The sequence below is a fragment of the Adiantum capillus-veneris genome, chromosome 4 (genome assembly GCF_014529385.1).
Source record: "Adiantum capillus-veneris isolate H3 chromosome 4, ASM1452938v2, whole genome shotgun sequence".
NCBI classification, from domain to species: Eukaryota; Viridiplantae; Streptophyta; class Polypodiopsida; order Polypodiales; family Pteridaceae; genus Adiantum; species Adiantum capillus-veneris.
The window spans coordinates 154,663,638-154,735,726 of record NC_140934.1 but is presented as its reverse complement, the minus strand read 5'-3'; the positions used below and the strand labels follow the sequence as shown (position 1 = coordinate 154,735,726).

The 72,089-nt window shown below is 41.5% G+C and overlaps 1 pseudogene; it reads left to right on the top strand.

The window, feature by feature from the left end:
* Nucleotides 1–29,278: 29,278 nt before the first annotated feature.
* Nucleotides 29,279–36,803, top strand: LOC147460189 (uncharacterized; annotated as a pseudogene).
* The last annotated feature ends 35,286 nt before the right edge of the window (nt 36,804–72,089 follow it).

The following is a 72,089-nucleotide window of genomic DNA, read 5'->3' as shown; positions in this document are numbered from 1 at the left end:
ACCATCTTAGTGTCAAAGTCGATGATGCAAAAGCTATAGACCAAGGAGAGAGAGAGAGAGAGAGAGAGAGAGAGAGAGAGAGAGAGAGAGAGAGAGTTTGTACCTGAGAATAATGCCATCTTGAGCATCGGTTGCCTTTGTAGAAAATTTGAACTCTAGACCACACTACGTACAATAATCCCCATTCGTGAACTGTGAACACATCACTTCCAAAATATAAAACTCCAAGATAATGAGCTGTGGAACACATCTGCTCGATAATTCGACCAACAACAATGAATTAGCTCTCCCATCCATAGTGTTTAGACGTTTGACTGCTTCCCTGTCAGATGAGTTCAATGCATTTGCATTGAACTCTGACACGGGTCCAAATACCAATAACTTGAACTCCAACACAAGGGTCCAAATTAATTATAGAGAGCACTTCTTGCCCCTCTCTGCCACTCACAAGCCTCTCTTGGGCTGAAGTTAGTGGTGACACTGATCTTCATGTGACTAGAAGGTGGGAGTCCATGCCAGTGTGGTTAGTGCACACAACGTCCTCTTTGTTGTCCTTTCTTGAGTCACTATCACTGCTTTTATCATGTTGCTTGGTTTTACCTTTGTCCTTTGTAGAATTTCTATCTTTGCCTTTAGATTTGCAATCCTTGGCTAAATGACCACGCTTTCTACATTTATAACAACAATACTTCCTTCTCTTTCTAGAATCTGAAGCAGCAAGTGCTTCACCATGTGCTTCCTTTGTCTCAGAAATCTAAATTTTGCCTTGAGTTACCAACACGACTTCCTCCTCAATAAGAAAAGAGGCGAGATCATCAAATTCCAGCTTTTCCTTCGTTACTTGTAGCCAAAGTGTCCTAGCCACTATTTCATGCTCTTTAGGCAACTTTGTGAGAACCAAAGTAGCTACTTGGATACTCATCGGTGCACTCTTCGTAGCCAATAGTTGATCATAAATAACTTTAGTCTTCATAAGAAATGATTGCATGGAACTTACTTGTGGAAAGTGGATGGCAAATAATTGTCCAAGAAGGGTGATTGCTCGCATCATAGAATCGCGATCAAACATTCCTACGAGCTTGAACCACATTTCGTTGGCAGTCTTCAAAGTCTAAATGGTTGGAGAAAGGTCCTTTGTAAGAGATTCTAGAATGGCCGACATTGCCTTTGCATTAGCCGCATCCCAATCAACACACGATTTGAGATATTCGTCTTCTTGAAGGCGGATATATAGATTGTAGGGATCCCTCGTGGGATGGGGCTTCCAGCCGTTGACAACATCCCATAAGAATTTCCATGAGAACTAGAGTTTCATAATCAAATTCCAATGAGCGTATTGCTATTCAATTTTTTGCTGGCGCTCGAGGAAGGGGGGACCATGATGAAGTTGCAAGAACTGGAACTCCGGAAAACCTTCTCGCACTCCAAGGGTGGCGACACTAGTACCAAGCTACAGCATCTTGAAGCCACTCCACTCGTCTGCTACTCCCAAGCTGCTCCGTACCCTCTACTATCCCTGTCTTCAACTGTAAAGTCGCTCGCCTTGTCGTCTCCCAAACCGCTCCACAATCCGCGTCTGACAGGCAACCAAATCAATTGCCACCTTATCCCTCTCTGGATCTCCAATGGTGCCCTCCACAGCTCACAACCCAGAACATTTTAAAACATTGGGCTCAATGATGAAAAAAAAGGGGGCACCATTGACCGTCAGGGCGTTTCAAAACACAGCAGAGAAAACTATCACCGACGCCGGGGGAGGGGGGATGCCAATCAGGGTAGCGTTTCAAATTGATAGGGACAACACAGCTTGGAGGCATCACCAAGGGAGCCTGCTTGCGGCCAATAGCATTTCAAAACGCAAGCAGAAGGGGTGGGACCGGCGTCACTGCACAACATTGTTACGGTGGGCAATGACAAAGAGAGCTAGGAGAGAAACATTGGTGGTGAGATTCCTCTACTCTCACGAGATAGTTCCTTCACGCCAAGGATCTTCAAGCATGAGCTACAAAAAGAAGCTCTAATACCATGTCAAAGGTGACGATGCGAAAGCGTAGAGACCAAGGGGGGAGAGAGAGAGAGAGAGAGAGAGAGAGAGAGAGAGAGAGAGAGAGAGAGAGAGAGAGATTTTCACATTCCTGTCATATGCATGAATGAGTATAATCATGCTATGTACGTGTTATGTGTACAATCATACTTGCGTGCACATACTTGTGTGTGTTGGGAGAGTGCACATACCCCATATCTTCTAAGTGTTAGAGTTTTGGCATCTCAAGTAAACTGCCAATGTGATCCCATTATTTAGTTTGGCTTTTAGGTATTTATTTTACTTATTTGTCAAAGTCTGGGTATGGCAATTTAATGAGGTTGTTGTACAAGCAACCCCTTGCCTCCATTGTACACACATTCAATTATTCATTGCCAAGGCTGATTGGTTCAAGAGACTCTCTCTCTCTCTCTCTCTCTCTCTCTCTCTCTCTCTCTCTCCATTCGCCAGCACAGTTTCAGGTGCATAAATCTCCTGCCTCCATAGCCCACAATCTTGAGGTCGACAGAACTGCAACAGGCCGATAATCCAACATTGCGATAGTCTGATGATCTGCTCCCAGCAAGGTTGGCATAGGTCCTCTGTAGAGTTCGGATGGCTTTTGCAGCTTGGAGACCACCCGATTGTCGTTTAACTGACAGGGGACTAGTCACATGCTCATGTAACACAGAGCCAGTGTCTAAATTGAGGGCATGGCTGCTCGGGCCTCGTCTCGAGGGAAACTCACCTTCGCGGGAGTTGTGGCAACACCACCACAGCTAGACAACACCAACCTTCAGTGTGAAGTCAACAGGCTTTGCAAGGAGAATGACGAGTTAAAACAAAGACTCAGTGAATTGAGGCTCATCTCACCACAATGGGGGAATGCAAAACTGAAGAGATGGAACATATGGCAGCTATGTTCATTCAAGCCAAGGTGGAGATAGAGACCACCCTTACAAAGGAGGTCAAGACTCAGGTGCAAGAAGTTGTCTCTCGCAAGGTTGAGGATCATGTGACATCCACATTACTCGAACGACAACGACAAGAAGATATTGCTCTCAATGTTCGCATTGGTGGGCTTCCAAGAAATTAAAGGAGAGGGAGACCTTGAGTACCATGATGCATTTCCCCTAATTCAAGCAGAAATCCCCATGGTACAATGGGATGAAGAGACAATTATCACTATTATGCATGAGCATCGAACCAATCACGCCATCCTCACCTTCAAGACCAAAGCGGACCGAATCAAACTCCTCAAACAATCAAGGCTTCTCAAAGACACTAGACTTTGGTTCAAAGAAGATCTTACACCCGCTCAACTCAAACAAAAGAAGGCAGGACTCCAAAAGGTGCAAGAAGCGCGCACAACAAGAAAATGGGCAGTTTGCCGAGGAGGTAAAGCCATCATCCAGGAGTTTCAAACTCCCAAGCTGGCTTCTCCCTCAATTGACCCTTCGTGGGTTTTGTTCTTGTTGTTCTAATATTTTTTTAACCCTAGTTGGACACTTAGTCCTTAACTGAGACGTATGTAATGACTTCACTTAGAAGAAATATGTTGTAATGTTTTTGTTTTTGGTCCCATAGGTCATATTTGACCTCAGTGGGCAATAATGCAATCTCTCTCTCTCTCTCTCTCTCTCTCTCTCTCTCTCTCTCTCTCTCTCTCTCTCTCTCTCTCTCTCTCTCTCTCTCTCTCTCTCTCTGCAAAGCATGTATTTATGGTCTCTTTGCAGACTAGTGGGGCCAAGCAAGTTGTAGATGTGCATCATCTACAACTTGCTTGGCCCCACTAGTCTGCAAAGAGACCATAAATACATGTTTGCAGAGAGAGAGAGAGAGAGAGAGAGAGAGAGAGAGAGAGAGAGAGAGAGAGAGAGAGAGAGAGAGAGAGAGAGAGAGAGAGAGAGAGAGAGAGAGAGAGAGAGAGAGAGAGAGAGTTGCAAGTGATTGTCCGTTGTAGTTGCATTTTTCCATGACGAGTGGCCAACAATAAAAATAGCATGCTTTAAAATTAAGATTGTAAAAATTCAATTACGTTAGAGAGAGTTAAATCTCTCTGCATGCGCCATATGGTGGCTTGTGGTCTCAAAGAAGGGAAAAGGAACCTTTGGCTCATCAAGGAAAAACGGTTATGAGGAGAAGTTAATGCATCAAAGCAATGGCCAAAGATCTCCTCCTCCCTATAATCCAGCACCTCAGTTCAAAAAGCAAGAATATCTTCCAAACAATGTAGAGATTTGATTGGTTTGCATTCAAGACAACCAGATGGTACATGAGGTGGATGTATGTCATTGTAAAGGCACCCATACGAAGAAGAAATAGTGGAAAATGCTCAATCTCGCGTTTAACAAGCTCGTTCATTTTCCAAAAATGCTACATAAGTTGTTGCAGGGAAGCAAGGAAATAAGTGTGCGGGTTAAACACACTGCTGAATATATCAAAACTTGACACACACACACACACACACACACACACACACACACACACACACACACACACACAGACATACATGCCATGCACACACCTAATATGTGTCGCATTTTCACTTTTGACTAGCTAGCAACAAGGTTTATCTATTTGATTTACAACCTTCTCCTTTCCTACATCCTTCCATGTCTCCATCAATCTGTTGGTATGGACACAAGGATACCATTGATGATTGTGTGATATCATTGATGATCACAGAGGTGCTCTATTGGACTCTCACAAATTGATTTGTTGATGCATGTGTGTGTTGAGTGTAAGTTTTGGATAATTGATTCTCAAAGCAGAGGATTGATCATCACATGAGGTGCTCTATTGGACTCTCACAAATTGATTTGTTGATTCATGTGTGTGCACATGCCATTAATTAAGGTTTTGGTATTTAGGAATGCATTTAGGGCTTCTTGTAGGTGGTCTGTGTCAAAAATTTTAAGGATCATTTGATCCCGTTGAAATTTGATTTTTGTTATGTGTACACCTTTTTGATATGGGGCCTCTTTCATTAGAATGGTAGTTAAAGCTGATGAATTCAAGGGAAAGCATATAACGCTTCCTTTGAATGATTCTATTGGCTAGTCCAAAGGGTCTCCCTATGAGATTTTAGATCTATAGAATGTGGCTACAATCCAACCATTTGCTTTCCTGCCAAAGGGTGATTCATCCTTAGAGAGTAGCAAGCACAAAACTCTGGAGTGCAAAAGGACTAGGAGGTCAACAATTGTACCGAAGTGAGGATAGCTCCAAGAAACTAGAAGCAATTAATTCTACTAGATTTTCTAAGTTTGGGAAAATATCATGAGGTAGCCAAGTGACATTGAATGAAAACAATATTATGAAGAGTTTGTGGTAGTTTTTCTTTTTATTGTGCCATATTGGTGAAGTGTTGAATTGTTGATCATGTATCTCAAATTATCTCTCTCAAGATTAGGGTTTTCCAACAACGTGTGTAAAGATTGTAGTATGCAATGGTTCACTGAAGGGTATTATCATTTATGCTCTAGCATTTACCACACTTGTGGTATCATAGAAACATAGAAGCCTTGGGAAAAAAAATCAAAATTAGGCAATACTAATGACTACTGACAAAGGCAAAGAACTTAACATCTACCTTGGTAGATGACCTATGTAGCAATCCTAGCATGATTTTTAAACTTCTACTATAAGCTTGATTTCTAATTAATGTTAAAGACCACTACATAGATTTTGCACGATTCCTTTTAGAAATTGATGTTGTAAAGCACACTTGGAGGGCTAAGAATTTAAGGCACTTATAAATTTGTGGAGTTTTTTTCTTCGGCACTCTTTGTTATTATTTTTATAGTTGTTTATTATACTTGATGTGGTTATCATCATCAGCTTGGTACTAACCATCAACTTCCAAAGCACACATGATTCGTACCCTTTCCAAAGTGGAACCCATACTTTTTTAATTTTAATGTTTACGCTAATCTCTATTACCAACATATTGTAGACTATTCATCTTCTCCTCTTACTACATGGATACCGTCAAGAACAAACGTCGTCAGAGAGAAGAAGCTAGATAAATTCTCACCTCCTTTTGGTTCTCTTTTGTTTTTTTCAAATGTCAATCAATTGAGTTATTCTTTGATGAGTTACCTTCTCTCTAGACTCTAATGCCATATACAATATACCGTCTTGGTGTAGATTCTATTCCCTTCTTTTACTTAAGATCTCCATATTATACAACACCTCTTACAATATCTTCTTATAAAGAAATCTCCCCAGTTTACTGCACATGTTTCATAAATTATTGCTTTGATTATTTCCTTGTTACGCTCCTTGCAGATATACCTAAATGCCTACATTCAAGAAATTTTGCAACAAAGAAGAGCTCTTTTACTTACCTAGTTTATGAGTTGTGAAATCAACCATATGTAGCATCATGACTTGTACTTGCACTGACTGGAATTACTCTTAAGATGATTAATCATTAAGCTACAAGCTAGAGCTCATGTGAGTTGGGATGATGGATAACACTTTGTACGCACTCACTATTCCAACCTACACCAATCTGCTGTCAGACAACCACTGTAAAGTTTTTTGGTTAAATATTGCTAATTTGACTAAAGACACAATTTGAATCCTAGGGGTTTGGTTGTAAGTAGGAGTAAAATTTTACATACTATCACCAAAAATATGAGCATTAGGTATGATGTATAAAATTTTATAGCCAAATTTGTATTTTTTAATTTAGAAAATATATTATAAATTAGAAAAATCATGTTAAAATTTAGAAAATACCTCTTCTAATGAAAATCATACTACAACTTATTAGTCATTTTGACTGAAACAGTGTTTGAGAAGCTAAATTTGTTTCTAATACTATTATAAACCTTGACAAAAGTTTGACAATTTTTCTCAAAATTTTATAGTTTATCGCCAAACTGTTGAGCAAAAAGCTTAGGGTTTGCCCCAAACATGTACTAATGTTTTGGTTTTTTTTTGCCTTTTCTAGTGCACTGGTCACATGCACACATATTCGCTAATTTAGGAAGTGTGTATATGCTCATCTTGGTGTAGATTTGCCGATTTAGGCAACACCAAATAATCATGCAGATCCACCGATTTAGGGATCATGAGTGGAGATTTACCGATTTAGGCAACACAACAACAAACAATAAATTCACTACTTTAAACAATATTAGTGCAGATTCGCCGATTTAGGCAACGATACAAGTGCAAATTTTTCGATTTAGGTAGCACGTACTATTGGTGTTAATTTGCCGATTTAGGCAACATCGATCACAAATCATCCTGTAGTGGTTGGCCACCTATCCTTAGTATCATTTTGTTACTTAGGTATGTAATGGAAGTGATTTTGGATTTGGAATTCAGGTTGGATTTGGAATTGATGTATGTATGATGATTGATTGTCAACACTTTTTATGGAATTCGGTTTGAAACTTATGAGAATTGATTATCGACCAATGAGCGTGACCAATGATATCCTAAAATATTAGGATATGGCATATACTGTCTATTCTTGTGGTATGGGACACTAGAATATGTAGTATGTGGATGATGACAAGCATAAGCAATTGTTGTTTAACTTTATGAACTTTTATTACGTTCCATGATATTTCAGACACATATTTTTCAAGTATGATTTGCAAATTCTTAACTTAGCAACTGAGGACAACTGCTTCCTAATAGAGAGGTATGTAATGGAAATTGATAATAGTTATTTATTGCAACTAACATGTGGTAAAAGCATGAGTGAACTTTGGGCTATGCAAAAGGATTTTGACGTTTCATTATTTAAGTGCTCTTTTTGAGATATGACCATTATTATGTATGGGCAAACAATTTTATATCCATTTTGAGCATTCAAGAAATCTATAAATAAATATGTGCAAGAGGAAAATGCTCACTCTTGCATGGGGGAGATTGCATCCAGTGTTTGTGTCCTTCTTCTCTCTTCTCAACTGTCCTCTCTCGTTGTGCTTATGTAGGACTCCATTTTAGGAGGTGCACTCGTACATGCTTTTTTACTCTCTTGCTCTCTGTTGCTCTCAGATCGTGTATAGCATCAATTATGTGCTTCTTGGATTTGCCAAGTATGAAGATTTGTTGTTTTATGGCTTGTACCATGTTATTTTTAGAATTTTGCAAGGCCCTCTACCCTCTCGACTATTGCAAGGATCACATTGGGCATTCACTTGAGAAGCATAAACTTTAACATATGTCCCTCTTTGTGGCTCATAGTGGACATATATAGGAAGAACAAGTCGATCAAGATGCTACCATGGACACCTTACAAAAGGATCCTTTCAAGTAGATACACCTCGATTATGTAACCAAAAACCTGTTCTTGAATAGAACTCCATCTTGAGCACCAATTGCCACATAGAAAGTAGAACTATAGATCATACTATGTCCAAGAATCCCCATTCATGAACTTTGAACACATCACATCTAAATTTTTTAAGACAATGAACTCTAGAGTACATCCTATACATTACCCAGCCAACAACAATAGATTGTGTGCACGTCTATAGTGTTTTGTATATGTCACATTGGTTCCTTGCCAAATGCATGTGCCTTGAGCTCCAACACACAAGACCAAATCATGTATAGGGAGCTTTAATTGCCCCTCTTTGCCACTTGCAATTCTCTCTCTCTCTCTCTCTCTCTCTCTCTCTCTCTCTCTCTCTCTCTCTCTCTCTCTCTCTCTCTAGTTGAAGCATTTTGAACAATTGCCACATAACTAGATGGCTAGAGTTATTGCGAGTGTAGTTTGTGCCACATTGGCATTTGCAGAATCATTGTCACTGTTGTCCTCTTCATGCTTGCCTTTGCCTTTCTTCTTTGTCAATCTTTCTTCTTTGCCTTTATATTATAAATTTGGAGACAAATGACCATGCTTTCCACACTTATAACAATGTCTCTTGGATGTTTTGAAAGCAACAAGTGCTTCTCCACCTTTTCCAAAAACTTGAACCTTTCTTTAAGTGATTAAGATGGCTTCCTCCTCAATGAGAAAAGAACTGAGATCATCAAATTCCATCTTTTCGTGATTTGCAAGCGTAATGTCCTTGCCACCATCTCATACTCCTGAAACAATTCCAAAAGTATAAAGGTAGCTAGCTGAGTACTAGTCAATGTACTTTTCATAGCCGAGAGTTAATCATGGATCACCTTTGCCTTCATTAGAAAAAATTGCATAGAACTTCCAACTTCAAACTTGATGGAAAAAAATTGCCCAAGAAGGGTGACCACTTGCATCGTAGAGTCTTGATCAAACATTTCAACGAGCTTTGGCAATATTTCATTGGCATTTTTCAAAGTTTGTAAAGCTAGAGAGATTTTCTTTGTGAGTATTACTCGCATCCCATGGGATACGTCTCATCCTAAAGTCTGGTGTACCTATTGGTACTATCCCTTGTGGGTAACAGTGTCTCCATGTCATCAACAATGTCCCATAAGACTTTTTGAGTCAATGAAAGCCTCATGACTAGATTGCAATGAGCATAGTTATCACCATTTAGTTTGTTGCTAGCATTTGAGCATGTGGGCACCATTCTATTGGAACAAGCCTAACAAATCTCCAAAAGACCTCATCCCACCCCTCATTAAAGTAGGGGCTCCCTCCACTTGAGGTTCTACTGAATTGTTTAAAACACTACACAATCCACTAACTTGGGGCTACCCTACCTGCCTATAAAATTTTCCTTGGTATCTCAAAATGTTGAGAGAGAAATTGCCCTTTGCAACCTTGTGAGGGTTCTACATTTCAAATGTACCTAAAGGCAAAGCCAACAATCATTGGGGCCTCCTTAGCATGGATGCTTCAAAACTCTATTGGATCACACCTCATGGATGTCACGTTTCAAAATGCAGGCTCAAGCCCCACTTGGGTGGGTAGGCATACTAGAATTTGCATTTTAGAACAATGTCGCACTGAGCATGCTGCACTGCGTTTTGGCATGCTCAATAGTGCTGCTTTGTGCTTGCATTTTAGAACGCTGTGAAAACCACTACCATACCGAGGAAAACCATTGCACATTGCCACAAGCTTTCTTCTCCTCGCTCTACTCTCCTTCGCAATCAATGAGCCAAAAGGCTGTAATAACATGTCAAAATCGAGAATGTGGAAGTGTGTAGCGATGGAGAGAATGAGAGAGAGAGAGAGAGAGAGAGAGAGAGAGAGAGAGAGAGAGAGAGAGAGAGAGAGAGAGAGAGAGAGAGAGAGAGAGAGAGAGAGAGAGAGAGAGAGAGAGAGAGAGAGAGAGAGAGAGAGAGAGAGAGAGAGAGAGAGAGAGAGAGAGAGAGAGAGAGAGAGAGAGAGAGAGAGAGAGAGAGAGAGAGAGAGAGTTGACAAACCAACAAACATATTACACTCGGGGATGGGGTATGCTTATGTACTACGCAACATAAATGTTGGGATAAAGGCGGCGTGCCTTATGCCAAACTGGACACATGTCCATGTCCGACCGCCCTCTCATATAAAGAATAAGGATCTCTCCCACACTTAGTTGAGAGGTAAATCCATTCACATCTGTGTGTTATCTCCTTGCTTGCACCTCACACACCACGCATGCTCCAGCATCTTGATTCCCACAATTGGTATCAGAGCGCAGGGGAGCAGCATCATCACCATGTCCACATGCACAACACCCATTGAAAGAGACTAAGGTTCAATAGTTTGCAAGTGAAGAAGAAAGTCTATTGTGTCAAGCTTTTTGGAAAAGCTTGCAAGCGTGGGCAATGTGGAATTTCCTAGCAGAAGAAAAGCAAGCTTAAAAGAATTGGTACAACAAAAAATGGTCGAAGCTAGGAATGAGCACAAACATGGGTTTGTATGTTCACAGGTGCAAGCTAGGGTGCAAAAGCATCTATGAGTGTCCAGGGTAGCTAAGGGTATATGAAAATGTATGTCTATGGTGGTATTTTAGGCAAAAAATGATCCATGGTGGGCTAGTTAGATTGGCTACTCAAGGTGCCCAAAGTCCTAGAGTATGCAGCGAGATGTGGTCCTTAAGATGCCCTACAAACTGGTCCAGAGACAACTCCTCAATCGGAGCTACGATATGAGACTTATGGTAGTTTGAAGTTATAGGTGCTTTGCAAAACCTCAACAAATTAGGTAGGTGTAGATGAATGGTCAAAGTTGATGTAAGTGGATTGATTCAAAGTGCTTGAATTGTGGTGCATGCCAATCTTTTCGGATAATCAATTGGAGCTTAGATGGGTAAGTCATGGGCTGATGAAGTTTTTAAGGGGGCCAATTTTGGTGTGTTTTGATCGCCTTGGTAGGCATGACATGAATTTTTTTGGGGCTTGCGAAGTATTTGGAGATAGTAGGTGGCATGTAAGATCGATAGGAATTAACAGCTCATCAATCGAAGCTCGGACTGTAAAGATACGACCAATCAAAGTCGGAGGGCAACCATTGGGGAGGAGGATCATATGATTTTTGTCCAAGTTTGGGTTTGTTGTTCGAGGTTGCAAGGCAGTCAAAGCGTGTCGAGGGTTTGGGATCTTGAAGCCCGTGCTATGGAGTTTCATCAAAGCTTTACAGCCAGAACATTGAATCATTGAGTAGTAAATGAGAAAAGAGGTCAAATGTGGCACCAAGAGAAGAGAGAGAGAGAGAGAGAGAGAGAGAGAGAGAGAGAGAGAGAGAGAGAGAGAGAGAGAGAGAGAGAGAGAGAGAGAGAGAGAGAGAGAGAGAGAGAGAGAGAGAGAGAGAGAGAGAGAGAGAGAGAGAGAGAGAGAGATGAAGATCAACTGAAGGGCACTACCCTCTTTAGAATGCTGAATTAGTTGAGCAAATGGGACAATGGAATCAAAATTTCTAAAAATGTACTGGCACCTTGATTTAAAGAGGGTTTTTTGTCATTTTAAAGGCCAAGGGAGAGTTTTTTGAATAGTTCTCTGCTTATGGAGCCTGAAGGGTGTATTTTTTTGAGCTGGCCATAATTTTTGCTGCTCATAATGTTGTAAAGGGTTTTGGGATCCAGATCAAGCCGTTTGGCCCTGTGTGGTGTTGATTTCCCCCTTTCCCCCTCTCTTTCTCTTGCTCTCATCTTTGTTTTTCGATGTCAATGTCAACTATGGATGTGTGTGCCCCCCAAACCGACAGTGTCGGTGTGTAGAGAGAGTTAGTAAGAGGTGTTGTGAGTTGGTAGTGCCCAGATGAACCACAATGGTGCATGCATGTGGTTTGGTGATCTTCTCGATTGTGTGTGCATTGGGAAGTGTACAAGCGAGGCCCTGCTAGTGTAGTTTGGTGTTTGAAGGTGTATCTAAGAGGACAAGGGTGTTGTGAAATAGAGAGGCCATCGGTGTGTGTTTTGGGTGTGTTCTCGATCCCCCCTCTCCATCTTCTGGTGCCCCCACTGATTGCTCCTAGTTTGACTAAGAAACACATTTTTTTGCGTTGGAAAGCATGGTGACGCAAAGTTATGGACCAATTTTCATAGGCAAAGAAAATCCAGACAAGTGGATGGCAGATTTTGAGTTGTATATGCTTTCACTACGTATGCCTAACAAGGATAGTAAGATGTAGACTTTCCATTGGTGATGCATGGTAAAGCTAAATTGTGGTTCGAAGCATTGGAAGGCGAGATGAGGCATGCATGGCCGGCTCTATGGGTGCAATGTCTACACAATTTTTTCAAGGAGGTGACTCCAATCGAGATGGATGCAAAGCTTCAAGCTCATGAATAGGATGTAAATGAGAATTTCAATCTATTTCTTGATTGTTTTGAAGCATGTCGGGCAGAGTTGGCCGCACCCATGCAATTGGCTAACGATGATTACTTTAAGCTGGATAAATTCATGGTGTGCTTGCATTCCCAAATGCGAGAAAAGGTGGACTTTGGAAGCCCGAAGAATTACAATGGTGCAGTGGAAATTGCACCGTCCAAAATTAGAAAGATTAAGAAGAAAATTCGATTAGGGAATGTTGGGTTACGAGATGGTGGTGCCTACTCAACCACAAAGCCCTTGTGATGTTGGTTAAGAGGAGAATCATGGGAATCGAGGTATTGTAGCTGTTCCATAGTACTGGGTACATATAATCTAGGATTTGTCTGAGCAAATGCGAGAGTTGCGGTTAAGCGTGATGGAGGAGGAAGAGGTAGAGCTAGGCCATTGCAGGCTGGTGTTTCAACTATAGAGAAGAGGGTCATTATGCTCCGGATTGCCGACATCCATTGAGGGGAATAGGAGGCATATACCTGCTATTTGGTAGAGGTAGAGGGAAAGGTCAATTTAATGGTCAAAAGGAGCAGGAAGTTGAGAACCCAAAGCCACTAGCTCGACAAGATAACAATGAACTCCCTAGGGTCAAGATTATTGGTGTGGAAAAGTAGGACATAGATGTTTTGGCTAATAAAAGGGCAAGAGGTGAAAGGGAAACTGAGACTAAGTGGAAACTAGAGCTTGCAAAGTCAAGGAGAAAGTGTTTGAAGGCAAAGAGCAACTAGAGACTAGCAAGAGAAGAAGATGTTGCAAGATCAAGCAGGCGGATTTCTAGCTAGGGCATGGTTATTTGGAATATGACTTGGTGAGTGATGTCCAAACCAAAAAGAGAATACTACCTTTGGGTAGCTATTGACATTGAATCCCAAGCTAAGAAGGTAGTGGTCTACAAGTGTTAGCATCGGAATTCCAAGGGTTAAGAATGATGTGCGTGCGGTGTAGAATAGCCAGCTGAGCATTTGCAATATTGAGCTGGACTTGCAGCCATTGAACAAAGGAGGTGGAGTCTTGTAATGCATTGGTTACCTCCTGAAGTTGTTGATATTGTTGGTGATTTTGTGTTTTTAAAACTCCCAATTTTTCTTCAAATTTTGCTATCAGCTCTTCTAGTTTCTTCTTTATTGTATCCATGGCCTCTTAGAATGATTCATCAAAGGAGTACTCTAGACGCTGATATATGTTATGAAGCTATTGATGTCAAGCATAAATCTCCTCTTTCATCCTGGCCACAGATTCATGAGCATACTTGAAAAATTAATCGATCTCTTCTAAGCTTTCTATTTGTCTAAAAGTTTTTGCTTCATTCTGATGTGATGGTGTATCATTATCTTCTTCAGTAGGGAGTGCTTCACTTTTCTTATCAACTTGTTCTTATCCAAACATCTCTAGAGGCTTCGTTTGTTCTTCCAAACTTTCTACATTATGAGCAATAGTGTCTGGTCAAGGTTTCTCACTTGGAGGAGATATGTCCAACTTTGGACATGTGTCAATATATTGTCTCATTTGACTCACACTATCTCTGACAGTTTCTCCTTGTTTTTGTTTGAAACTGTAGATTTGAGCTACCGTACTATGCTTGGTTCCCATTTTTGAGCAAGCAGCAACAAATCTCATTGCCAAAGTTGGTAAATCAATTATTGATCTAGGAGGTATGTTGGGGAACCAAGTTAAAGCTTTGCCTTCTAAGGTCATTCCAAACCCCTCTAACTGTGTCTAGAAGTCGGTTATGCATTTAGCTCTCAAAACCTGTATGAAGCTAGCTAAGTGGTTATATGGATCCCCTGACCCGCTATATTTTTTGACCCATTTTTGAAAATCTGATGGTCTGATTCTATGGTTGTGTTCTACATCCACTCTCTCTCTTCTAGCCGGCGTTTCATAGTATCTATCATTTGGCCCTACGTTCTGTTTGGTTTCAGGTACTATTCCCATAGTCACTTCCCGAAAAAATGTCCTTGATATTTGGTCTATTAAATCTCTTTCAGAGTCATCATAACAAAATTGTTGTTATAACAATCCCTAAAGAGGTGGATAGGAAGTTCCACTAACCCCTTCTCCTTGATCTTGAAAATATACATGATTTTCAAGGGTGTCAATTGCCCTAGTTTGGCATGGGGAGTCTAGATCAAGTCCATGACATTGTTGGCTTCCCAACAAGAGACTCCAAGCCTAGGGTTGTCAGTAGGTATGCACTTCAGAGGTTTGGTTTAGTATCTATCAAATCATATCCTTCTATTCTAGCATCATAGGTACTTCCTTCAAAGCCTTATTTGGAATTTGAGTGTCAACTTACAATCCCCATTTATGTACCGAATCAAGATCTTGTATCTTGAGGTATTGCACCCCATTGCGGTTCATATAGAAGGTGTCTTGTTTGCTCGCCCCAACCTCCTCTTCAAACTTGACGGTATGGCCATCTACCCTTACAACAAAATTCCTGTTAGGATCCAAATAAATTTGAGCTTTGTACTTGTTGGTTTTAAAGAAGGCTAGAATATGCTTGAAATTGAGTGAGGTTCCAGTTCCTGATTGAGTTGAAAAAGAAGAGATGTTGGAGCTTGAGTCGGAGTAAGTGTCAAACACTTCTTTTGCAATAGTTTCTAAAGGTCTCCCTTGGTTTACACTCTCTTCCGTGGACACTCTACTCCTATTCTCTCCTAAGGTACCCAAGTTTCCCAAAAATTTACCAGATCTTAAGTTCATATATGGGCTTAAAAAACTTAATTGAATAGATACTTTAAACCTAGAAAGTTGCCTTTAGTTTCATACACAGTGGTTTCGCCCCTTGTCTAGCCTTCTTTTGCAAAGTCGTGATTCCCTGCACATCAACACTCCAAACCATATGTGATTCCACAATTTGTCAATCCGAAGTTATTAAATATCTAACAATTTTTTTCACAGATCACTAGATACAATCAAGATATACTCTCCCATGGTGAATTTGGGATAGGCAATGGCTGGAGTAATCCAGGTTGCTTCCCACTATCATACTTAGTCTTTAGGCATACCACACATTTTGAAACATAGTCTTGTATGTCCACTTTCATTGTAGGCCAATAGAAATATGTCTCTACTCCTCAGAGAGTAGGTTGAATGCCTCTATGCCTCGCATAGGGAGGAGTATGGGATTCATACGTGACTTTCTCGCAAAGGAAGTGGGTAACACATGGCCTATTTCCGTGGAGAAGATAACCATCCTGCAAGGTGAATGGTTCCTCTTTCTTTCCCAAAGCAAGGGTTGACATTATGTCTCTAAAGTAAGGGTCAATAGCATACTCATCTATCATAGAAGATAGATCATTGTGAGTTGCTATAAACACCGCATCAACTTTTGGTCGTCATGAAAGTGCATTGGCCACTTGATTGTGCTTACGATCAATGTGAGCAATATGAAAATCAAATTGCGAAAGAAAGTTTTCCCACCTCATTTGTTTGTCGAGAAGCTTGGTTTGTGTCATAAAGTACTTGAGACTTTGGTGGTGAGTTTGTAAAATGAAGGAAGTCCCCAATATATAGTGCTTCCATGTGTCTAGGGCATGTAGAACAACTAAAAGCTCTTTCTCATAAATGTCCTAGACTCGTTCATTTGTATTGAGCCTTCGGCTCTCATATGCTATGGCATGCCCTTCTTGAAGCAAGACTGCTCGAAGGCAATCACCACAAGCATCACATTGGACCTTAAATGGCTTTGAGAGATCCACAAGCATGAGGACTGGCTGGGAGGTAAGCTTCTCTTTGAGCTTGTGAAAAGAATTTTGATCCTTAGCAGTCTATGAATACTTAACGTTCTTCTTTGTTAAGTCATGTAATGGTCCTGCTATTTGAGAAAATATTGCTATGAAGCGTCTATAGTATGCACACATACCAATAAAGCTTCTTAGCTCATGTAGATTCCTTGGATTAGGCCGTGCTTTTATTACCTCTAACTTTGATGGATCCATACGGATACCATCTTGAGAATAATATGACCTAAGTATTGAATATCTTGAAGAAAAAATTCACTTTTCTATTGGTTGAGAAAAAGCTTATTCTCACTCAATGCTTGAAAAATCACTTGGAGATGTTGCTCGTGTTCCTCCAAGGACTTGGATTAGATGATGATCCCACTGAATTTGTGGTAGGGTCTAAAACTTTTCTCCATTAATTGATTAAACATGGCTGGTGCATTAGATACAAGCCAAAAGGCATGACTAGATATTCATAAAGACCAAAGTTGTGCGAAACGCGGTCTTTACAATATCTTTATCCACTATCCTTACTTGATGATAGTCACTTTTAAGGTCAATCCTACTGAAGTAGGTAGAGCCTTGTAGCTTATCAAACAGATCTTCTACCCAAGGCACAAGGAATCTGTTTTTGATACTGATATGGTTTAGTGCTCGTCGATAGTCCACACACATACGATATGTACCATCTTTCTTTTGTACTAAAAGGACTGGAGAACAAAATGGAGAGGAGCTAGGCCTCACCATCCCTTTGTCTACCAAATATTGTACCTGCGTCATGATCTCCTCTTGTCGAGCTTGAGAAACTTGATAAGGAGGATTTTAGGCGGTGAGCTTCCTGGTAGGAGCTCAATGCGATGGTCATCATCCCCAGGTTTTGGAGGTAAGTCCATAGGGATATCATCGATTAAAACATCTTGGAATCCTTTCAAAAAATTAGACAAGTCTAACTTTTCTTGATTCCTACCATTTATATTTGATGAAACATTAGGCCCTTTTAGGGACTCTTTGACAAAAATCATGTACGCAAAAACTGGGCTCTTCATTGATTTATCAAAAGCAAGAGGATTTACAAGAGGTATAATACGACTAGACTCACTAGCATCTATATACATGCTCCTTCCCCTATAGGCGAAGTAGATTCTCCTTTCAAGGAACTTCATGTTGGAAGCCATGCGGTCGAACCATGGTGCCCCTAGGATAGCATCCTCATGTTGGAGAGGAGAGATGAAAAAGTCTTCTTTGTTGACATAGCTTTGGACATGAAGACTCAACTTCCCAATCAAGGGAGTAACGGAGGCTTGCTATCCCTTGAAAGCGGTGTTGGCCATTACAATATCTCCCATCTCGAAAGCTTGAATGCCCAACTTGGTGGCCAAATCCATTGATATGATGTTGTGAGTAGAGCCAGGGTCAAACAAGATGAAGGCATAATGATCCCTTACCTTTCCCCAAGCATAGGAGAGAGGTGATCCTTTGCAATGAGCATCCTCTTTTGGAGCTTTGATGGTGGAAGCTGTTCCTCATGTTCCTCCAAGGACTTGGAGTAGATGATGATATCATAAATATTGAATTTGCGGTAGGGTCTAAAAATTTTCTCCATTAATTGATTGAACGTGGCTGGTGCATTAGCCACAAGCCAAAAGGCATGAATAGATATTCATAAAGACAAAACGTTGTACGAAACGCAGTCTTTATATTATCTTTATCCACTATCCTTATTTGATGATAGCCACTTTTATGCTCAATCCTATTGAAGTAGGTAGAGCCTTGTAGCTTATCAAACAGCTTTTTGATAGTGATATGGTTTAGTGCTAGATAGTCCATACACATACGGTATGCACCATCTTTCTTTTGCACTAAAAGGGCTGGAGAACAAAAGGGAGAGGAGCTAGGCCTCATCATCCCTTTGTCTACCAATTCTTGTACTTGCCTCATGATCTCCTTTTGTTGAGCTTGAAAACTCGATAAGGAGGCTTTTTAGGCGGTGAGCTTCCTGGTAGGAGCTCAATGCGATGGTCATCATCCCCTCGTTTTGGAGGTAAGTCCATAGGGATATCATCGATGAACACATCTTGGAATCCTTTTAGAAAATTAGACAAGTCTAACTCTTCTTGATTTCTAGCATTTTAAATTTGATGAAACATTAGGACCTTTTAGAGACTCTTTGACAAAAATCATAAACGCAGAAACTGGGATCTTCATTGATTTATCAAAAGCAAGATGATTTACAAGAGGTATAGTATGACGAGATTCACTAGCATCTCTATACATGCTCTTTCCCTTGTAGGTGAAGTAGACCCTCTTAAGGAACTTCATGTTGGAAGCCATGCGGTTGAACCATGGTGCCCCTAGGATAGCATCCTCATGTTGGAGAGGAGAGATGAAAAAGTCTTCTTTGTCGACATAGCTTTGGACGTGAAGCCTCAACTTCCCAATCAAGGGAGTAATGGAGGCTTGCTGTCCCTTGAAAGCGGTGTCAGTCGTTACAATATCTCCCATCTTGAAAGCTTGAATGACAAACTTGGTGGCCAACTCCATTGATATGAAGTTGTGAGTAGAGCCAAGGTCAAAAAAGATGAAGGCATCATGCTCCCTTACCTTTCCCAAAGCATAAGAGAGAGGCGATCCTTTGCAATGAGCATCCTCTTTTGGAGCTTTGATGGTGGAAGTTGTTGCTCGTGTTCCTCCAAGGACTTGGAGTAGATGATGATATCATCAACAGTGAATTTGCGGTAGGGTCGATTTTTTTTTCCATTAATTGATTGAACGTGGCTACTGCATTAGTCAAGCCAAAAGGCATGACTAGATATTCATAGAGACCAAACATTGTATAAAACGCGGTCTTTATGATATCTTTATCCACTATCCTTATTTGGTGATCGCCACTTTTAAGCTCAATCCTATTGAAGTAGGCAGAGCCTTGTAGCTTATCAAACAGATCTTCTAGCCGAGGCACGGGGAATCTATTTTTGATAGTGATATGGTTTAGTGCTCAATAGTCCACACACATACAATATGCACCATTTTTCTTTTGCACTAAAAGGATTGGAGAACAAAAGGGAGAGGAGCTAGGCCTCACCATCCCTTTGTATATCAATTCTTGTACTTGCCTCATGATCTCCTTTTTTTGAGCTTGAGAAACTCGATAAGGAGGCTTGTGAGGCGGAAAGCTTCCTGGTAGGAGCTGAATGTGTGATGGTCATCATCCCCTCGTTTTGGAGGTAAGTCCATAGGGATATCATCAATGAACACATCTTGGAATCCTTTTAAAAAATTAGACAAGTCTAACTCTTCTTGATTCCTAGCATTTTACATTTGATGAAACATTAGGACCTTTTAGGGACTCTTTCACAAAAATCATGTTCGTAGAAACTGAGCTCTTCATTGATTTATCAAAAGCAGGAGGATTTACAAGTGGTATAGTACGATGTCGTGCAGCTCCTCTTCCATGATAAGAAAAAGAGCAGAGAAATGCAAGCTAAGCTTCTTTGAAGTCTACACATTAAGTGAGCAGTGATCAGGGCTTGATAACAAGCCAAGCTTAATGATTAATGTATGCCAGATGCGGCTTAGAAGGGCCAACAGATGCCTCAATGATGCCAAAAATGAGTATGCTTGCAGTGACCACAGATGAGATATTATGATCTAGAACTGTAGTGCTTGAAGTGATCTACCAGCCTGTCTTTACGGCTCGTCGATTGGAGCTACGGTGAAGAAGTTATGGCACTTTGAAGTTTGAGTTAATGCAGATCCGTACCGGATTGGGCATCTACAGCTGAGGTGATAGAAATGAAATGAATGCACGGGCCTGAAGTGCTCACTTTGTGGAGCGCGTTGGTCTTTTCAAATCAGTGATCGGAGTCTCGGTCGCCAAGATATCAGCCTTTAAAGATTCACTGGGGGCCGGTTCAGTGCCAGTCCGGTCCGCTCGATCGAAGTGCCATCTGGGAGATTTTGGCTCTCGATCAAGTTTTGGAATGCAATAGAGTGAGTGGTCGAGGAGAATCTTGTCTGAGATGTTATCTCATGCAGTACATTGATAGGAGGGTATATTGCCAGGAGCAGTATTACAATAGTCTACATGTGCGCCAAATGTGGTACAAAAAGTGCTTGAAGAGCTTCGTGTTCGGAATGTCATCTTTTGGAATGCAATGATTGCGGGATAACTCCAACAGAGGTAGGGCCAGGAAGCTGGACAAATGCAATCACGTACGCTTATATCTTGAAGGCAAGCATCACCATGCAAGACAATATGGGCATCAAATTCATGATGATATTGTTACTCAAGGGCTATTGGAGGAAAAATTTCGTGCTTGGTAGGCTTGGCTAACCATGCCACTAATCATCTCTTGCTTGAGATGCATGCCAAACATGGTAGTGTGAAGGTAGTGGCGAGGGGACATGCTTAATGGCCGCCCAAAGTAAGGAAGTTGAATCCATTAACACATCGGCCGCCCATTGGGTGTGAAGGGGAGAAAATAAAAAGAAAGCCATGGCGTTCAACTGCAGCGAAGAGGAACGTTGGAGAGGGAAGAAGATCTCGTAGAGGCCACAACGTAGCTCGGATGGGCTCCGTGATGAAGCGGTTTCTCCTCAGCAGCGCCGTGCGCTCTGATTTGGTCGCGATGATCGACCCCGCTGCCTGCCACGTCACCAAGCCGACTTCCCACGCCACGTCAGTCACGGCGCCATGACTGCATGGTGGGGACAATTTTTTTTGGAGAGTATTTTTAAGGGCAGCACGAGAGCAATAAGAAAAGCCAACGAGGGCATAAGAGGAAAAGGCATAAGGGGAAGGCCTATCAACGGGAGGATTGCAAGCCAAGAAGGCAAGCTCTCTCTCTCCCAATCAAAACCAAGCCAAGAAGGCAAGCTCTCTCTCTCCCAATCGAAACCAAGCCAAGAAGGCGAGTTTTTTTTCTCTCTCTCAATCGAAACCAAGCCAAGAAGGCAAGCTCTCTCTCCCCCAATCGAAACCAAGCCAAGAAGACAAGCTCTCTCTCTCCCAATCGAAACCAAGCCAAGAAGGCGAGTTTTTTTTCTCTCTCTCCATCTCCAATCAAGGTAAGAGAGGATTCTCTATCTCTCTCTCTCGATCTCCAATCCAAGCAAGCAAGAGCAGAGAAGCTTGTCGAGGTTAAATCGTGCAGGCAAAGCATGCAATGATTAAAGCAAATCAAGGACAAAGAAGCAAGGCAGGACAAGAAAACCAAGGGAAGTCAAAACTCACTCTCGAGAAAGCAAGGAGAGATGATAAACTCTCTCTACTGTATTTGGAAGATACAAGGGTATCAAGCAGGGAATTTTGTCGGATACTTACCTCCTAATCAGTTTATAAAGACTCTAATGGCGAGTATAAGTGGAAATTTTACAGTCTTGATCTAATTCGAGAGCATTAAACTCTCCTAACTCCATCAGTGCCGTTAACGACACACATTTGTAATCGAATTCCACTTTGGCTAATCATTAGCAGTTTAAACCATATCGATTGTCGAGTTTTAAGTATTTAAAGTGTTGACAGGATCTGTTGCCTTGTGCCGTGCGTCTTGTCTCTCCTATTTCCCATAGCAAGCAACCCGGTACTGACCCAGCTCGCCTCACGAACCCGTATCCCCCGACAACGACCAGACTCACTAGCACCTATATACATGATCTTTCCCCTGTAGAGGTGTTGTAGATTCTCCTCAATGCCACCATAGAGAGCATACATATGAGAGAGCTCAGTGCTTATATAAACTCAAAAAATCATCACCTTTAGCCAAAAAACACAAATTGATTAACTTGCAAATAAAATTAACTCGTTTTCCATGGGCTTGACATTCCGTTAGCCCCTTGTTGGAAATTGATGCGTAAATCAACCATGGTGTGGTGGATTACTTCACTGATAGAACCAATCCGTTGAGAGTTGATGTACTCGACCATCTCTTCAGGTAATCCCACACAAAATTGTTGCTTTTGCTTGGTGAAGTCTATCTTTTAGAAGACAATAGCCTTGAGATGTAAATCCCAAAAGTTGTCTACATATTTGTGGATAGACTCATGAGAGAGAAGCTTCAAGCTGCACCATTCGGCAAGCACTTTGTCCTTTGCATTGCTTGCAAGGAATTGCTTCATGATGGAAACTCGTAGATTTTTCCATGTCGTTGGGGCTTTGCCATTGCCACGAAGGCTAGCCCACCATTGAGGAGCCACTTTTTGGATGTGTATAGCTACATGGTGTAGCTTGGAGGACTTCATGAAGCCCTTGTCTCCAAAGGCCGCATCAAATTTCTAGATGAAGGCCAATACTTTGTCGGTAGCAACAAAGGTGCCATCATAGGTGAGAAAAGAGATACTCTTTCCTCCCTCTTTGAACTTCTTGAGCTTTTGTGACCTACGCCATGCAGGGTATGATTTGCGATGTCCTCCCCTCTTATATTCTCTAAGAGAATAGCCATAGCTTTCGTCGGAAGAAGAGGAAGGTGAAGAAGAAGGAGAAAAGGGTGACCTCTTTCTTGCCCTTTTCTTCCTTTGTTTCCTCTCTTTCCTTTTGGAGTGACAAGGTAAAGGACCGTGGGTTGATTTTTTCCTCTTGGAAGGAGTTGGCGATCGTCTAGACCACCGTCTTTGTGGAGCCACATCTTCAGAGGAACTTAGTATTCATTACTTCCTTGCTCTTTGGATTCCTCCTCTCGTGTGGGAGAGAGTCTTCTTTTGGGGGTCTCTTCAAGAGGCCTCCTAAGATCTCTCTCCTCTTGGAGAGGAAGGGAAATCCCATAAGTGCCAAGTTGTTGAGTAACTTCGGCTTGCAAAGCAGAGTTGCCCATAGCTTGCTGCAACCTAGTAACAAGATAATTGACAAACATGGGGGCATCATCATTAGCACCTTCATGTGAAAAATCATAGTTATCTATGTTCATTCTACTCTCTTGGTTATTGTCAGCCATGTTAACAAAATTTGAGTACTTACTTAGTGTATGCTTTGGAAATTCAAAACCTTAGTTGCTACTCCTCTTAGCCTTTGAAAATGAGCACTTGTATCTACACCCATGGCTTGAATTCATTAATTACAGAGAGTAGTGGAGTGGGTCTAATATTGTAGAGTTGCCAAGGGCTAGCTCCTTTTGGACTTCTTATGGATCAATAATGATAAGGCCGTAGGCAAGTCTAAAAGACCCCAATATTAAGACCAAATCTCCTAAGGTGTGCACCATATCACACATAGTGAGCTCAACAAAATTGATAATAGATCTTAGTCCCACTTACCCTAATATAATTAACAATATCAATCATTAATAGGCTGTTTAAGGAACTCTCTTCTTAAGCAATAAAAGAGAAACCAAATACTTTGATACCAATGTAATGGAAATGGCCTATGAACTTTGAGGATAGCGAAATTAAGAGAATCAGAGAGAACATTTTTGTGAGACTACTTTGAGAGCATAGAGGGTGAACTTAATTGATGGTAGCAACATAAACATAGTTCTTAGTTAACTTGGCATGAACAATACTTTTGCAAGAGAGAGAGTTTAGAGAACATGACAATAGTTGAGGACTCGATTTATGTGGAGTCTATCCCCCCTCCAATAGGCATTTGTATTATAGATTCTCCCATCAAGGGAGACTTGGTATAATACAATCTTTGTGTTCCTTGTGACCTAGGTGATGCAATGAAGATGGAAAGCTTCATGCATCACGAGCATAACATCAACTTTGCAAAAAGCATTGACTATCCCAAACCTCAAACCCAAGGCCTCAAACACCTTCGAAGGTGGAGAGAGCTAGCGGGGAATAATGGTAGGGAAGAGAAAGAAGAAACATTCCTTAGGAGAAAGAAATAGTTCCTCACTTGACATTACTCTTATTGCTAGCATACATAATAGCACATTAGTGAAGATGGCAAGCTTAAGTTTTGAAGCATGCCACTTGGTTGGATTTGCATTCATAGCCAAGAGTGTTAATGTAGGCTCTCAATTTCTCTACTAGCTTGGAGAAGGAGATGTAGCTCTTGCACTTTGTACTTCACACAATCAGAGTGTGTGTGAGCGTGTGTGAGAGAGTATACCCCTCAAGAAACCCCCCTTCTTGCTTTGGTCGACCCCCCTTGTAGCTCATGCTTGAAGCTCATTGGACCCCTGCAAGCCTGACCAATCACATGCAGAATTCATATAAAAAAACAAGGGTAGTCTTGGGACAAGTGTCCCCTTTCCCCTATGAGAGAGAGGACCTGATAAATGCAAAAACAATTAGCTAAATTAACTGATATATCATTGGACCCTTGGGAGGCCAACCAATGGGCTTTAGGCACACCACGAAGGCAACATGGGTAGGGGCTTAACATGTGTCCTTGCTGCCTCTTGAGGCTTGGCATATCTTGTGTGTGTGAGTGTGTGTGTGTGGGTGTTCTCTTTCATCCCCTAGCTTTAGGGCTCGCCCCCTCTCTTGTAGGGATGCTTTGACTTTGTGGAACAAAAGCACCTTAGTCAGCAAGCACAACAAAGCACCTCAAGGTTGGGTAGTGTTCCCACAAGCACCTCAATCTCCCTAGTCGGCAAGCAGGACAAGCACTTCAAGCTTGGGCCGGGTTTCCACCTCAAGCACAACCCTAGCTTACCTAAGGTCAAAGGACTTTCAACACTAACCTTTGGAGGGCTCTGATACCAATGTAATGGAAATGGCCCATGAACTTTGAGAATAGCAGAATTAAGATAATTAGAGAGAACATTTTTGTGAGACTACTTTGAGAGCATAGAGGGTGAACTTAATTGATGGTAGCAACATAAAAATAGTTCTTAGTAAAATTGGCATGAAAAATAATTTTGCAAGAAAGAGAGAGTTTAGAGAACATGACAGCAGTTGAGGACCGAATTTATATGGAGCCGGTCCCCCCTCCAATACGCATTTGTATTATAGATTCTCCCATCAAGAGAGACTTGGTACAATACAATCTTTGTGTTCCTTGTGACCTAGGTGATGCAATGAATATGGAAAGCTTCAGGCATCATGAGCACCCGGGGCGGTCACTTTTTAGAATGTGTATGATATCATGTGAGTTAACCGGAGAGGATTATTAAAAGACCAAAATGTATAAAAATGTATACATACAGAGGGGGGTGAGGGTTTTTTAAATAGGTTCACAGTGTAAGTATAGTATGTATATTGGGGTATTATTAATTACCTCTTGAACGCACATGCTATAGGGGTCTTTTGATAAGTGACTGCCCCGGGCACGAGCATAACATCAACTTTGCGAAAAGCATTAACTATCCCAAGCCTCAGTCTCAAGGTCTCAAACACCTTCGAAGGTGAAGAGAGCCAGCAGGGAATGAGGGTAGGGAAGAAGAAGAAATATTCCATAGGAGAGAGAAATAGTTCCTCACTTATCATCACTCTTCTTGTTAGCATACATAATAGCATAGTAATGAAGATGGAGAAGATGAAAAGCTTAAACATTGAAGCATGGCTCTTGGTTGGATTTGCATTCCATAGCCAAGAGTGTTGGTGTAGGCTCTCAACCTCTCTACTAGCTTGGAGAAGGAGATGGAGCTCTTGCACTTTGCACTTCACACAATCAAAGTGTGTGTGAGAGAGTATACCCCTCAAGAAACCCCCCTTCTTGCTTTGGTCGACCCCTTCTTGTAGCTCATGCTTGAAGCTCATTGGACCCCTCAAGCCTGACCAATCACATGCAGAATGCATATCAAGCAACAAGGGTAATCTTGGGACAAGTGTCCCCCTTTCCCCTATGAGAGAGAGGACTTGATAAATGCCAAAACAATTAACTAAATTAACTAATTTATCATTGGACCTCTTAGGAGGCCAACCAATAGGCTTTAGGCACACCATGAGGGCAACATGGGTAGGGCTTAACATGTGTCCTTGCTGCCTCTTGAGGCTTGGCATATCTTGTGTGTGTGTGTGTGTGTGTGTGTTCTCTCTCATCCCCCTAGCTTTAGGGCTCGCCCTCTCTCTTGTAGGGATGCTTTGACTTTGTGGAGCACAAGCACCTTAGTCAGCAAGCACGACAAAGCACCTCAAGGTTGGGTAGTGTTCCCACAAGCACGTCAAGCTTGGGCTAGGTTCCCACCTCAAGCACAACCCTAGCTTATTTAAAGTCAAAGGAATTTTAACAGTAACCTTTGAAAGGCTCTGATACCAAAGTAATATAAATGGCCTATGAACTTTGAGAATTTGTGAGACTACTTTGAGAGCATAGAGGGTGAACTTAACTAATGGTAGCAACATAAAAATAGTTCTTAGTTAACTTGGCATGAAAAATAATTTTCAAGAGAGAGAGTTTAGAGAACATGACAACAGTTGAGGACCGAATTTATCTGGAGCCGGTCCCCCCTCCAATAGACATTTGTATTATAGATTCTCCCATCAAGAGAGACTTGGCACAATACAATCTTTGTGTTCCTTGTGACCTAGGTGATGCAATGAAGATGGAAAGTTTCATGCATCACGAGCCTAACATCAACTTTGCAAAAAGCATTAACTATCCCAAGCCTGAGTCCCAAGGCCTCAAACACCTTTGAAGGTGTAGAGAGCTAGCGGGGAATAAGGGTAGGGAAGAGGAAGAAGAAATAGTTTCTCACTTATCATCGATCTTCTTGCTAGAATACATAATAGCATAGTAATGAAGATGGAGAAGATGACAAGCTTAAGCATTGAAGCATGGCTCTTGGTTGGATTTGCATTCCATAGCCGAGAGTGTTGGTGGTGTAGGCTCTCAACCTCTCTACTAGCTTGGAGAAGGAGATGGAACTCTTACACTTTGCACTTCATACAATCAGAGTGTGTGTGAGTGTGTGTGTGAGAGCATACCCGTCAAGCAGTCCCCCTTCTTGCTTTGGTTGACCCCCCCCCCCCCCCCCGTGTAGCTCATACTGGACAACACCTCAAGCTCCCTACTTGGCAATCACGAGAAGCACCTCAAGCTTGGGCCGGGTTCCCACCTCAAGCACAACCCTAGCTTACCTAAGGCCAAAAGACTTTTAACACTAACCTTTGGAGGGCTCTGATACCAATCTAATGGAAATGGCCTATGAACTTTGAGAGTAGAAGAATTAAGAGAATTATAGAGAACATTTTTGTGAGAATAGAAAAATTAAGAGAATTAGAGAGAACATTTTTGTGAGACTACTTTGAGAGCATAGAGGGTGAACTTAATTGATGGTAGCAACATAAGAATATTTCTTAGTTAACTTGGCATGAACAATACTTTTGCACGAGAGAGTTTAGAGAACATGACAACAGTTGAGGACCGGCTCAATTAACATTTCCCCCTTCCAATTTTAGTGCCCGTCCTCAAGCACTATTGAAAAGTGTCCGTGGAGGATGTGGAAGGTTTTTGATTGGTTGTTGATGAGATATATGGTTTCACGTGTCGTTAAATTTTTTGATGAGGTTCATTCTGCTGTAGGATCTTTATTGGTCCAAATTTGTTTCTGATGTGAAATTTGTTTCTGATTTCTGATGCTTACTACAAACATTTCTTTAGGTAAAAATAAGCTTGAATCCTCAAAAAGAGGATTATTGAAGGACCAAGTTGGCATTGAAGGTTTCTTTTGCCATACCTATTTTATCTTGTAATTTTCAGCTTTGTTGGTTGAGTTTTCCTTCTTTTACTATGAAGAGTCCATTGTCCGTTTGATTCTCCAATCTGGCTTGTTGTAAGGAGTATTTGAGGTTGTTGTAGGTCTTTGTTCGAGGTTCGCATCTGGATTTTAATCCGAAGCCTTGGAAGACTTAAGAATCCAAATCTCTTGATGACCTTTGTAACTCCTTTATTGACTTTGCTTAGCCCTAGGTCTTGGTGAACTCTTGAGATCTTCATGCACGCCTGTAAATAGCATATTTAGAGACACATACATGAGGAAATAGTGCATGTTAGGGAGTTGGACTATTTGACTAGGAAGGTAATCATTTTTCAATATGTAATCTGGTGTCTATGGTCATTGCAATAAAAAAATGTTTTTGAAATGAGATGTTGAGATATTAAAGATATACATATATATGGTCTTGGCTGGGATGTGTGTCAAAAATAAATGCTCGTAAAAGTGGAGTTTGCAATGCATTACTATGTGTTTTGCACTTGGTTTTAGTAGATTGAGAATGCATATTGGGAAATGAGTATAAATTAGATATAGTTGGACTACGTTAGAAAGACTTGGAAGGCACATTGATTTTTCGTGTGACTGCTGAGAGACGGCTGGCTATTAAAGCTATGGGGCACCCTGGTGCATAGACTTTGCATGCTGACTGCACTTGGGTTTGACCTGGAGCCCTAGAGCAAGATATTAAAAGTTTATAAGTAAGTTGCTGAGTGAGCACACGTAAACATTCCCATAGGGTCCTTGCACTTAAAAAGCCGTGGATGTTTGGTTGTGAGTGATAATTAGGAATAACAAAGTGCACTAGTGTCCTTGAAAATTAGGTTTTCCTAGTTAGGTATTCCTTACTCTGAGATGGTAAATTGTTTCAATATGACAATAGAGGAAGAAATAACCATATATAACCAATCTGAACTTGTTAAGGAATTGAGATGTAATGTTGAATCTTCACAAAACCAATTAAGTGCTGAATGTGAAATAGCAAAAATATCAACGATACATACAATGAAGAAAATAACTATATTAGAATTAGAGAAAGGCAAAGCTTTGATGGAAGATAAACATAATATTAAAGAGTAGAAATATTAGGAAGTAGTTTTATTCAAAATGATATCTTTCAATTAAAAGAACCAATAGACGAAACTTGTCAGATTTTAGAGGAAGACCATAGATCTCCTACTAAGGAAGTGGAAACTATGAGTGAGTATATTAGGGTAATGAAAGAGGAGTTTTATGAGTGTAAGCAGCTTAGATTAGGATCTCAAGTCCTTTGCAATGATGAGAGGCTGTATGAGAGTGAAACTGTAACGTCCAAGGTATCATTGTACTAATAATACTAGTAAATCCATCACTAAGCAACTAGAAATTTCTATTGAGAATCCATGTTTATTAGGAGATGTGTGCAAAAAGGAAAGAGATCCAGTGGATGATAACTTAGCTACATTGATAGATATCGAGAAAAGACAAGCCTTGTTAGAAGTGTGTCTTGATAGGGAGCATTTACAAATATTTCAGCAAATTTATTTTGAAACTTTAATACCCTATGAATTAAGTGGTGTGTGTTATAGTAAACAAGGGAGGTGTACTTTCCTTTTGGTGGAATATAGCATAGAAAGTATAGTTACTTGTAAGGATGCATGTACGAAGGACTTTGCATATGAGCACTTTCATATTGAAATTGTGTCAGGTTCTTCTACCTCTGAGAATAATGTTTTGTGAGCAGCAAAATATAGAAAAAGCCTTAGCATTGAATGAATTTCAGAAACCAATAGAAGAACATAGAACATGTTAGTGATGATGATGATGGTGCAGCCAAAGTTGGTCCGAGCTAGGAGACGGTCAATGCCAGGCAGAGGCAGCATGTGAGTGCAGTGAGGAAGGCTAGGGCAGGTGCCAAGGCCCTAGGCAGCCAAAGGGTAGCGGGAATGTATGCTTAAAGCGGCTTTTTAGGCCAAAAGTGTTGCGGAATGGTCCAGATGGGATGGAAGATGAAGGTGACCGAAATGACAAGTCAGTGCTTTGAAGTGTAGTGTTCAGTGTGCTCTAGAAGCCGGTCCAGACGACTCGTCAAACATAGCCCCGGTGAGCAAGATACTGAAGTTTAAGGCTGGAGTGTGTAGCAGATCCTCGACGGACAGGGCAGCTGGGGATAGGTGTCCAGGGCTGATGTCAGTGTGTACATGTGTAGTGTTCGAGTTGTGGAGCATACCTGTCTTCTCGGATTGCGAATCGGAGCTATGGATAGCAAGATATGGTCAGTTGAATTTTTTTCGGGGGCCGGGTCTGTGCTCATTTGACCGCATTGGAGGACGTGCCATCTGGCAACGTTTTGGCCTCGCCAAGGTTCTTGGTGATAGTATATACCATGTGGAGTTGGCACGAGTCGACGACGCGTCAATCGGACACTAGGTCAGCTAGATGCGGCAGGAAGAAGCCAGGAGGTAATGCCAAGAGGAAAGTGGCAGATGATTTTTAGCATTTTTGCAGCCTCGGATGACGGCATTGAAGATCTCAAAATGGGGCAAAAGGTAGATGATTTGAAGGTGGAGACGGTGGGTTTCACTCAAGCTCCAAGGCCAAAGCATAGGCCAACTGGGCAAGGCATAGCAGAGCACCCAATGCAAGCAAAAAAATGAGCCTTTTTTAGTTTAAAGGGTGAGGTTTTTGAGCCTTGGAGGCCATTCTAAAGAGGAATGCATGAGCGGCTACCACGTGGTGGACGGGTTTGCCCCACATGCGCTGCCTGCACGCACATACACAAGGTATAAGTCCTGGAAAGTGGCGCCACAGAGGGTATCGAAGAGGAGCGAGAGCTCCGTCAGATGTGGGCTATGGCGTTCTGGTTGGCGGCGGCCCCAGGCGCTGCGCTAAGCGGAAATGCCGAGGGTTTTGGCGGTGGCCGACGAGATGCGGTGGCGCGCCTACATGTGAAAGGGTGAGATGGCCTGTGATGATGTGGCTTCCCGACTAGGGGGTGGTCCCGCGGCCCCGAAAGTTTGAGGAAGGGAAGGGAGGCAATAGAGACATCGCTATTGCCCTCCCCCCCATGTAAGAGGAAGCTCCCACAGCAGGGCAGAGAGAATGAAGAGAGAGAGGTCCCGAGGATGGCCAGGAGTTGAGGTGGCAAGGTGAAGGGCAGTGCAATAGAAAGAGAGAGAGAATGATCCAAGGCCGAGGCCAAAGTGAAGGCCCAGTGGACCAAAGAACAAAAAGAAGCCATAGAGGAGTCGGATAAAGAGAGAGAGAGAGAGAGTCAAAGTCAAGCATATAGGACACTATAAGGTTGAGCTCCAAAGGGGTAAAAATGAAAGTGAGAAAATAAAAAAATGAGGAAAGCCAAGGGGCAATTAGCGACATCGCCAATGCCCCCCCCCCCCCCCCAAGTGCAAAAGAGAGAAGGAGAGAGCAGATAGAGCAAGGCAGTGCCCCTCTTCCCAAAAAATACCAAAAATGGGTGCCATATGGACCAATTAAAGTGCAATTTCCCAAATTGAACCCCCCACCCTATAAAAGTAAAAAATTGATCAAATTAAGGGCTTTTTTCTTGGCCTTTGGGTGCCGTTTGAAGCCTGCAAAGTGGAGCTTTTGGACAGAGGAGTGTGCCTGTCAAGCCCTTTGCATCTTTCTTGTGTAAATGGTCATGGTGATGGCAGTGTGAAGATGTACATGTGTTTTGTGAAGTGCGATAGAGTCATTGTTGCTCCGTCTTGATGTTGTTTCCCCTTCCCCCCTTCTCTTCCTCGTGCTTTCATGGTTCTCTCCGGTGCCGACTGTGTGGAAGTGTGTGCCCCCCCCGGACCGATGGTGTTTTGAGTTAGAGAGTGAGATTGAGTTGTTGTGAGTGTGTGTAAGGGTGGAGATAGGCAGTGGTAGTATGTGTGCATCGTGTGATGGTTTTGTGGAGTATGTGAGTAGTGGTAATCGAGCAAGCGGTGGTCTGCCAATGTGAGTTGTCTGTTTGAAGGTGTTTTCCGAGAGGATAGGGGTGCTGTGAATACCCTCAGCTGTAGAGAGGCCCTTGTGTTTGTACCGGGCGTGTTCCCCCATTCCCCCTCTCCATATTCTGGTGCCCCCACTGAGGAGTATGCTGATGCTCCTACTTGATGTTGAAGCAGTGATTTTGATGATGCCAAAGGTGCAACCTTTGAAGAGCAGGTGCTGCTAGTGATGGCTTGAACGGGATTTCCCATTTTCACTGGGGTTGAAGATGTGAAAACTTGGCTTCAAGACTTTCGTGTTGAAAAGAGGTTTATCGAGAGAAGATGGTGCGGTACACGTGTTCCCGCTCCTGGTTCGTGGTAAAGCGAGGCTATGGTTTGATAGCCTTGGTGATGAAGAAAAGGTAGATTGTGAAGCCCTAGAGATGGATTTTCGGAGAAGATTTGTTGTGGATGCGCAGCTGGATGAAGTAAAGCGGAAGTTGGATGGTTTGAAGCAAAGCTTGGTGGGAAATTTTCAAGCATTCGAGTGGGAGTTCAAAGCCCTTTGGGGGAAGTTAATCAAGGTAACTGCTGAAAATGCCCATGTTTTGAAATTGTGTAAATTCATGGATTTCCTGCATGTGGAAGTGCAAGATAAAGTGGAGGTAGATGGCCTAATGTTGTATGAGGAGGCGGTAGCTCTAGCGAGAGGGTGAACCAAAAAGATTTTGAAGAAGCGCGAGGCTAGGCAGGGTTTGCCAAGTGTGGTGAAGCCAAGGGAGTATAATGCGGTGGTAGCGGAGCCGCAGGTGATGCAAAGAGAAGTGCAGGTGCGAGAAGAACCAAGGTTTCTTTGGCTACTAAGAGATAGGATGGTTCCTATGCCGAAGATGCCGGCTAGAGAAATTCCGATTGTGGAGGAAGTGCAGGTGGTTCCAGAGGGGACAAAGGATGTGCTGCCAAGTACAAGTGTAGCTGTTGAAGCTCCATTGAAGTGCGGTAAAGAGCAAGGAGTGCGGTTTGCAGACGAGGTTGAAGCGGTGAAGCTAGAGGAGATTCCTGGGCTTGAAACCGAAGAGGAGACTGGATCGAGTGATGATAGGTCTATGGATGCAGATACAAGTTGGGAGATTGAGTCATCCCAATCCAGGTATGATGAGTTCGACCTCTTACATGTGAGTGAAGAGGCAGTAAAATGTGCGAGGAGCAGCATGAAGTGAAAACCGAGGTGCTTAGTGAAGACCAAGTGGAGCAGTCTAGGCCTACATGTGTGAAGAGCAGTTAAAACTGGTGTGCAGTGCCATGCTAATGGCCATGTTGATGAAGCTTGCAGTTGAGTATGCCATAGTGGTGCAACAGGTGCAAAGTTTTGCCAAAAGGGTTAAAGCAGTGGTACCTATGGAAGAGGACGATGAGGATGTGACAGAGAACGAGTTTCTCTCTTCCTTAGCAGAGCTTGAGGATGTAGTGGTAGAAGAGCACGTAATTGCAGTCGACAAGCAGGTGGTGCTTATTGAACTTGAAGGTCCAATTGATGAGGAGGAGCTCGACGATGCTGGAATTGAGTTCATGGCAGGTGAGAAGGATAGAGCAGAGTCAAAGAAGGAGGTGCTTTCTATGCAGTCAGTGCCCTCTATGACATGTGATGCGGATTCCAAGGTAGTGTCCGAGCTTTGTAAAGAGGTCTGCGAGTGGTGGTTAAAGGGAATGGTGATAAAGGTAGCTGTGCAGTGTGCTGTTGAGCAGGTGCGGGATGTAGCTTTACATGGATGGGAGGGTGGGTTAGGTATGTCACGAGTGTTGATGGAACAGGAGGGTGAGCACGAAGGTGCTCTATTTGGTGTTCTTCGAAGTGCTTTGTTGTGAGTGGGCAGTTTGCCAAGAAATGCTTGGAGTGGTGGAAGCATGTTGATGGCAGTTTGGATATGCAGTTGGAAATGGGCATTGGTGTGGCACTATGCAGGATTGTTGCAGGTGGACGGAGGAGACCAATGCAAGGTATTTGACCCTGGCAGTTGGTGACAAATAAAGCAGGGGGTTGGGCAACCCGCATGAGCAAAGACGGCGGGTAGAAGATGCTAGTTTCTTGTATATATGCCAAGTGGTTTTGCAGTGTACAGAGAGTGTGTTTTTGGTGTACAGTTTTTTAGTGCAGTAAGCCTATGTGTGGCTGAACATAAATGTTCAACGAGGGGGTGGGCAATGATGGTGCAACCAAAGTTGGGTCCAAGCTAGGAGATGGTCAATGCCAGGAAGAGGCAGCATGCTAGTGCAGTGCGGAAGGCTAGGGTAGGTGCCAAGGCCCTAGGTAGCCAAAGGGTAGCGGGAATGTATGCTTAAAGCGGCTTTTTAGGCCAAAAGCGCTGCGGAATGGTCCAGATGGGATGGCAGATGAAGGTGACCGAAATGCCAAGTCAGTGCTCTGAAGTGTAGTGTTCAGTGTGCTCTAGAAGTCTGTCTAGGCGGCTTGTCAAACGGAGCCCCGATGAGCAAGATACTGAAGTTCAAGGCTGGAGTGTGTAGCAGATCCTCGACGGATAGGGCAGCTGGGGATAGGTGGCCAGGGCTAATGTCAGTGTGTACATGTGTAGTGCTCGAGTTGTGGAGCATGCCTGTCTTCTTGGATTGCGAATCGGAGCTATGGATAGCAAGATATGGTCAATTGAATTTTTTTCGGGGGCCGGGTCTATGCTCATTTACCGCATTGGAGGACGTGCCATCTGGCATCTTTTTGGCCTCGCCAAGGTTCTTGGTGATAGTATGTACCATGTGGAGTTGGCACGAGTCGATGGCACATCAATCGGACACTAGGTCAGCTAGATGCGGCAGGACGAAGTCGGGAGGTAATGCCAAGAGGAAAGTGGCAGATGATTTTTAGCTTTTTTGCGGCCTCGGATGACGGCATTGAAGATCTCGAAATGGGGCAAAAGGTAGATGATTTGAAGGTGGAGACGGTGGGTTTCAGTCGAGCTCCAAGGCTGGAGCATAGGCCAACTGGGCAAGGCATAGCAGAGCACCCAATGCAAGCAAAAAAATGAGGCTTTTTTAGTTTAAAGGGTGAGGTTTTTGAGCCTTGGAGGCCATCTAAAGAGGAATGCATGAGCGGCTGCCACGTGGTGGATGGGTTTGCCCCACATGCGCTGCCCACACGCACATATGCAAGGTATAAGGCCTGGAAAGGGGCGCCACAGAGGGTATTGAAGAGGAGCGAGAGCTCCGTGAGATGTGGGCTATGGCGTTCTGGTTGGCGGTGGCCTCGCGAAAATGCCGAGGGTTTTGGCGGTGGCCGACGAGATGCGGTGGCGCGCCCGCATGTGAAAGGGTGAGATGGCCTGTGATGATGTGGTCGCTCGACTAGGGGTGGTCCCGCGGCCCCAGAATTTTGAGGAAGGGAAGGGAGGCAATAGCGACATCGCTATTGCCCTCCCCCCCATGTAAGAGGAAGCTCCCACAGCAGGGCAGAGCGTATGAAGAGAGAGAGGTACCGAGGATGGCCGGGAGTTGAGGTGGCAAGGTGAAGGGCAGTGCAATAGAAAGAGAGAGAGAATGATTCAAGGCCGAGGCCAAAGTGGACCAAAGAGCAAAAAGGAGCCACAGAGGAGTCGGAGAGCGAGAGAGAGAGAGAGAGAGAGAGAGAGAGAGAGAGAGAGAGAGAGAGAGAGAGAGAGAGAGAGAGAGAGAGAGAGAGAGAGAGAGAGAGAGAGAGTCAAAGTCAAGCATATAGGACACTATAAGGTTGAGCTCAAAAGGGGTAAGAATGAAAGTGAAAAAATAAAAAAATGAAAAAGCCAAGGGGCAATAGCGACATCGCTAATGCCCCCCCCCCCCCCCCTAAGTGCAAAAGAGAGATGGAGAGAGCATATAGAGCAAGGCGGTGCCCCTCTTCCCAAAAAATGCCAAAATTGGGCGCCATATGGACCAATTAAAGTGCAATTTCCCAAATTGAACCCCCCACCCTATAAAAGTAAAAAATTTGATCAAATTAAGGGACTTTTTCTTGGCCTTTGGGTGCCGTTTGAAGCTTGCAAAGTGGAGCTTTTGGACAGAGGAGTGTGCCTGTCCAGCCCTTTGCATTTTTCTTGTGTAAATGGTCATGGTGATGGCAGTGTGAAGATGTACATGTGTTTTGTGAAGTGCGATAGAGTCATTGTTGCTCCGTCTTGCTATTGTTTCCCCTTCCCCCCTTCTCTTTCTCCTGCTTTCATGGTTCTCTCCGGTGCCGGCTGTGTGGAAGTGTGTGCCCCCCCCGGACCGATGGTGTTTTGAGTGAGAGAGTGAGATTGAGTTGTTGTGAGTGTGTGTAAGGGTGGAGACATGCAATGGTAGTAGGTGTGCGTTCTGTGGTGGTTTTGTGGAGTGTGTGAGCAGTGGTAATTGAGTTGGTTGTGGTTTGCCAATGTGAGTTGTGTGTTTGAAGGTGTTTTCCGAGAGGATAGGGTTGTTGTGAATACCCTGAGCTATAGAGAGGCCCTTGTGTTTGTGCTGGGCGTGTTCCCCCATTCCCCCTCTCCAACGAGCATAAGAGACATAAACATGAATTTCTATTGCATGTGATCATTTTGAGGGATGAGATAATTAGGCAGTACATTGCACTTCTGCAAAAGGGGACAAAGCCAAGAGAGTAGAGGAATATAGAATGTCTAGGAGAAAAAATGTGTAAACAAAGTTTCAAATAGAGCCTAGAAAAGGTTGGATAGAGAACCAGGATAGCAAAATATATGAACATTGGCAAACTGGGTATAAATATTATGGTGTAATAGGACATATTGCAAGGTTTTGTGGAAACAAGGAATTACTAAACCATATCATTCTAGCTCAATGATGAGAGAATTATAGGGGAGACTAAGTAATGAATGTTTGATTTAGAAAAATGAAAAATAAAACAAAATATTTTCTTGTTTGTAATATGAAGTAGCTAGCTCATTCTTAATTGAGATACATCTAACTAGGAGGTGTCATTCCATGCAATGGATAGTGAGTGTGAGTTCTAGTGTACTATCTTTTATGAGTAGATATGTGGACTACACTGAGGAGTCTTTATTATTCCCATTTGGATGATTAATGATTTTATATATGTGCGAGATGAACACAAAATCCATGTTTTGATGGAATTTGCTTAAGTTCTTAAGTTATCAAGTGAGGAGAGAAGTTAAAAAAGAACTGTGAGCTCGAGGGAGAGTGAGGAGTGAGTAAAGAGTAAGAATGAGTGAGGAGTGGCGTGAGATAAGATATAGTTGAGGAGAAGTTTCCTTGTGTATCCTTTCTCATATGCGAGATATTTTCATTCAATTGTAGGAAGAATGATGACTTCCAGTGAAATTCAAATTCAAACATATTTTGCAAAACTTTAGTGTTTGACTATTAGAATTTTAGCAGAATTGTCGAACGAGAAAAATCAATTCATAATTTTGGGTAAATTAAAATTGACATAAAGGAATTTAGACTTAGTAGATGTCATGTCTAGTGTGTTTTGTGTTTCAAAATTGCAATGCATTTTTGTATTGAAGGAAAATTTGGTGTTTAGGAGATATCGATAAAGACGTGCATAAGAGTAGAGTTTGAAATTATAGAAGCTAAAGGGTGTGAAGTGAAAAGATGTTAGCAAAGTGGAAAGATGTTTAGATAAGTAAGAAATTTTTGTGGAGTGTTAGCAAGCAGAGAGATGCTTGAGAGTTAGATATGTTAAGGACCTCAGAGATGATTAAGAAGTTGAGTGGAGAAGCTAGAGAAGTGAGATGTTTGAGAGATATGGTGGAGATATTGTCTGAGAGGTATGAGATGTTTGAGAGTTAGAAATACTACAAGATTTTGAGATGTAAGGTTTGAGAGGAAGTGTTGAGATGTTAGTTTGTCAATGTTTGTGGTGTTAGTTTCAAAGCAAAGAGCTAGATTTTGTTTTCTAAGTGTTTATGAATAGATTTGTACTTAAGTAAAGAGATATTAAAATGCCTACCTATTTGGAGATAAATATTTGAGTGAGCTACAATTTTTGTAATGTTAGTTTAAAACCGATGAGAGAAAAATATGGTTGGGATGATTTATATGTTTTGGGAAATTGTGAATGAGAATGATGCAATGAAAGAATATCATTAATTTTACCTAGTGAGTTATGTCAAGGGAGGAGGAACTAGGGCTAACACACCAAACTTCATGGGTGCATCTACTCTTTAATAAGCCCCCCCTCCTCCCAACACTATGGATGCTTAATACCTCTCCTTCAACTCCCTCGACTACGACTTTGCCTAACCTGATGAGCCACGGCCTCTACATGCAAAAATCCAAGGAAAACGAGAAAATTTTGGCTCCCACTTACCGACCCACATGAGTACAAACTCAGATTTTTTGGTAAGCAACTGGCATATTCCTTTGATAATACCATCTCTTTCAACTTTGTACACAACCTCACCTCATGCCCCCTCACGTTTAATAAAAAGAAATGCTTAAACTTGGGTCTCAAGTATATCCCACCTCCTCCCAATCCTACACCCAAAACCCTCCTAGAAGCACATGAAACCTTAGGTAGAAAATAACAACTTAAAGATTTCTTCAGAACCCAAGAAACCCCTGATGGATTGTGGCTATGGGGGCTGAAGCCTTTGAGGTGCCATAGCTAGGAGCTGTGGTGCAGCAGAAACGAGAGCGAGAGAGAGAATTTGATACACAACAAAGAAACAAAAAAGACATACTATGCTTTGCTTGTATTGACTTTGTGTAAACACCTTACAATATAAATAAAAAAACTTGCCATGCATAACTTGACTTGCAACTAAAGTTGACCTTCATGCTATAGGGCTTGTACCCACGAGCTAGACACGGACATTGGACATTCCCACAACTGGACTTGCATACCCAACAACCCCTCCCTCAAGCCCAAACCACTGACTATGGACTTGATACAGACCATGGCAGAGTCCAATCGCCTGAAACCATGAGTAGAAGTCCCCCCCTTGACTATAGCATAGGTATGTGTGTGTACTTCCCTCAAACAACCATCAGTGTGAGACATACCAGAACCCAACCAAACAAGAAAGGGTGGTCTTAGCACTTGTTATGTGGCAGTGTCTATAACCCGTACAATTTTGACATGATGACAACTGACAAGCATGATAATAACTGATAACAAATAATGTAGAAGGAGGCTTTGACTGAAAGTTTATGATGGTTTTGACAATAGACAAAAGCTGACAAAACTATGACACTAAACTGGAAAAAATAGTTGGTGAAAAACTTGTACTGTAGGCTCAAAGCAGATTCTTCTTCGTTCTTGCAATTGTCGATGTGTTCAAACATGTCATAATCCTTGAACATGATAAATCTTTGCATACGTACCAAGATAAATGTGCACAGGACCAATATAGCTCTTTATCTGCTACGCCCAACCAAATCCTTGAAGGATTGGCCGTTTTTGAAAATCTTTGTTAAAGTTCTTGGTTGTCAACAAGATCTTCAAAAGCTTCATTTTGATGTGCAGGCAACTTGCCTACCACAATTGGCACCTTGCTTATCTACTTATGCTTAGAAGCACCGAGCACGGAATCGGAGGGTGTGACTCTCTACTTGAAAACTTAAATGGTGGCCTCTTTTAAAGTGTGAACACACAAAAAAAAATGCTGTGTTCTCTGTAGCAGAAGTCGACGATAGCGCCGATTTCTTGTTTGCTTCACAGCGGGCTAGGAAGGCCAAATTGGCATGAGAGTAGTGTGTGTTGAGTGTTGATGCTCAGGACAGGGTGAAGCTTTTGATACTGGTTATGACCGGATTGAAGCAGGTTGTTCAACCTTCTCTCTTCTCTCTAAGAGACTGTACCCGCGCCGTGTTGACCCAAGCCGAGACCGGGCAGCTCTGATACTAGTTGATGGGCTGTGGCTATGGGGGGTGAAGCCTTTGAGGTGCCATGGCTAGGAGCTATGGTGCAAAAGAAATTAGAGAAAGAGAGAGAATTCGATACATAGCAAGGAAACAAAAAAGACACGCTATGCTTTGCTTGTATTGATTTTGTGTAAACACCTTACAATATAAATAACAAAACTTGCCATGAATAACTTGACTTGCAACTAAAGCTGACGTGCATGCTAAAGGGCTTGTACCCACACGGACATTGGACATTCCCACAACAGGGTTTGCATACCCAACAACCCCCTCTCGATATCCATATAAATTACCTAGCCTCGCTTGGAAACCACCCAAAGAGAATCCCTCTCTAGTAACTATCAAAAAACTAAACAAACATCACCTTAAACAAAAATTGGAATTTTACAACACTTCTTGCTCCAAACCTCCTAAATTTGTACATCTAGCCCTCAAATCTCTCACACAAGACAACTCCATTGTCATTCAACCCGCCTACAAAAACCTTGGTCTTAGTATTCTCTTAAAGGAATGGTATGAGAATGAGGCACTAAGACAACTCAATGACCCCATCACCTATCAACCAACCACCCCACCTTCTCACAACTACCTAGTCTCTCTCCTCTCTACCATCATCCATAGACACACCCTCCTCCCCATGGAACAACGTGCTTTCATCCTTGCACCCCTCTTGAAACCTTTTAAACCCTGCCAGATCTACTTCCTCCCTAAGTTACAAAAACATACCTTGTTGCAAGACCCATTTGTGCTTATAATGGACATTTTTTGGAGAACGTATCTAAATGGCTACACATAGAGCTATACCCTATCCTGTTAAGTTACAAACAACATCTCCTAAAACTCACCTTTCTTAAATAACCTCCTACTCCCTTCCAAAGCTTCTTTACCATTCTCCAATCTCCCTAGAAACACCACTGATGAGCTCTTGAAAGAGCGAAACGTGTTTGGTCATCTACAAACCACCTCCCCCCTTCCTTTCCCCCCCCCCCCCTCTTCTCCTTTTTATATAGAAGTGTTATGCACGCTTGGCATATTTAGTTAATTTAATTCATTCCAAGCTCCAAGAAGGCTATGCTGTAGAGGTGAAATGCTTTCAGCCCTCCTTGTCAATAGAACCATCGTTGATGTGGCATTTTGAGTCTATTTTTGCCCATGTGTACACATACACACATGCAAAATAAGCTACAATGTGAAAAGATTGAGGCAAGATATTGTTTTATTCATACACAATTTTCAACATTTAAATTGAAATAGGAAAAACAAAAAAAATCAAGAATTACCTATAACATCTTGTGCCAATCGTGAGACTTCAACCCATACATTTGAATGCTTCCACCTTTCTTTGCCTTTGTGAAAGCTCTCGTTAGTGATCTGATGTATCATGTTGGTGTGTGAATGGAGACTGTGGAACCCTTCACTCATTCAAGATCATGATTGGTTAAACTCCATGGGAATTTACGAAACAGAATCTCTCAATTAGAGTCTCGATGTGGAGTGGGGAGACTTTTCAAGGCCCTCAAATCCTTTCTCATCCCCAGTGAGTCTCTTTTGCCCATAATGTGGTTCCAAAATGTGTGAGCAACATTCTTGAATATGTGCATGGAATCCAAGAGGTGTTGTGTTTTTAAGTCCTTCCAATATGGAAGCCTTAAAAATATGGAGTATCTTGATATAACTTTTTGTGCAGTAGATGAAGATGGATCACTACTATAGTGCTCTTCCCAAATGCATGCCCAATATTCCATTATGCACTTTAGAGGTGTCTTTTCATTTTTTAGACACTTGCATTTTCTATGACTTTGGGATAGGAAATGCTGGTTGTTTGGGTATATTACCTTATGCAAGATGTCTCACCGCTTTGTCACTAATGATGGCCCACAAAGTAGGACATGCATTGTGGCCCAATGTAGACATCCATGCAGTTATATTGTTAGAGAAAATCTTGAAAGTGCAAATGACAAAGAGAGAGAAGAATGAACACGACATACAAATCTCTCCAAGGCCAAGATAGTCATGCATAATCCACATAAGGATACCCCTCACATTGGCCTCTCTCCTCCCTTTTGAAAGTGAAATATCAACAAAGCATCAACAAAGGAGATGCCCTTCCATAACTCCTTCAACTTGTTGATGAGGGGCTTGAGGTAGACATCAATATTTTCCACTTGTACTTCCCTGGCACAAAAAACAAAGTAAGTATATTTCCCTTATTTGTTGCCTCCCATGGTGGAGTTTTGTAGTTGATTATCACCATTGGACAAGTCCTCAATGATTTAGACTTGGTGCCGAAGTGTTTGTTGCCATCACTTACCAACCTAAGCCTCAAGTGCAAAGGCTCTAGCTGAAACTCTAGCCACAAAGTCTTGATGTGCCTCCATGTAGGTGAATGGGCAAGGAGACACATCATTCCATCATTGGAGTGGTGGTTGGCATGCCATGAAAGCTCCACCATAGATCTTTTTTTAAACATAAAGGATAAATAAAAAATGTTGTTAGTGGTTTACCAAGGCGGACATCCATAACATAGTTTTCTAGCACTAACATACTTTTGTCAATATTAGGGAATTGAATTGTGACATGGAGGGTATCAACCTTAAGAAGTGAGCCTAACAAGCAAAAGTGTCAAACTCTCTAAGCAAATCACCAACTCACAAATTAGAAAATATGTCTATGTCCTACCTCACCACTCTTGGTCATCACATCATTTCAATGACCAAACGGATTTAGATAGACATGAAACTTTAAGGGAAGCTATATTAGACTTAAGGGGACAAGTCTACAAAGTGTGGCAGCATTTTGACAAGGAATAAAAGTAACAATACATTGTTTTCTAATTCATAAAAATTATAAGAGAACTATTCAAATAGGTCATCCTAAGGTCTAAAAACACTCTCCCATGTTCAAAGTTTTATAAAACAATCATTTAAGCACTCAAAATTGAAGATAAGGCTCTCAAAGGCGAGGTCACAAACCATGACAGAATTTGGAATGCTTACACAGAAGAGGAACACAATGCAAGTTTTGAAATTCAAATTAGATTAGTGTGTTTTTTTTTGCGAGCTTTTGGTTTCAAGCTTTTGCAATCAAAACAAATTTTGTGAGCTTTTTGACTTTAAATTTGAACCCTTTTCTAATGACAAAAAAAGTTAACGAAAAAAATAGACATTACTCAAAAGAAAGATGCATAAGTTTCCCAAAAGTCCTAACTTTGAGCTTGAACATCTGGCAATATCTGAACCGCAAAGCATACATCTATAGTGAGAGGGGATTCAAAAAGACTTCAAAGGGTGAAGAGAAGTAATTCCATAACTCATACCTAAGAAATGACTCCTTCGATGCATAGTTGAAGACCACTTGATTTAGGGTTTAGGTTCACTACACTATACACTATATGTTGCATTTTTACTCCAGTACAAATGCAAGGTCAATGGGAGTTAATGCAGGCTGATGAATGACTAAGTGATCTTTTGATTGAAGCCCAAGTATGTGCAGAAACAAACAATACTTTTACTTGCATGCTATAAAGGCTTTATGTATATATTCCATCTTTTGAAAATTGTGATGGGTGCAAGTAAAATTTCCCTTTATGTGTACATCATGAAAACTCTCTACTATCAAGATTCAAAACACCATGTGTCATTCACTTTCAACTTTCTCTTCCAAGAATGTTGCAACCATGCATGCACCCGACTCCAATCTCTTTTGTGCTTCTTTGGAAATACCATGCCTCCACTTGTGCCTTTTGCTACTTGAGCCTCCTTCCGTAGAAGCAACAAACATATTGTTGATGTTTTGTAGCGGTGTTGCAAAGTTTACAAACTAAAAACCACTTTGCACTAGGTTGTTACTCTCTCTCCTTATATAAATTTGTCCCAATATCCAACCACTGACCACAACAAAGGAGCAAAGGGTGAGAAGTTAACTTTTCTCTATATGCCTTGTGTATGTATTGCATCATGATTGTTGCAAAACCATTTCCATTGTGCAATGGTCTTGTCTTTAAAGGTTCACTCATACAAAAAACATGGTGCAACCAACCCAACTTGATAGCTCTATAGGTTTTTGCTACAATGTTTTTTCCTTGCATACCAAAACATTTTTTCATGCAATTGGTTGGCATACTTTGTAAGGCCCACTCTTTGCCTACCAATTTCACCTCTTGGGTATAGCTTGTTTAAAAAGCTCCTTGCTCTGCTAGTATGCTTTCTTCTGGTTTATTTTTAGTGACATATATCTCTTCATTATTCTCTATATCAAATTGTATACTCCGTGGTGTCCCCTTGGTATGTGTTGCCTTGCCTCCATTATGTATCAAGGTTTATGTGGACTTGTATTAGCTGCACCTCCTTTCTTCTTCCTTTGCAAAGTCCCTTTGTCACCTTCCATCACAGGCTCCTCATACAAGGGACTGCTGGCAACCAAGCCTTTCAATGTACTTGTAATATAAGTAGGATTTATAGATTCTCTTTGTTTGGAATTGGATTCATTGTCTCTATATCTGCATATGGTGTATCCCAACCTTTTTGCGCATTGACTATGTGCATTCAAAACATCGCTAACACATTCATCATAAAAAGTGATATTTTTTGTGCTCGACCTTCACCTGCTAGCCAACTTGCATGGATGCTCTTTGACAAGGCTATGCTTGGAATTTGAGCATTGTCACAAGGACTCTTGTTGGCCTATAAATAAAATACAATCAATATATATATACGTGAATCCCTATTTCCATGTATGCTATACAAATCAAAGAACAAATTGCTATAACATTGGTTTAGCTACTCCCTAATGGGCAATTCATCGCTCCCACCAATTAAACCATCGCTCTAAAGCCTTCACAATCACATTTTTCACCCACCAATATTGTATTGCAAAAGCTAGCAAGGAGGCCTCTTTAATTTTTGTTGCCAAGTGCCATGCTTAACACATTTCAATGTGATGCATTTGTATCTTTGTAGTGACATGATTTTTAGTATGTTTGTGTAGACTCTTTTCCACTGGAAAAGGAATGAGCGCTCCCTCCCTCCCTTACTCACATCATGCCTTTATCCATTGTTTACATCCTGTATTGCCAACCAGCTATTTACAACTTTGTCCAGACATGAATCCGACAAAGTTCGGTGGTTCATGGCCACATCTCTCCATCATTGTATTTCAATGTTTCCAATACAAGATTTGTGACTCTTTATCTTCCTCTTCACATTCACATGTTGCAATTACTTGCAATGCTCTTATGCTATATACATAGTGCATGTAAGTACAAGAAAGGTGACTCACATCAAAATATGCTAGTTAGCATCTATTCATGAGCTCACTTACCCAAGATCATAAACCAAGTAAGACATAGTTACCCATCCTTCAATCTAGCGAGTGTGATCAAAGTGCACCCATGCACTTATCAAATCTCCCATCCCTCCTCACCTCATTTGATTGACAAGTTCAACTTCTGAAGCAGGTTCTTTGGTGGACATTTTGAATAAGTAACGTTTATGCTTGGATCCACCCTAACTAGGAAAACAGCTTCCATGGAAGAATGGAAAAACACAACGCTGGAGAGGGGTAAAGGAGGAGCATGCCCGACACAAAAATAACTATATCTCTATAGCCCAGGGTGTACAAAACACCCCAATCCACTAGAGTTCACTCTCCAAACTCATGACACATGCTGGCAGACCATCGCCTGCACACACACCGATGTGTAAACATGCACACACTCAGCTATCCAAGCATTTCATTGCTCATTTCAAGTCACACACCGCTGCCGCACATGAAGCCACACTCTCACTTCCATTCCACACACAAAGAGGGGCCCGAGGGACACACACATCTCCATCTGCACCGCACACACAAGCAAAAAAGGTAGAGAAGGAGGGGTAGGGAAACAACACCAGAGAAACACAATGGATGCTTCCCCACTGCTCAAACACCCTCTATAACTCACTTACATCAAACGACGAACCTACATGCTCTCTGGGCAAGAAAACGCACCCTTGGGGCTTTGCAAGCACACATCTCTACACAAAAAAGCCAACCCAAGAACACACACACACACACACACACACACACACACACACACACACACACACACACACACACACACACACACACACACACACACACACACACACACACACACACACACACACACAATCTTGGCTCTCTACAAGCTCACCGGCTCAAGGCCTTGACAAGAAGTGTACTGTGGAAAAAAGCATAAAAAATGGCTTATAGAGGGGTGCCTCTTTCAATTTGGGCAATTGGCCTCTGATTGGCCCATCTGGCATCCTTTTTTGGCAACTTTGAAGGGGAGAGTGTTAAGTATGGAGCCTGATTTACCCTTGTAATTTTCTGTGGTAAAAGCGCACATTTGTAAGGCCCCCATTATGAGGAGAAGCCATCGTGCGTGAAGGAAAATCACTCACCGGAAACCAAAATTTTCACGGACAAGAATCAGGGGCAACTTTAGAGGCCTCGGGGGCGGAGGCCCCCGAGACTTTTTTTTCATTGGAATATTCCTTTTCGCCAGAATATTATGGCTGGACGGTGGCCGGAAAGTGGTCGGAAAACAACCGGTCAGTTGGCCGGTGGTCAATGGCCGATGGCTGGTGGTCGGAAGTCAATGGCCGGTGGCCGGTGGTCGGAAGTCAATGGCCGGTGGCCGAATTCAAAAGCGGACTTGTCTTCTCAAGGGCGGCCACACATGGGCAGATTGGAGGGTCCAATTTGGACTTATTCGCACAAGGGCGGCTACACATGGCTGTCTCTCATAAGAGAGGGCAGCCCTTTTGGCCTATAAAAGGAGGCCATTTCTACACACATTTCATAGTGTGAAGTTGATGCAACAAGGTGAGTGTGAGGGGGTGAGAGTGAAGCAAGGCGGGAGCTCCATTAAGGGTATAATCCCTTTGTAAACTACTTCTTGTTTTGAAGTACTAAAGCCATTGAGTGGCTGCTTTCCCGTGGACGTAGCCCACATTGGGTGAACCACGTATATCGTTTGTACTCTCTCTCTTTCTCTCTACTCTATAATCTCGTGTATGTAAATCTGTCTCTCTCCATTAAGTAATCTACTTAATTATCTATTTAGCTACGTCTTATTTCCTAGCAACTGGTATCAGAGCAAGGTTTGCTCGTAGCTAAATTATCTCAAGGAAAGGATTCCTTGAATTGAGTGGGAGTTATGGCGGAGGAAGGGAAGCTCAAGATTGAGAAGTTCAACGGCAAAAACTACCAACATTGGAAGATGCAGATTGAAGACTATCTCTACTAGAAGGACCTCTATTTGCCACTAGGCGGTCTTGTGAAGAAGCCCGCAACCATGGCAGATGAAGCATGGATTGTCCTTGATCGAAAGGCAATGGGAACAATCCGGTTAAGCTTGGCGTCAATGGTGGTCTTCAATGTTTCGGAGATGAAGACCACGGAGGACTTGATGAAGTCACTTGACGACTTCTACGAGAAACCATCGGCATCCAATAAGGTATTTCTTATGAAGCGCTTGTTCAATCTAAAGATGGCAGAGAATGGTTCAGTTGCAGAACACCTAAATGACTTTAACACAAACATAAGTCAACTTCGATCAGTGAAAATCAATTTCGATGACGAAGTGTGAGCTCTCCTTATACTATCATCTCTACCGGATAGTTGGGACAGCCTTGTGATGGCTGTAAGTAATTCTATCTCTGGCACAAATACTCTTAAGTTTGATGATGTTGTGGGTGTTCTCCTAAGCGAGGAAATGTGAAGGAGAAGCAAAGGAGAATCATCAAGTGCTGCACTATCAGTGGAAACAAGAGGAAGGCCTAAGGAGAGGTTCAAAAACCAAAAGGGTCGTGATCGCTCAAGGCGGAGCAAGTCACGCACAAAGTCAGTTCTTGAATGTTGGAACTGCGGCAAGAAGGGCCATGTCAAGAAGGATTGCTGGTCCAAGAAGAAGAAGGAGACAGAGTCTCAAGACAACAAGCCAACATCGGAGGCCAATGTGGCAGGTAAAGTAGAGCAAGATGCTCGAATATTCCTTTTTGCCGGAATATTATGGCCGGCCGGCGGCCGGAAAGTGGTCGAAAAACAACCGGTCAGTTGGCCGGTGGCTGGTAGTCAATGGCCGATGGCCGGTGGTCGGAAGTCAATGGCCGGTGGCCGGTGGCCGAATTCAAAAGCGGACTTGTCTTCTCAAGGGCGGCCACACATGGGCAGATTGGAGGGTCCGATTTGGACTTATTCGCACAAGGGCGGCTACACATGGTTGTCTCTCATAAGAGAGGGCAGCCCTTTTGGCCTATAAAAGGAGGCCATTTCTACACACATTTCATAGTGTGAAGTTGATGCAACAAGGTGAGTGTGAGGGGGTGAGAGTGAAGCAAGGCGGGAGCTCCATTAAGGGTATAATCCCTTTGTAAACTACTTCTTGTTTTGAAGTACTAAAGCCATTGAGTGGCTGCTTTCCCGTGGACGTAGCCCACATTGGGTGAACCACGTATATCGTGTGTACTCTCTCTCTCTCTCTCTACTCTATAATCTCGTGTATGTAAATCTGTCTCTCTCCATTAAGTAGTCTACTTAATTATCTATTTAGCTACGTCTTATTTCCTAACAACTGGTATCAGAGCAAGGTTTGCTCGTAGCTAAATTATCTCAAGGAAAGGATTCCTTGAATTGAGTGGGAGTTATGGCGGAGGAAGGGAAGCTCAAGATTGAGAAGTTCAACGGCAAAAACTACCAACATTGGAAGATGCAGATTGAAGACTATCTCTACCAGAAGGACCTCTATTTGCCACTAGGCGGTCTTGCGAAGAAGCCCGCAACAATGGCAGATGAAGCATGGATTGTCCTTGATCGAAAGGCACTGGGAACAATCCGGTTAAGCTTGGCGTCAACGGTGGCCTTCAATTTTTTGGAGATGAAGACCACGGAGGACTTGATGAAGTCACTTGACGACTTCTACGAGAAACCATCGGCATCCAATAAGGTATTTCTTATGAAGCGCTTGTTCAATCTAAAGATGGCAGAGAATGGTTCAGTTGCAGAACACCTAAATGACTTTAACACAAACATAAGTCAACTTCGATCAGTGAAAATCAATTTCGATGACGAAGTGCGAGCTCTCCTTATACTATCATCTCTACCGGATAGTTGGGACAGCCTTGTGATGGCTGTAAGTAATTCTATCTCTGGCATAAATACTCTTAAGTTTGATGATGTTGTGGGTGTTCTCCTAAGCGAGGAAATGTGAAGGAGAAGCACAGGAGAATCATCAAGTGCTGCACTATCAGTGGAAACAAGAGGAAGGCCTAAGGAGAGGTTCAAAAACCAAAAGGGTCATGATCGCTCAAGGCGGAGCAAGTCACGCACAAAGTCAGTTCTTGAATGTTGGAACTGCGGCAAGAAGGGCCATGTCAAGAAGGATTGTTGGTCCAAGAAGAAGAAGGAGACAGAGTCTCAAGACAACAAGCCAACATCGGAGGCCAATGTGGCAGGTAAAGTAGAGCAAGATGCTCGAATATTCCTTTTTGCCGGAATATTATGACCGGCCGGCGGCCGGAAAGTGGTCGGAAAACAACCGGTCAGTTGGCCGGTGGTCGGAAGTCAATGGCCGGTGGCCGGTGGCCGAATTCAAAAGCGGACTTGTCTTCTCAAGGGTGGCCACACATGGGCAGATTGAAGGGTCCTATTTGGACTTATTCGCACAAGGGCGGCTACACATGGCTGTCTCTCATAAGAGAGGGCAGCCCTTTTGGCCTATAAAAGGAGGCCATTTCTACACACATTTCATAGTGTGAAGTTGATGCAACAAGGTGAGTGTGAGGTGGTGAGAGTGAAGCAAGGCGGGAGCTCCATTAAGGGTATAATCCCTTTGTAAACTACTTCTTGTTTTGAAGTACTAAACCCATTGAGTGGCTGCTTTCCCGTGGACGTAGCCCACATTGGGTGAACCACGTATATCGTGTGTACTCTCTCTCTCTCTCTACTCTATAATCTCGTGTATGTAAATCTGTCTCTCTCCATTAAGTAATCTACTTAAATATCTATTTAGCTACGTCTTATTTCCTAACAGGTAGCCTCATTTGGCTTCATCTGCTCACTTGCTCTCTTCGTTTTGCACTTGGGGGGGCACTAGTGCCCCTTGGCATCTTTTTATTTTTTTATTTTTCCTTTGGGAGGCTTAGCATTGCACTACCCATTTGAATCCTCTTGACCATTTTTGTCTGGCCCTTTGCTTTCTTGGCTACCCTTTGACTCACCCTTTCTCTCTATCACTTGGAGGATCACTTCTCCCCCCCCTTTGACCGTCTCTTTCTTTCCTTTGCACATGGCGGCCCACTTGGGCATCCTTTGAATTCCATCTCTTTCTCTTACATAGGATTTGCCCCTTGGTCTCTCTCTCTCTCTCTCTCTCTCTCTCTCTCTCTCTCTCTCTCATCCCATGGAAATCATCCCCTATCCTCATGCCCCTAGCACTAGAGACCTCGCTAGTGGGCGGCGGGGGGGGGGGGGGGGGGTTGGTGGTGGTGGCTTGTCTTTGCTTCAAAAGGGCCCCTTGTGGGTGCAAGAATGGCCACTTATCGACTTGCCATGTCACCAACTACGTGCACCCCTCAGTGCCGTCAGCCATAGGCCACTGCGCCGCCCTCACCAAAATGCCGCCAATCGTGACATCACGCACATTGCCAACAACAGCACCACCACTCATCGCCATAGCCAGGAGCTTGCTAGGAGCTCCCTCTTCCCATTGGCATCCATTCTCAAATTACCGCATGTGGGTAGATTACGTACCGCATGGCGTGCTCTGAGAGCCTTGCCCTTAGAGACTTCCCTCATCTTGTCAAAAGACCCTTTTGAAGGTCCAAATCTTTCCCCCCTTCAAAGATTTTCCTCTTTCTGCTTAGTGACTATATGCCCGAATCGGGAAAACCCGCTGATAACTCCCATTCTGGACTTCGACTTGCTCATTGTGGACCTCTATTACTCCATGCACTCATTGGAAAATTGCTCCTTCCAGACACATCAAATAGAGCACCACTGTGCTGTCCATCCCACTCAACCAACATCTTGAAATACCTGACATACCTGACCCACCCTCCCAATCATGTAAAGCTAGATCCTCTTCTAGCAGATCTTGTACCTGTTTAACAGCCCATTGCATAACCGCTTTTTAAGAGGGTGTGGCCTGCGGAGATTGCATGTGGTTTCATTCTCATGCAATAGGGTGGAGCCGACGAAGACATTGGGGCCGTGTGAAACAACCCTAGCAGAAGGAGAGAGGAGGCAAGTTGTCTGGCTCAAAATGGGGTCGCCTCGACCTACTCCATGAAAAACCCTGGGGTGTCAAGAACCTAGGCCAAGGGCTGCGAATGGGCGAGGAATCCTACAAGGACAAGGGTCTATAAATAGAGAGGTAGGGAGGAGGATTCATGTGAGAAATTTCTCAAGGCTTTACACTGGTATCAGATGAGCTTTAAGATTTTTGGGCCATGAGGACGTGGCTTCCGGAGATTGCATGTGGTTGCATGCTCATACAATAGGGTGGAGACGAGGAAGCTATTGGGGCCACATGCAGCAACCCTAGCAAAAGGGGGAGGGAGGCGAGTTGACTGTGTTACCATATACATGTGGTAGTGATGTGTGTGAACACACTTAGGACTGCCATGGAATTTTTTTCCTCACTTGAAGGTTTTCCCCCCCGTGCATTGTATATACGCCCATCACTCTAGGGCTATCTCATTCTTTCATTGCACACAATAGAGAGAACGAATGCTAAGAGCTTTATTTTCTCACTTTCTAGATACATAAGTATAGTTTCCATAATGTACATATACATATCTAAGTATAATATGTTTTCCATCTCATCCTATTCTTTATCTCAAGAGTAACATATTCTTACTTTACCATAACGAAAGTATTATGGGAAAAAGGGTCAATAGATGCGCCTCTTTAACTTGGGAAAAAAACATTGGTTCTTTCTTTTTACGATCTCATTATCACCTCACACTCTAGCTAGATCCTATAACTAGTGTGATTTCCAATATATATAAATATATACTCTATGTATTTCCATATTTTGCTTATATTATTTTCAATAGCTACTAGGAAGGAATCAATCCCTAGTGGGACATTAGCTAGCATGATTTTCAAAGATACACCTATTTTAATGCATTATTGCAAGGATGCTTACAAAACATTGTCAAAGAGCAATGTCATGATTTTATATTGCATGAGGTGTCCATTGGAATCATCTGTAAGTCTAGGCTAAGGGCACCACAAGAAGACTTTTGTTGCCAAGAATGTACCCTATTTTGATGATTTTTTCACACAAGGTTCCAATCTGAATTGAAAACAATATATAAAATGGGGGTTATAGCTTATGCATTGAATTTCTTGTCCCTATGTTTACTTTTTTATTTTGAGGCAAGGTTAAGGAGATATGCTCAAAATGATGGACCCGAGTCTGCCCACATGATGTAGGGACAACCCATTTCAAACTTTGTCACTTCTTGTTCACATTGGCTCTTCTCTTTCTTATGTAACCATTGAGGGTTCCCTTCACCTATAAAATGAGACCTCTTCTTTCTTGAAACCCATTCATTAGGGAGTGAGAGGATTAATGCCTAATTGTACTTAGCCATAAACATAAGCCTAAGCTTACACTTGCTTCTTGAGGAAAACTAGTCAATCTTACAAGCAATCCTTATAAGATCAATTCTAATCAAAGAAGGACTTGGATTTGATGAATCATTCAAGGTTGAAAGTCTTTCCTCTCCTTCTCTCTCCATCAAACTGGTGAATAAATCTTGAAGGGCTATCAAACAAGGTGTGTTTTGAGTTGTGATTTTGTTGGTTTCTTGATGTTTTGCTTTTTATCTCTAGCCCAACCCTTACCTCTATCGCTATTTCCAAATCTATTTCCTAATCTAGCTATTATCCACTTCTAATTATACACCCACCCTTATTTGTATCTCTATATCTACTTCTATCTCTATCCCTATCTCCATCTCTCTTGTGTCATGATTACTGAAGGGTACAACACTTCGCCAAAGCTATGACCAACCTTCTTGGAGAGATATTCTAATGCACAAGGTGAGTAGCCATATATTTACTCTCTCACAAATCTCTCTCACTCTTAGAAGCTCATTCTCTCTACAAACTCTAGGTTCTCCTTGCTACAGATACATCTCTCTCCGCACTATCCTTATTACCTACGGGCAAGAATAGGGCTTGGGAGGGAAACTTCTCTTCTCTTCACTTCTCTTATATCTATATTTTGCACATATCAGAATTATCCTAGTTGAATAGTCCACATGATGTGAATTTATATTGCTTCCACTCTATGAGATCTATTACAATTAACATATGGGTTAGCCGTAAAATACACTTTCAACAACGATAATGTTTCTCTATGGCCCAGAAAGGCTCAATGAAATAATTCTTTCATCAGATCCCATCATACTACCCCTTCTAGACTATAATTTTTCTTTTCATATAAGTGTAGTTATTTTGCTATGAACCAAGAGGATTTGTATACACAATTAATCTCAGTCACTAGACAAAACATATATATCATAGTAAGCACAAAACTACAGTTTCAAAGAACAATTTGTATCTTGTTTGGTTGGCAAACGTTGAATGCCAGTAACTCATCTATTAACCCTGTCATCCTACCCATGATTATGACCAAAGCCTTGAAGTTTTCATCTTTGTGTTGTTTTGATTTTTCTTTTGTGTTTTTTCTTTGTGTATGTGATTGCAAGAGAGAGAGAATGGGGATTCTTTGATAGCACTCCCTACAAGATTCTAGATTTCATGGAATCTATGACATAACTTCTTTATTTAGTTTTTGGAGCTACCTCACAAATTCTTACACCAAGAACACAAAATTCTCGACATAATTTTGATGAACCCGACACGAATCTGCTAGGGTGAGAGGTTGTTGATAACCATGGGTGATCATGTAGCGCAACATGATATGCATTTTGGATCTAGCAACAATGCAATTGTTTCAAGAATTTTCAATGTTCATGCAACAAAAACATGCCACTAAAAGAATGCAGAATTCAACAACCAAAGCTATACAAGTGATCATCAATAGAATGGATCAACTTAATTGAAAAGATGTAGCCAATTACTTGCACGAGTATGTGAAGGAGATAGAGCTGCCCACTATCATAAGGTTAGATGATTTAAATTTTTGAGCTAGTTGTTGCTCCAAAAATTAGGGAACATGTTAGGGAAATTAAAGATGGGCATGTAAGAAACTGGGAAGAACTCAAAGTAGCTTTAAAGAAGGAATATTTCATAGATGACTCTAAGAGAGTGGCCAAAAGGAAATTCTTAGAATGGGTAGTCTAGACAAAGCAAGGACTGTCAATAATAGAGCTACTTAGGGAATTTGAGAGGCGCTATGCACAACTCACTAGGAAAGAAAAGGCCACACTAAATGTAGATAAGACATATATTTTCTTACAAGCAAGAGTTTCAATAGAATTTGGATCTTCTTCTTGAAAATAAAGATGCCAAGCAAGGACTAAAGACCAAATGGAACGAGGTTGAAGGTGCTGTCTCACTGCTTGCCAAACGATAAAGAAGATGGGACAAGATGGTAGTAAATACTACAAGTCCTTCCACCTCAAATTTTGAAAAAATGGTAAGGCCTACTTTTGTAGCTCCCAAGTTTGTTGAGTTCATGCTAGATGAGCTTGTGAAGGGAATGCGTGTTAAAGGTGAAGATTGAAAATCTTGGAGAAAAAGGCCAATCGTCAGGGCCACTTTCTAGGCAAAGAGAACAACCCAAAGAAGGATTTATCCATAGATGTATTTGGTATAATAGTACAGAACATGTAAGAAGGGATTGTGATAGTTTTAGTGATTCTTTGACAAAAGAAGTTGTCTCTTTTAAGGATGGTATAATCCACTTAAGAGAGACAAGTCTAGCCTTGAGAAATAACTTTGGGAAGGGGGGAATGCAAACCTTAGTTGAAGATATGGCAACTAACCATGCCACCTCTTCAGTTGAGGCATCTACTTATGGAGTGAAAATTGAGGATCTTAGTGATGAAGAGGTGAGTGATCACAATGGTAGACTTTGGTCAAATGTCATGGAATTAGCTAAAAAAGAAAAGCTTACAAAAGATATTATTCATGAAGCAGGTGACTGTATATGTCTAGAAACAAGGTGGAGTGATCTAGTGGACTCAATGTCCGTACATGCTTACATTACAAACTACCAAAGCCATGAAGCTATTGTAGAAGAAAAGAGTAGGCATGAAAAAGGTGATAAGGGGCCTTCAAAAATATCTACAAAAGGGAGGAAGGAATGATGCAACACCTTTGCGATTGCCACCAATACAAGATCCATCTTCACCTGAAGTGACCATGGAGGAGTCTATAATAGGGATGAAGAAGGATCCAACAAAAGGTAAGCCAAAAGGATCGTCGCTTACAAAGTACAATCAGACATTGATCTTGCTACAGAGTTGAAGGAAGTGCTAGAAGAGAGGAATTTGAACGAAAGGTGGAGATTACATTGCGGGGGGGGGGGGGGGGTGCTTGGCATAGCCAAGTATGGAACCCATGAAGAGATTATCAACATCAGCAAGAGAAAGGGGCAAACACCTTGAGATTCTATTCGCTCACAAGCTGAAGGTGATGCTATAACTACACAAGGAGTACATGTGCAAGTTGAAGAAGGTGATGAAGCTATGGTAGGATGTTACCGATCTTCTTGGAATGTAAGACAAGTGAAATTTGCTGATGATGGGGAGGAATCTCAAAGCATTCCTAGGAGCCACTATTCTAGAAGCCATCGGGAATGAGCTACTACAGAGACATTGGTCAAGGTAGGTGATCTTGAAGAACCATTTGTTACCTTAATTGACCATGGGTATGAAATAAATATGATGTCAAAATGTCTCTACAAAAAATTTAAATGGCCAATGGACACAGAACATTGGTTGGATGGTCAAAATGGAAAACAGTTCATCAAGTCAATTGTATGCAGTATGTCCAAGTGTAAAGGTGACAATAGGTGATGTAAAGGTTGAATTTATATAGGACACATCTTCATACCATCGTATCCTTGGGCAGCCCTACAATGTGGAAGTTTGAATGGAACAAAGGTAATGAATGATGGTTCAGCTTATGCTAGGATATGAAGCAAAGATAGTAAACATGTTGTTCAATTTGTCACAGTTTGTGTAAACATGAAAGAAATCATGACAACCTCAGAGATCATCCTCTACCAAAGGTAAGTAAAGAGTTTCATGATCATAGGGAAATGATGGGATTTGGCCAAGTACCATTGTAAGGCAAGATTGCAGTGGTATAGAAAGAAAAAGGGTCTTGCCTGATCCAAAAATGGGTGAAACTTTTTCTATGGGCTCCTTCGTAACAAGGAATGGATTAATATGTTTTACAAAGCTGGAAGATTTGAAGAGATGTGAGAAGCAATATGTACATAATGTACAAATAGGCATGCAAGAGAGTAGGTTGTTAGAGCCTCCTGAAAATGTTTTGGGTTTGTGTGAGCAAGTTTCTTTTGTAGATACTATGGGTGTTCTTGATGCTATAATGGAGTCTAGTTTGCATCTTGAAAATGAAGTTGTGGAAGTATGCTCTGTAAAAATGTATCAAGTCATAGAAGCCTTTAAACAAAACCAATGTTTCAAGTAAGCACGTGCCCTAGAAGCCCATGTTGAAACAAAATACAAGAGTGTAGCAAAGGAGGTGAAACCAATAGCTTGACCCTTACAACCCAACAACAAGGAAAAACTTGAGCAGGCTTCTTTGCAACCAAGTGTGAGGAATCCTAAAAAGATTGGGCACACCTTCACAAAGGAGTCTTTTAAAGAGTTGCAGATTGGTTGCAAGGAGTTTCTAACACAGGAGGAGACAAAGTGCTTCAAAGAAATTCTTTCAAAGCATGGTTGGATTTTTCATTTGATCCACATGAGATAGGATGTGTTGATCCTTCTATTGTGTCTCCTATGGTAATTTTTACAATACCTCATGTACCTTGGAATCTACGGTCTATTCGGTTCCAAAGGCTCATTTACCAACATCAATAGAGCTATTAAATGAAAAGATCAAAATGGAGATTTTGGAGCCTTCTTGTGCTCCATACTTGAATAGGTGGTTCAAAGTTCAATTGTGGATGAGTTTCCAGAGGCATTTTTAGGGAGGGAAATCTACTCAATGGGGGACCTCTACTCAGGGTATGATCAATTTCATCTTGCAATTGAAAGCAGAGACTTGGCAACCATGAGGAAACGTTTAGGTTTGGTAAGAATGTGTACCTTGCCACATGGATAAACCTACTCGATACATATGATGAATGGGATGAACAAGGTCTTGCGTGACTTTATTCCTCAAATCACAATTCCTTTCATCGATGATCTACATATCAAAGGATGTGAAGAAAGTGAGAAAGATGAATCTTTGAATCTTAGGGGGTGCCGCAAGTTTGTGGCAAAATCACATAAAAAAATTTGTGATAAAATTTTGTCTAGGTTGGAAGAAGTGAATCTCACTTTGTCAGGAAAAAGTCTATGTTTGGTGTCAATGAAGTGCTCATTGTGGGGCACATGTGTGGGCCATATGGTAGGAAACCTTGTCCATCAAAGGTAGATTCCATCCAAAGAAAGAAAGAAACATGCACTAGCATCACACGGAGGTCATAAGGTTTTTGGGAGCATGTGTCTTTTATGTTATTTGGATTTCACATTATTCACATGTAGCTATTACTCTTTATCAATTTCTTAGAAAGAATCAAAAGTCTAAATGGATAGATGCACATGTAAAATCCATGAAAAGGCTAAAGGAGTTTCTCTAGTCAGCACCAACTTTGAGAAAGGTAGACTATGAGTGTAAAAGGCCAGTAATTGTGATAGTAGACACCAGTCCTACATAAATTGGATGTGAAATAGGGCAAGATGATGAAGGACACAAGTATGTGGTGAGATTTGGGGCAAAGGTACTAAGTGCTCACCAAAGAAACTATCCACAAATAAAGAGAGAGTTATGGGGTATGGTTATAGCCTTGAAAAATAGAAAATAGTACCTAATTGGTGCATGTGTGGTTGTAGAAATGGATTGTATACCACTTCTTGGGATGATTACAAGTTGCTCAAGTCCAGACATTGCTATGTTGCGGTGGACTGCCTACATTAAGTCCTTAAATCCTAAGTTTAAGCCCATTCAAGTAAAGACAATAGTAGTAGATATGCTATCAACAAGGGAAAGTTATTATGAAGATGAGTCAAAGAGGATTGATCACGGTGATCATGTGGGTACAAAGTTCTATTCCATCTCTCATGTCAGAGGTAACTATCTCTGCATGTCTAACCCACTTGAACTATTTCAAAAGAGATTTATGAAGGTGATTAGCTTCTTATAGGAATCTACTTGAGTACTCTAACAAACCAAGATGATGGGTTTGAACAAGAATTCAAGAGGATATGCAAGAAACCATATGGGTACTTTTTGAGGGATGGTTACTTGTGGAAGCATCCAAAACAAAAGAATGCTACACCACAAAGGGTTTAATGTAAAAAAGAGACTCATGTAAATCTCATGCAAGAGTTTCATGAGAGTCTATGGGCTAGACACAAGGTTGTGTGGGAAACCTTCTCCAAGTTTAAAGAAAAATACTGGTGGAAGGGTATGTATAAAGATGTATCTCAATTTGTAGACTCGTGTGTACCTTGTCAAATGTATTTAAATGTCCAACATTTTGATGGGTTGCACTGTACATATCCACTAGCCATGCATGATAAATGGGTGTTAGGTCTAGTCACAATGCCCTTAGTACTCTGACAGATGAGATCATTAGTTCTTGCACGAGAGGGCCTAACTAACCAGGTTGAAGGGCGAGCATTAAGAGCAAAAACCACAGAAGGTGTTGATAGCCGTTTTTCGGCTTTCATAAAATAATTTTAAGAAGCCACTTCACCCCACAAAAACACCCTAGCACAATGACTAGGCTTGCTTTTTCATTGTAAATAGCGTGCGTGCATTTAGGTTTTTATCACATTTTTTTAAATCAAATCATTGAGCGAGTCATTGGGCTAGGAGACCAAAAAAATAAATTTATAATATTATGGTCCTCTTTACATGTAAATACTTTCTATTAAATAAAGGACCTAAGTATAAACGGTTTTTTTCAAAAATTTTGTATTTATATAAATACATATTCCTAGGTGTGCGTTATCAGACCTAAGTGTGCCTTTTTTCAAATCTCTTTGCATCCTTTCATGGCATGAAATATTTCTATGTTAGTGTGTACATACCCCATAATATTTATTTTTACAAAATAAACCCATGCATTTCATCCCGCACCCTCGTGGAAGTCGAAATTTGTTTCTACACTGTCACTCACTTTCACTAGATATTTTCTCACTTGCATATTTTACTCTTTCACCCAAACACAAAATAAAATACTCCTATCATGATATTCCTTCATGGGTCCTGCACATATTTTTTTTCCATACACCATGTGCTCATAAAGACAAGGGCTAGGAAAAATCCAAGCACTAGGTCTATCATGTGCAATTGTTTTTTATTCTTCAAAATTCATCATCCATGCATGTGGAAAGGGCCACCTGGATTCCTTAGGTCATGGCATGGCTCATGGGGGGCTCACCTTTGGATGTATAAGAAAATTCAACCAAAAAGGGTCCCACATAAGCACCTTTGCAGTCCCACAATACACAGCTTTTTGGGCGAGTTTTGGCACCCTTCTATCATCCGAATCAGAAAACGTTGTTAACATACAAAATGAAGCTCGTAAGCTGAATTATTCTACATAAATATTTCAGCATTTTTGGAGATAAGCACGCATTTTGGTGAATTGTTTTGTGCAGCCCACTCTGCCCACTCTATGCACACAAGGATCCTCTCACTCTTCTCTCACATTTTCACACTCCCACCCACATACACACTCATTCCTCTCCTTCCCACTCCCAAACCTACAACTCCCATGTCCTAATTCACCCTCTTCACCATTGACACTTCTCTCACATCTCCATAGCCTTCATCCTCCATTTCTACACCCTATGTGTCTCCCTTTCTCTCTACATATATGTCCATATTACCACATCCTCTTCAACTTCTAAAGAACTACAAAAAATCAGAAAAAATCCAAGGTTAACCTCTCCAAATGAAGGCTTTTATCATGAATTTTACAAGGTTTGAAGATAACATATTTTCATCGACACGCGCTACTTCGCCATGCTGACCGCTTCTTCTACCGGTGCTGTAAAGAGGTGAATGTCAACTTCTCCAAAGCTTCAAACTTGATTTACAAGCTTATCCCTTCTCTAACTTTGCTCATCATATATCTCACCATTTGGTGAATGATTTTGTAAATATTTTGTAGTGATAATTACTAACTACTAACCACTAACCTTATTGTAAAATGCACCCTCTACTAGAGTAGGCACTTCCAAATTATTCACTCAATCCTCTCTCCTTTCATCCTCAATAATTCTCTTCCCTTGAGCCCACATCCATGTGACTCAAAGGACAAGAGAGACCCACTCTCATTTAAAAAAAATAAAAATATGCATAATCTTTTATTTCTTCAAATAAACTTGATTAGGTCTAATCCTAATCGAAGCTTCTAAAACCTATAAATAGAGCCCTTCTCTTACTTGTAAATCATCACATGATTACACTACACCACACCATTCTCAACACATAACACACCACTCTTCAAGCCTAGTTGTGTAGAGTGTGTGCATTGTGAGTGCTCTATTCCATCACTACACCTAGGTGCATGGAGAAGCTTGAAATTAGTTATGCCACCTAGAGGAGTGGAGTGATGCCATACTCTTCATCACACTTGTAGCCTACACTTGTGCATAAATGAGATGTATAGTTTTGGGTGCAATTGTATGCTGCAACTACGACTGTTCTCTCCAAATTGATTTGATAAGTTGGCTCATCAGGTGGTTGAAGGTATATTGTCCTTGAAGTCTGCTGTGCCATTTCATGCTTGGTGGTTTGAGGGCTTGTTGAATTGTTTGCCTAAAAAGTCAATTGTAAGAAGGTACTCGGTGAGAGGGCTCCCGTGACCCTAAGACAATTTGTGTATTGGCAACAAGGTCAAGTTTTGTGTTATCTCTCTTTTTCTCATCAAGATTTGTGTGCATCTAGTCTTTAAGGCTAAGTCTGAGTTGCTCAAGTTGCTTTGTGCTCTTTACCTCTCTCTGGATTTGGTGAATGTTTTTGTTTGGTGTGTGTGGCTATCTTGCATTCCCCTCCCTTTGTGTGTTTGATTATAAGGAGATATCACGTGCGTCCTAGTTCGCATCTACAACTAGGTGGTGCCCATTTCTTGTTTGGTTTCTGGCTGTGGGTTGTTGTTATCTTTGATTGTGCTTGCCCCCATCCCAATTGAGCAGCGCGGGAGCCTTGAAGGGTGTTTAGAGGCCACTCTTCTTGTTGCCTGCCCCGAACCGCCTCACTCTGTATGAAAATTACCTCTTGATAAGGTGATTTGCCGTTATGGTTGTGTGGGAAATATCACTACAGACAGAGGTGAACTGGGTGCTAAGGAAGAACGGGAGTTCTTTTCTAGATTAGGAATCAAGCTTTCCCTTATTACAACTTACAATCCTGAAGGAAATGGAAAGAGTGAAAGAGGGAATCCTCCTATCATCAAAGCTTTGGCCAAGGCTTGTGAAAGAAGAGTTGATGTTGAGTGGCCAAAATTGTTGCCATATGCTTTATGAATTGATTGTACAACACATAGCTCAGTAATTGGCTATATGCTTGCACGAGCTGATGTATGGTCAAAAGTCAGTGATTCCAATTAAAGATATAATTCCCACATGGAATGTACTACCTTGGCAAGAGGGGCTTAGTAGGGAAGATCTCCTTGCATTGCATATAAAGAAACTAGAGAGAAGACTTGGAGACATTGAGGCTGCAAAAGAGCGACTAAAAATGCAAGGTTGAAAAACAAGGACTACTTTGATAAGCGACATCAACTCAAGAGCAAAGCAATTGACAAAGGTGACTTGGTTTTAGTATATGATATTAGCCTTGATAGCCAGCACACAGTCATGCATAAATTATCGAAAAGATGGTTTGGACCATATGTTGTAAAGCATGTGCATGAACATGCTACTTATAGATTTTCTGAACTAGATGGTACATAAGTAACGATTTCCATTGCAAGGAAAAGAAGAAAATGTTTAAGAGAAGAGAAGACAGTAATCAAGAAGATGTTGAGAAAAGGAGGACCAAAACACAAGTGAAGATCAAAGTGAAGATGAAGCGTTGGAATCTATCAATGAAAATGAAACCATGGAAGATTTACAAGGGAATTGAAGCTGCAAAAAAATCAAATGTGGCACAAACCAAAGGATGTGCAAGTTTATAGGGGGTGGATGTCATGATGTGGCACGTACATAATGGGAAAAAATGCTAGGATATTTATTTACTTTTTAGATGCATAAGTATATTTTCCATAATGTACATATACATATCTAAGTATAATTATAAGTTTTTTTATCTCATCCTATTATTTATCTCAAGGGTAACATATTCTTACTGTACCATTACGAAAGTATTGTGGGAAAAAGCGTCGATAGATGCGCCTCTTTAACTTGGGAAAAAAAACATTGGTTCTTTCTTTTTACTATCTCATTATCACCTCACACTCTAGCTAGATGCTAGCTAGTGTGAAAATCATGCTAGCTAGTGTTATTTTTAATAGCTACTAGGAAGGAATCAAATCCTAGTGGGACACTAGCTAGCATGATTTTCAAAGATATACCTATTTTAATGCATTATTATTAGAATGCTTACAAACATTTGTCAAGGAGCAATGTCATGCTTTCACATTGCACGAGGTGTCCATTGCAATCAAATGTAAGTTTAGGCTAAGGGGACCACAAGAATACTTTTTCTGCCATAAATGTACCCTATTTTGATGATTTTTTTACACAAGGCTTCAATCTAAATTGGAAACAATATATAAAATGGGGGTCATATCTAATGCAGTGAATTTCTTGGCCCTATGTTCACTTATTTATTTTGAGCCAAGGTTAACGAGATATGCTCAAAATGGTGGACCCAAGTCTGCTGCTGCCCACATCATGCAAGGACAACCCATTTCAAACTTTGTTACTTCCTGTTCACACTGGCTCTTCTCTTTCTTGTGTAACCATTGGGGGTTCCCTTCACCTATAAAACGAGACCTCTTCTTCCTTGAAAACCATTCATTAGGGAGTGAGAGGATTAATGCCTAATTGTACTTAGCCATAAACATAAGTCTAAACCTACACTTGCTTCTTGAGAAAGACTAGTCAATCTTATAAGAAATCCTCATATCAATTCTAATCAAAGAAGGACTTGGATTTGGCAAATCATTCAAGGCTGGAAGTCTTTCCTCTCTTTCTCTCTCCATCAAACTGGTGAATAAATCTTGAAGGTTTATCAAACAAGGTGTGTTTTGATTTGTGATTTTGTTGGTTTCTTGATGTTTTTCTTTTGATCTCTAGCCCAACCCTTACCTCTATCTCTATTTCCAAATCTATTTCCTAACCTAGCTATTATACACTTCTAGTTCTACACCCACACTTATCTGTATCTCCACATCTACTTCTATCTCTATCTCTATCTCCATCTCTCTTGTGTCCTAATTACTGAAATCATTCAAGCTACAACTCTTTGCCAAAGCTATGACCAACCTTCTTGGAGAGCTATGCTAATGCACAAGGTGAGTAGCCATATATTTATACTCTCACAAATCTCTCTCACTCTTAGAAGCTCATTCTCTCTACAAACTCTAGGTTCTCCTTGCTACAGATCCGTCTCTCCCCGCACTATCCTTATTGCCTATGAGCAAGCATAGGGTTTGGGAGGAAAAGTTCTCTTCTCTTAACTTCTCTCATATCTACATTTTGCACATACTAGAATTATCCTAGATGAATAATCCACATGATGTGAATTTCTATCGCTTCCACTTTGTGCGATCTATTACAGTTAACATATGGGCTAGCCATAAAATATACTTCCAACAATGATAATGTTTCTCTTTGGTCAGAAAGGCTCAATGAAATAATTCTTTTATCAGATCCCATCATACTACCCCTTCTAGGCTATAAATTTTCTTTTGATATAAGTGTAGAACTATTTTGCTATGAACCAAGAGGATTTGTACACACAATTAATCCCGATCACTAAACAAAACATATATATCATAGTAAGCACAAAATTACAGTGCCAAAGAATTGTTTGTAGCTTGTTTGATAGGCAAAGGTTGAATGCCATTAACTCATCTATAAACCGTTTCATCCTACCCATGATAAGATATGACCAAAGCCTTGACATTTTCATCTTTGTGTTGTTTTGATTTTCCCTTTTGTGCTTTCTTCGTGTGTGTGATTGCAAGAGAGAGAATGGAGCTTCTTTGATTGCACTCCATACAAATCTCTAGACTTCATGGCATCTATGGCATAACTCCTTCATATAGTTTTTGGAGTTACCTCACAATTTCTCACAAGAAGAAGCCCGGAGCATTCTTGCAAGATCGCAAACTTCTCGATAGCGTAAAGAGCTGGAGTCGAAGATTATGCATGAGGAAGATGATATGGACACTTTCCTTGCTGGTGTCAAGGACATCAATGAGCGACTTATTGTTGCAGGCGAAGTCATTTTTTACAGTTCCCTTGTGAAGACTGTGCTTGATGCCATGCCAGATTCTGACCAAACTTTTGCTAGTACTTGGAGACCTATGAACTAAGGAAATACAAAAGTTGTCAAGTTTGATGCATTATGCACATTGCTGTTGCAAGAGTCACTTTCCACAAAAAACAAGACTAGATAGCGTGCAGTTGAGCAGGCCTTTATTGTTTCTCAAAGAGAAGGTGGTAACATCAATGTAGCCACTTCTCATGGTTCTTCTATGAGTGGTAGATCACCCGTTTGTAATGCTTCTTATAGCAGCAATTTGTTTGGGAATTTTGGTGAAAAGGGCAAAAAGAAGATGTGTTGCCATTATTGTAAAGCTAATAATCACTGGATTAAGTAGTGTCCTAAGTTTAAGGCCAAAGAGTCTAAGACGAAAGAGACTGGTTCCACTACAAATGCAGCTATTGTTGAGTCTTTTGTGAAAGGATCAAACAGTGATGTTGATGTTGATGCAGAATGGGCTTTTAGTGTATAGAGTGCACTTATGATCCTTCTGTCCATGATTCACGCATGTCAATTACTGCAGATTCACATGTGTAGTATTTTGAAAGTGGAGCTACAAAGCACATTACCTCACATGGTGATTTTTTAACCTCTCTTGAGTATATTCCTCATATAATTCAACCACTTGTGCCAACAATGCCTCTTATCCGGTTCAGGAAGTTGGAAAGATTGTGCTTACTACTGCAAATGGTAGTTCTTTCACACTTGTTCATCATTGTATGTACCTTGGATCAAGAAGAATCTTTGTCTGTATTTGCACTTGTTAGACTTGGTCTTGTAGTCAAATTTGTGGATGACAAATGCGAAGTAGATGATCTCAATTTTGGTGCTGAAATTGTTGCATCTGGCATCTTATGCCGTGGGTTGTATAAGCTCACTTTGTACGACAATATTGGGTAGAATGTTACAAATGTAGTTGTGGATTTGTAAGGCTATTTCAGTTGCAAAATTTTGGCATGCATGTTTTGGGCATCTGAATTTTGCCAGTTTGCTGTGCTTGCAAAAATCTGATATGGTTGCTTCTTTGATGCCACTTGAAGCACCTGTCAAACATGTTTGTGAAGGTTGTAATTTGGGTAAGAAGCAACATTCAAAGTTTCTAAAGGATGGTTCAATTAGTACCACATGAAGGTTGCAGGTTGTGCACAATGATGTTTGTGGGTCCATGCAAACTCCATCCTTGGGAAATTACCTCTACTTTGTGACTTTCATTGATGATTACTGCAAGCATGCATGGGTATATCTGCTTAAAGCGAAGTTCGAAGTGTTTGTGTGCTTCAAACAATTTTTGGCTATGGCTAAAAATGTCTTGATTGAGGGCCACTTCAAGTTGTCTTAGGCAAGTGGCCTTATTTGGAGACGCTACGGTAGCCGTGAAGCTTAGTCGTGGTCGTATCTAGGTCTTTGGGAGACCCTCTTTGCTAGAGTCCTCTTTAGTTGAGGTTGTTCTCTTCTTGCAAGCCATTTTTTTTAGAACCCTTGCTTCAAAGATTTTGCTTCTCTTCTCTAGAACTTGTCAGGACAAGGGTCCTGTAACCTAAGGACTAGGATGGTCATGGACTACGGCCAAGGGCCGGGCTAGACAGTGTGGACAGGGGATCCATCTAGGGCAAGGGGCTAGGAGCCCGCCTATATAATGGGAGGTTGGGAGGAGGATCTCTAGTCTAGTTTCCCTAGTTCTTACACTGGTATCAAATCTTAGGTGGCCTAGGAGGTCTCTCTTCCACTCTCTCTCTAGGCGTTCTCACTTTTGGCTCCTAAAAATAGGGCTTTGAGGTGTGAACCGTGGCTTTTTTAGGGAGTTTTCCAAAAATAGCAGTTTTGCTTACCTAAATCGGGTACGTTTCCTTTTTTGGACGCGACTGTGTGGTGCATGGATTTGCACGAGCTCTGGCTTGACAGGAGCGCCATGGCTTCAATGGAGAGCTTCCATGAGCACTTGGCCTAATTGTGCCTGAGCAAGCCGCACACACTTCCTCTTGTGCTCGCGTGGCCTGCTCACGCTGCCTGCGATATTTTTCTTCAAAAAATTGTCTTCTTTCACATGGCATGGCCAATTACAACAATGCTTTGAGCCTTGGACCTTCTTGGTGGTCCTTCCCACAAGCAAGTCAAGTCGCGAGCCTCAACCTCCATACTCGGTGCAAGAATCAAGCCGTGTTGGCTTTCCCTCGAGCTTGACGGCTCATGATTCCGCTCAGTCCTTGCAGAAATTCCAGATTTTTGCATATTTTTACAATTGTGATAGTTTCAATTGGAGTCAAGCAACATAATCATTTGCCGATTACAGAAGCTTTCACAATCAAGCTTCTTCACAACGGTGACGATTCAACCATCTCCACTACAAGATTTCAGTCGTCATGTGAGCCACGGGCGATTTTGCAGAGTTCGTTTTCTACGCCGATTGTGCAAGTTCTTTCTTTTTTGACAGTCAGGTGCTACGACGCACAAGTGGAGTTAGCAATGCTCCTATACTTGGTGAGTGCTCTCAACATCAGGTATTTTTTCTGAGTACTTCTTTCACCGCACTGTGTAGGCATGGATTCCGATATCAATATGACATTCGATTTTGAGCAAAGTACTCTTGATCCTACCAATGACGGCTCGCGGTTGGATCCTCTGAAGGAGAGTACCCGCGACGCTACGGTAGGAGAAGTACTTAGGAATTGCTCGATATTCAAGAATTTTGTACACTTCAGACACGCATGACGGTCATGGATGAAAATTTTATAACTTTAAATGAAAATGTTACTAAACTTTCCACATTAGTCATTCAATTAATGCAACAACAGTCTAAGAGTCCCGTTGACACCCACATGCATGAGCACGTTGGAACACAAGGGCAAGGCCCAATTAATGAGACGTTGCATACTCTCACTGCCAAAGAGGTGGATGACTTGTTAAAGAACTTTAAACCACCAGTTTTCAAGGACGAAGATCAAGACCGCAATAAGGATTCAGTGAACATCTTTCTCAGTAAATGGGATGGAATTCACGCCTTACGGCGTACTCCGGATGTAGTCAGAGCTCTGCAAACGAGCTTAAATCTGGAAGGCAAGGCCTACAAATGGTGGATGTCTTTTAAGGAGAAGAACATCATACCACAGAGTTGGGTAGCCTTTGAAGCAATGTTTAGCAAGGAATTTTCGCCTACGAACGAAGCCGATCGGAATTGGACGGCTTGGGACACATGTTCCATGAGCCAATACCTATCACTCCTTGAATATATCTCTCACTATCGGGACGCTATCCTCAAGTTGGAAGGCTTGGATACCTTTCAACAAGTACGAGGGTTCATACGAGGTCTGACTCTAGAGCTTAAGAAGTATGTCAAGACCCAAGACCCTAAAACACTTGAGGAAGCCATAGTGAAAGCACATATTCATGATGACCCTGATGATAAGAAAACACATAATAGTAAAGTGCCTCTAGTATACACGGTAATACACGCACTCAGTACGAGCACAATAAAAGAAAATTTCTAGTTGCTAATTCGGATGCATCTAAAAAATCCAAGGGGTCCAGGGGTCCTCTCTCTCTTGAGGATTTTGATAAAGCCAAGAAAGAGAAGTTATGCTTTCATTGTTTAGGAAGAGGCCATGGCAAAAAGGATTGTCCCAAGGGGAAATCTGCTGCTCAGGGGAAGGAGAAAGCAGTGCACACGGTGCAACTACTGCCTCTTGAGTCTTCCTCAAAATTCTCCACAATGGAAGTAACACACACTGAGGTGGTGCATGAATGCTGTCTCACAGCTTCCATGTGGCAACAAACCTTTGGACCACATGAGTTAGTACGTATGCACGGATATCTGCAAGGGCACAAGGTGCGCATCTTGGTAGATCACAGTGCTACTCACAATTTCATCAATTATGGATTGGTGAAAAAGCACCTAGCCTTGAATATTCTGTTTTTTTGGGTCTCATTGGTTAATGGACTGGGGAGTTCACTTGCTAGCCGACACTATTGTGCTGAATAATGTTTTACAAGATGATGACTTTGTGGCTGTCATTTGTTAATGGATTGGGTAGCTCACCTGCTAGCTCACAGTATGTTGCTCATTAATGTTTTACAGGTCGATGTTTTAACACTATTAGGGTTTTTTGAATTGGTATCTATGATCAAATTGCATATATATGTTGATTGCGGCTTCTTTCTTCAATTTGGATTTAGAAGAGATAGACTAAGGATTTGTAGGGATCAATGGGATCCTTTGAACTTTTGGAGATGGCCTTTTGATTAGATTTTAACCTAATTATTATGTATATATTCCTCCAAAAATAGTGATAACTAGCTACTTTTACAACCTATTTCAAAGATACCACTTGTATTGGAAGGGGTGATGGCCTTCTAATCAAAGCCTAATATGAAATTTATAAAAACTTTTTGAAACAATCATTCTACCTAAATGAAGTAATGGCCTCCTTGTCCCATTATGACTGCATCATAACATTGTTTTGACATTGAGTACTTGGTGAACTCTTCATGGATGGTTAGTTTAAGTTTAAAAGGTTTTAAGGAGGACATGGATAACAATTGATAAGTTTGTTTACACCTATAAAATCTATTCAAGGATAGCAAATCTGTTGTCTTGTTTATATGGATGCAGGTGATGTCTCTATCTTTTCTTAGAACTCTTTTGGCTTAAAGTGTTGTCTAACACCAATGTACCTGACCATTAACAAATCTTTGTAGACTACCCCATGTACAAACACATTAGAATGAGACCTCATTCTCATAACTGAGTTGTCTTTGTGCTAATCCTTGTCCCTAGTCTAAATCCAACTATCCTTTGAACTTTTTAAGTTCTTTTATGTTTTTGTATTAAATTAAAACATCAAGACACACGTCCTATACACAAGGCTCTCCCATTTTCTAGGGCGACGTAGACCTTGGTCTTAGGGATTTTTTTTGGACTTTAGGGCTATGTCGGAACCATTGCCTATAATTCCTATTTAGGTTGGCTGGTGTTACATGGTCCCTCATAGACTATAGTTCTAGATTCCTGCTCACGACTATTATAAGATTGCAGTTGAATCCATCTATACTAACCCTGACTTTATGTGATCTTTTAGATTCACACTTGAAATAAAATGACTGCTCGCGTAAAATTCAACCATCACCCAATGAAACATGCAAGGTGTATTGCGAATAGACTATACCACATTTTGACCTTTCTTAAAAAATCCATACCTTGCTCACTCAACTTTACTCACCTGTCTAATTGTGCTAAATCAATACTCTCTGACTAGCAAAGACAGTCCTGTTGGACTTAACCAAACTGGTTCAACATTAATCAGGCAGTAGGCCCATATACAATGGGTCTACTATCGACCCAGTGTGTATGGCGCCTTGGATAGGGCGGGTACACACACACACACACACACACACACACACACACACACACACACACACACACACACACACACACACACACACACACACACACACACTTACTTGGTTACTTTACTTTTCCTAGGCTGCTTCTCCATGAATTTGCACACACTTCACTCTTGTGTTGGTCAGGCTCATCCCCCTCGCTTAGCTTTGTTTGCAGGTGAGTATATATGTCTTGGAAAGTTAAAGGGAACATTGTGTGGTTTGCCGACTAAACTTTTACTCAAAGCTTGGTGGGTTGAGGGTGTGCACTGCTACCTACAATTTCACTTTATACCTTGATAATAATGGCTCTTCTTCTCAAGCTGGTGCCTTACCTTTAGCGTGAATGTTTCCTATCTGGAGTAACTGATGTATTTGCATTGGGTGAAAGGTTTGGAACTATGGCATTTGTTTTATATTTATTAAAAAATAGTACTTAAGTAGGTTGTACTAAATGCACTCCCTCTTTCTGACTAGGGCCAAACTGGTCTCTCTCTTATGGAATGTAAAGAACTGACTAATTAGTGCAAAAATTTATTGATCTTTAAAGTTAAACATGTTTCCCCCTCACTAAATTTGTTGATTTTGATTTAGAAAGTGATGGTAGTCTATTGGGTGCTGCTGCTTGTTTGGGATGCGCCTTGGGTAATTTGTTGAGCAAAATGCTCTAGCTCAGGTTCCCTTTCATCTGAAAATACTAAAATGCTGATGTGGTGTTTACTGGGGTCGACTACATAAAGTTGAAAATACTTGGTTAAAAATAATTTTTCTTGACATCTTGGTTGGCTTAATATAGCTTCACTTAGCCTTGAATATACTATTTTTCTAGGTGTTAGTGGTTAATGGACTGGGGAGTTCACCTGCTAGCCCACAGTATGGTGTTGATTAATGCTTTACAAGATGATGACTTATTGGATGTCATTTTCTACTAGATTGGGTAGCTCACTTACTGTCCACACTATGTTAATTGTAACACTATTAGGGTTTTTTGAATTGCTATCTAGGATAAAACCCGGGTGGATTCAATGTGTTTTTCTATATGGTACTACGTGAGCATACAAGAGAGGGGTTTCTAGATTTTGTACATAAGCGTATACAATAGGGGTAGCCCCTCATTATTCCATACTCATATCATATACATAAGAGGGGGGTGGAGGGGGGGGCTACATACAACTACCTAGGCCACCTTAAATACAATGGTTGTTTCCACACACACACAAAATCCTAAGCTCCCCTAGATCCCCTCTCTACGGCTCATCAATCGTCAATGTCAATGTAGGCCGATTTAGCTCATTTTTTATATAATTTGATAAAATTCGAAGTTTGATTTTTGAAATCTCAAGATTGCAAATGAAACCTTATGCTTTGTAGATTATTCAAAGTGGAGCGCTTGCATTGTTGATAGAATATTACATACTAGACTACAATCACACAATATATATTGACTAAGTGGTGGGTACTTCCTTGAATGTGATTTATTAAAACATGTCAAATTGTTAGCATTGGAGTTTGCATTAAGACCCAAGAGCTCAATAAGTCTTACATGGAGTTGTGATTTCTCTACAACCCCAATAGTTCACATGGGAGGAAATTTTATTGGGAAGCTGTCATAAGTAGGATGTTTATCTATGGACTCATATTAGAGCTGCCTATATTTGGCAAATATGGGTTTGAAAAAACAGAGACCCTACGGTCAACCCTATGGTGTCAGCTCAACAAACGACAATTTTCGATGTCCTTTTGCCCTTCAAATGGCTATAAACTTTGCGTTGGAAGGGTGTACTCGTGAAAAACCTTGCACTTGAAGGGATCAAATTGAAGTTTCCCTTCAACTCCGAAGGGAGAAAATCTGTCTGATCTGTCATTAGAAGGGCTAGCCATGCAATTGCCCTTAAAAAACCGGCATCAAGTGAACTATAGATTTTGTGATGATTTGTAGTTTAATGATAATTTTTAGGGAAAGTTACCAAAATACCCCTCTAATTTGTGGAAATTCCCAAAATACCCTTCAAATTTCAAAAATTTCCAAAATATCCCCCATATTTTGTCATAAATATATTCCTAAAATTAGATTCCCAAGATACCCTGGTTGTGAGAGTAAATTTCTCCAAAGGTAAAAAAGATTGTAGCTTTTCATAAGAAGACGAATTGTCTATCAATATAAGATACT